We start from the raw sequence: 72,089 nt of genomic DNA on the forward strand, positions 1-72,089 counted from the left end.
CAATATTAGTGATATACACCCATCTATATTCCTCAGTGGATGAGGGTGGATCAAAAAGTTCCACAACTGTGTGTGAACAGTGTGCACGATACATGGAGAGGAAAGAAGCTATAACCTTCGTAAATGAATAGATAAACATCAGTTACACACATTATTGTGATCACTGGTCTGATGGATCTGTGATTTTACCCCACACCTGACACTTGAGCAGAGAACACACATCAAAGTTTGTGACAAATTATTGGGGAACTGCAAGAAGTAGCAAGGAGCCAAATCCAGTAAGAAGGCGTGGAACAGAGCAGCGATTGTGTTGTTGTGGGTGAGAAACTTGTGTGTTTTAAATGCGCTGTGAGCAGGTTTGTCGTTATGTTGGAGAACCAAAGTGTCATCACACCACTGTTCAGGTCGTTAGGACTGAATGTTTTTGCAAATGTCTCAAAACAACTCTCCAGGCTCATGGTTTCATTGCTGTAGACTTTCCGGAGCATTTCAAGTGTCTCTATTGCCAAGTTCCAGAGTTTGACACAAAAGTTGATGTGCGCCCTCTGTTCATGTCCACTGAGATACACCCGGACCACTGCTCACAAAACCATGTGTAACTTAGGTGCTGACTTGATTAAGTAACGAAACTTGTAATGCTTACTAACCAATACTTACTATGGCTTTTGGCAAAATCTTGACCAGCTTAACAAAGTCATCACCGGAATGATATTCAGTTAATAACTGGTGATCCTTGTCAAGAGTAAGCCCTGTTCAAAGAAGCATAGTGAAATTACAGTCCATTTCTTAATAAATGTCAGTTGGCCCATAAAATTTCAAAAAATTTGAAAGGGCAGTCCTAAACAAGCTATGATGAAACTCATGAGAGCTGCCCGAGGAAAGCAGCAAAGGAGGACCGACATGTTCCCTCTGCTGAAGTTCAGGAGAGTTACCAGCTTCAGAAATCCCGGGTTAACAGCAGCTCAGATTAAAGGCCTCATCAATGTTCCCCAAGTAGCAGGAACATTTCAGACACATTAACTGTCGGGAGGAGACTGTGTGAATCAGGCCAACATGATCAAAGTGATGCAAAAACCTGCACTGAGGAGGAAGAAGAGGATGGCTTGGACCAAAAAACAAGGAACGGGCATCAGACCAGACAAAATCTATACTTTAGTGTGATGGGTCCAAATGTGAGATTTTTGGTCCCACCTGCCATGTCTATGTGAGACGCAGAGAAGATGAACAGATGGTATCGGCATGTGTGGCTCCCACCATGGGGCATGAAAGAGGGGTGTGAGGCATGTGTGTGTGTGCATGTGTGTGTGTGGGAGCTGCTGATGACACTGTTGGGGATTTATGAACAATTCAAAGTACATTTAACCCAAGTGTTTACCAAGACATTTTTGTGACATCCGATTTGGTTTTCAATCGGACATTGACCCAAAACTCAGACTGTACAACTCTATAACTGGATACAATCTTAATGACGTCACGCATAGGTTTCCTGAAGAGCGGTTCTGAAGCTCAGTCCTGGCTGACTGTGGAATTCATCATCTTGGCAAGGCCCCCTTACTTCCGGCTAATCCAAAACCAAAAAAGGCAAAGAGGCTGTCCGCAGAAGGAGCTAAGGCCGTTCAAATGAAGCCTGTTTTCTGATAACCTGCAGGCAGCTGGCCAACTGTCACAGCACCCAACTGCAACTGAATGTAGCCTCAACCATGCAAAGTTAAGCATGACACTAAGTCTTAGTGCAATATAAACGTGAGTTAAAAAAAATGTACTCTCCTGAACAACAGTAATTTACAATAAAAAAATTTAAAAAAAGTGCAAAGAGCTGTTGAGCTGTTTATTTCTGCTGTGCACATGGACATTTTTTAACATGTCTGTCAATGGGTATTGACTTGCTTTTGAAACTTTGAGTCAACTTTGCAATGGTTTCATTTTTTAGCCATGGATGTTGCCACTTGCTCAAACCACACTTCCATGTGAAACATTGTTGTGCATCTGGTGCCCTGACCGCCAATCACCTAAACCAAACTGAGAGGGTTTGGGAAGAGTTGGAACAGAGTGAAAGAAAAGCCGCCAATAAGTGCTCAGCATATGACTTAACTCCTTCAAGACTTTGGGTTAAGTTCCAGGTAATGACCTCATGAAGTTGTTCAAGAGTGTGCAAAGCTGTTTTCATTGAATAAGGTAGCATATTTTGCTCTGTTTACACTTTTTTCTTACATGAATCCAAATGAAATGCGTTATTTCATCGTTTTGTTCTACAATGGGATAAAAATAAAGAAAATCCCTTGAATGAGTGGTCATGTGCACATACACAATTTTGACTGGTATCTTAAGAAAATGAGAATATGATGCATACGATGAACGATACATGTAATTGGAAGAAAATACAAGTGAAACTGATACTTAAACTGTCAACAAAGTGCAGCAGCTTATAGTGAAGTAGCTCAACAAATTCAACACCTGGACAGTGTTAGGGTAAAAATGTTTTACACTGTTGGTACAGGATATTTGAATTTCAGTCTAAGTAGCTCATCCAGTGATTTCATCTACCTGATCAGAGCAGAGTGATCAGTCTGTCTCCATATTGGTTTTGTATCAGTGACAATCTCCCGATCATGAGCTCCAAATGACACCCGCAGACGGCAGCTGTGTTGCAGAGCTGTTTAATGTGCTGTTTTTACAACGTGGTCTCCTGTCCTCATCACTACTGTTTTCTGAACAGACTATGATGTTGAACTGTTTCAGTTCAGGCTTCTGTTTTGCTGTTGCTGAAGCTGGTGGCCACAGGCTGTACTGTAAAGACTTTTGAGGTCACAGGCTATTTTAACTCATAACATCATAAAAAGCTGATTTTTGGTTGTTTTTTAACACCAGAACTATTGACACTAATGGGCGTGGGCTTTCTGTGGTTTGCCTTTAAGCCAAGGCTGATTTGCTTCATGGTGAAGGTGTTTAAAATCAACTTTATTTTCACCTCACCACTCTTTGACTCACACAAACTCCTCACTGTGAAAGGGACTCATCATTATTCTGAATTCCTTCTATCGGTTTGGCTGCTTGCAAATTTAATGATGTGGTCCCTATCATATTTTGCAACGCAGTCATGAGTGAAATGTGAATATAGAAAAGTGAACTAAGGACGCACCTCTGGGGTGCACCTGCGTTCATTACCGCTGCAGATGAAATAAAATTATCTATTCTCACTGCTTGTTCTCTCCCAGTAAGAAGGGCAACAAAATGTCTGCATGCTGCGATGGCTGTTTTTATTTATTTATTTATTGCATGTATAGACTGACTGCTAGCAACAGCTAATTAGAAGAATATGTTTTGTTTATGCATGACCTTTCATGTAGTCTCAGATTTAGCAGCATGCTGATGTGTGCATCTGAATGAAGCAAATCAAATACTGAAATGTCTCTCCCTGCATCTCTAGTTCTGTTCATTAAGAGATTGTATTTTTGGCCAATGCACTCCACACTGGAAAACACACATTTCTGACACTTAAACCATTTTTAACAGTTCTTGTCAAAGTGCATTTTTTTAACCCCTTAATAAAATATATTTTCAGTGTAAACAAGCTGCAGAACTATCTGAAAAACTGGATGGAACAATAATTGTATCAGCCTGACAACAAGACAAAGATAAAATTTGTCATCTTACTGATGAAATTATACTTTTACATCATTTCATCACTCTGTACCAGTATATCTGTTTGTAGAGTTCTGCTGCCTTGTCATCCCCTCAGGGGGTCTCAAGATGAATCTGAAAGGTTACACGTATATTATAGGCAGAAGACTGAAGGGACACACTTCCTGCTGCATGACATTACATATGTGCCTATAATTGTTCCCATGAAAGACTGCTGCTCATTTTAGTTTTCCAGTCTAATGCAAAATAAAGATGCTTTATTTTTCACTGAGGAAAGTCCAGCACAGACTGAAATGTTTTGTAAATTTGTTTCTATTATCTGTACAGTCCTGCAAAGAATTGCATATGAATATTTACTGTCAAGTCCTCAACTTGCTGCTTCACCCAAGAAGCCCAGAAATAAAGGGCAGCTTTTGAAGGCGTAGCTCAACTCCTGCATACCAGTTTTCTAGCCCAACAATCAGCATTGCTTCCATTTAACTAAGACCATGCTTTTTTTCCTGGTCTTAACCAATTTGTTATTGTAACCAGGATGACCAAGGTCCTCTATTCTTAATGGAATGATTTTTCACAGACCCTAACCAAATTGTGCTTTGTGACTTCACCTAACCATGGTTTTGGCACATCACAAAAATATCAATATTCATTTTGAACTATTTCAAACACACAGGAAAATTAGGTCATCCTGGTAAAGACAATGTTTGTCATTTAATTTGAAGTACTTTAACCTTGAAAAACTACTCAAATGTTTCACCCTAAGTTCAAGTGGAGGATCAGTCTTGAATGGCTCATAATTCACAGGAACATGCTCTGAGAAGGGGGCCTCATTTAGATACTATACTTTCAGTGTTCACAGGTTGAAAAAAAAAAAAAAAAAAAGGGAGCAGGTATACTCTAAAAGAAATGTTCACACAACCAGTCTGATGGGTTTGGGACTAAAAAGAGCCAGTGTGGAGGCTGCTTCAACAAACCTGCAACCGATTTCACACAGCTTCTGTCACCTCCAACAGTGTCAGGGTCATGATTGCATCATCTCAATGAGGTGCTAATGAACATGTTTTGTCTTCATTTTTATCTTTGCCACTCACTTCACTTTTTTTCTCCCCTGTTCATTTCAAACATAATTTCCACCTGCTCATCCCAACCAGATGTCACACCCTCAGCAAATGTCTGTGCTGCAAATCATCCTCAGTATCATTGAGAGCCAATTTCAGGTGAACAAGGAGATCAAGGCCTGCATGGGATGATACTGTGGAACAGAGCCAAATTTTTATATATTGCCATTTTATTGCCAAAAAGCTCCATATTGCAGCTCAAGCAAATGTTGCTCGTGGCTCAGCATTGGCACATTTCCACATGTAAAATAACAGATTCTCCACTGTGGGAGTACCAGCACCCTGATTTCCAGTACAGCAGTTCACTCCTGTCAAAAACGAAGTAAAAATTTGTTTCACAAAACATTGCGCCATCAACACACCGAGCAACCTACAAGAGGAAGCAACAAGCTATATTGGAGCTGACCAGACTCAACCCATTGACTGACCCAACTTCCTGTGGGCTGCCTATCCCTCACCTCCCACTGCAAATATCCTGAGCCCCTAATTGGGAAGACAGTGGGATCATAGCAAAGAATGAGCCAATTGGGATGTCTGTTTCTCCACAGGAGTGGAACTGCATGCTATCTGTGGAGCTTGTTAAGGCATAGTTACTGGACGGATGCACTGTGGGAGCAGCAGCACACACACACACACACACACACACACACACACACACACACACACACACACACACACACACACACACACACACACACACACACACACACACACACACACACACACACACACACACACACACACACACACACACACACACACAGTTACTCAAATTAACATCTCTATACCATTAAAAAGCACTGAGTGATTTTATGTGGTGCATTTGAGGGAAGTATAACATGAGGGAGACATTCTGTTGTTAGTTGTATTTGACGAAATCAAACCAACATTTTAGGTTGACGGATTTACAAAAGCTTTCAAAGCACAATTAATCCATCAAAACTACAAATGTCAACCCTATGGTAGCAATTATCCATAGTTGTCGACATATTTTAGTCTGGACTAAAGTGGTAGACCAAACGACAAAAAAAGAAGAAAAGCCCTCACTCAAATTCATCCGAAGGACAGACTAAATGAAAACCTCAGATGTGCAGCGTTTTCATGGCCCGTGGCATGAATGAAGCTTTAGTGGCCGGCCTTGAGATAAAGAGTCTGACATGATTGACAGACACTGTGAAAAGATCACAGCTCAGGTCACATGAGACCTCGCTGTCCAAAAGACGGCAGTGATTGAAAAAAAAAAAGTGTCTCTCCTATCAAGTCATCACCTCATCCACCAGGCAAAATAATACAAACTATGGTGGCATTTCCCAGTACCTGAACGTAGAGTCTGTTATGGAAGAAATAACAGGAAGATGGGTGCAATTAAATGCTTCAAAAGATTTATCAACTAATAATAATGCCTGTTGTTAACACAGTTTTCCAACAAAAATGATCCTTTTACATTATAATGAAAGAAACCCTCACAGGTATAAAGTTTGTGAGCAAAGTTTGTTAAAAGTAATTTAGTTCTTTTAATCATGTAATTTACAGTGATTTTCATAATTTCCTAACACTCAGCAGCTGGCACGGGCCTACATGTGGTGTGCTGATTTGACTATTTAGCATAATGCATAACACCCCTGAAAGCAACAGGGAGGCCAGATGTCTCTCGCGATACGAAATAACTACCAAAGACCAGGGGGACACGTTCGGCTCTCCTGCAATTATAATGTGGGAGAACTTTTGGCAAAGCTGCAGTCCGACAGCAAACATGCTTTTAGAAATGGAAATTAAAGTGGTGGGCGAAATATTAGGCTCTACAGCAGCATGTCGCTGCACGGGTGAGAGCTGGTTGGTATATTTGGACGTGGATGTTTAGTTCAGGGAACAAAGTAATCTAAAAGCTCAGAGGTCCTCTTAGCAGTTTTACAGCTTCCAATTGTATCTCAGGGTCTTTTAACATGTCTACAAATTTTGAAAATGCTCTAAACTGCAGTTTCATTGAGATTTCACATCATTTCCAAATCTCTGCCCTCAAAAAGTATGTTAACAGTCGAGGGGAATGTAATAATTTTGCTGCTTTGGGCATTTAAATTTGAGATCTATGTATATATAGATTTTGTAATATGCCCAAAAAATATTTTGTATTCCCCAATACATAGATGGTGAAGTGCCATATGCCAAAAATACCAGGATGTCCTACTGCATCCGGTCACATGCAGGTTAGCATGCTTTTCTGGCTTCACTGACCCACAAGAGAAGGTCAAAGCTCAAGGCTCATTTGTATGATGAAGTAGTATGTCCCAATTGTATGCACACTGCATACAAGAGTACATACTATGTAAGGGTAGCTTCAGTATACATACTGAACATAATAAAAAGTATGTGATTCGGAACATAGCTCATGTTGGTTTTCGATCACTTTTGTAAATGTTGATTTTGGTCTCTGTCCATAAAACATTACTGTACAACGTTTCAGTTCTCTGGTCTTCTTTGGTGAAAGCCTTAATGGATCTAAATACATTTTAAACATCTCAAAAGATAGAAGCTGGAAACCCTCTGACCTTTTCATGTGTGAGCAATCCAAGCAAAAGTTAATTTGCCAGTCATTAACTTACTTTTACATGCCTAATAGTGGGGCTACAGTTGTTTTTGTTCAATTTTTTTGTGCATGCAAATTCTATTAAATGAAAGTGGAAAGTCTCTCCTTTTGTTTTACACATTTAAAAAAAATTAAAAATATTCAAACCCACACACCTTAAGTTTATCGCAAAAACACAGAATTTTCCTTCACTGTTTACACACTTTTAGATGGTAATGTATTTAGGGTTTCTGAATACATTTAGTTTTGATGCAATTCTGAAGTTACATGACTGAGCATTTTGAGCATTTTCTGAGCACTGCATATTTTTACTCCACTATGTTCCAGAGACAAATATTGGACTTGTTACATTTCCAACTCTGATGACCTGAATGCACAATGCAAAAGACAGCGCGGAAGAACAAAAAACAAGTTTTACTTTACTTAAAAAAGCAAAAATCCACAAACCAAAACATGAGAAGGCAAAAAAAAAAAAAAAGAAACCCACAGGAGGAACTGGAGAAAATGAGTAGCCCAAACAGTTGAGTGTACACAGCAGTCTGACAACATGAATTTGAAAACTGGGAACATATATACTGCCAGACTGACTAGTGAATGAAGGCAGCTGGTGCTGATTGGGGGAGTGGCAGCAGATAAGGTGGGTGTGGCCAGCAGGAGACCAGGCATGTAGAGAGACTGAGGACACAGGAAGACCAAGACCATAACAGTACTGCACTCTGACAGGGGTCATTCTGAAACTTCAACGAGTCCTCCAACATGAATGACCATACAGTTATGCAAAAGAAATATGTAAATGTGATGTGTATAAAATGTGATACGCTTTGTCTGCCCATCCATCCACCCCGACCTCCTCTCTATGCAGACTGGGTCACCTCACTTCCTCATTTGCTCCTCTCATAACTACTATGGCTGCTACTGGGCATTGACACAATGAAACATAATTATGGGTTGTAATAAGCTTCTTGCACAAAGTTATTTATGGGAGGACAGTCTCACCAAAATAATAAAACTGAAGGATGGAGAACTGATGTATGACCTGGGGAGCTGCAAAGTCTGGCAATAATTTGTGGCCACATTCATATTGTTTTTGTGTTGTCATTTCATACATTGTTATTATAAAAAAAGTACTTTAGTACTTCACCCCAGCAAATCATCCACATTTGTCAGGCTTATACGATTTTATGCAAGCATACATTTTCATGTATTTTTGTAAAGAATGTAAACAGATTATTTTGAAGACTCTCACTGTATTTGTTGTTGTTAACTTGCATAAAACTGTGGCTTAAAAATGTAAAACACACTGAAAGATTTGGTGTCTGAACAGTAACAGTGTTGATGTTAAGGAGTGAAAATTAAAGTCCCAGTCCTTCTGACCAGCAACAGACTTCACTTCTAAGCTGAGACTTCACTACAAGGACAAAGGTCTTTAGCAAACACAAGTCACAACATTATTGCATCTTAAACCACGAGCATTATTAGCCCACCACAAACCCCGGGGGATTTTCACTGTTTCAGAAGCCAGTCGTCACTTAGTCCTGTATGACAGATGTCTGTGGGGCTACACATTGTATAAACCCACGACAGACTTTATTAAATCTTACATCTCCAACATTCAGCCAATCCCTCTCTACACAGCATCTGAAATGTAGCATGACCTTTCTGGTCCCTTCAGACTGCCAGGCTGTCTGCTTGATGTGTTTGGGTCCAGTATGTGCTGACAGGAATCCGGAGGAGGAGCAGAGTGGAGCCAAATCAGAGACGTGAAGCTACTTATTCAGATCCTGTTTTGACAGTTTCCTCCCTCTTCTATACCCCTCTATTATGGGACTCCAGTTAAAACCCCCTGCTTTAAATTTTATGTGACATTGAATGATCAGTATGCAAAAGATTCAGACCGGTCAGAAGCATAGTGTTGTATGAAGAACTCAAGATGCCTATTCATATGATCTATGAGTTGCCAACAATAATTTTGGAAAAAGCTTCTTTAATTTTATCTCAGAGTAACACAACCACAGCGCTCGTGGGACAGGAAACTTAGATCAGCGGCATTCAGTATGCATACATGTCAAAAAAATACATAATTAGGCCGCTGATTCCTTTTTATGTATGAATGGAACGGATGAGTACACAGACTCTCGTGCATGTTCAACTTATCTAATTTCAGTTTTCAGTAGGCTACTTGAAGCTGAGGGCTCACAGGCTATTTCCAAATGCTGTATACTAGACTAATAATGGATTTTGTAGAAAAAAAATCATGGAAAATACAGGTCTTAAAAAGCATTTGTGCTCCATAATTAGCTGCACAACACACATTTTTCAGCATGTAGTCTGATTTCCTGTGTGATCTAAAACAATTGTGTGTGAAATGATTGCAACCTTGCATTAGATGTAAAGTCGGCCTGCTTGAAGTTTTAATAAACAAAATCCACATCCTTGGATGCAGTTCCAGCTGAATACAAAATGTCTTCTGTTGTTCTGTTGTTTCTGTTTTTAGTCGTGAATGCTTGAAATTTTAATGAATCTAGCCGGCATATTTGCCTTGGGGCTCTTTTTTGATGATAAAGAGTCAAGTATTTTTTGTGTTTATTTTCTATATAAGCTATGTTTTGTTTTTTTAATCATATATTTTCATCAGCCCATATACAATACAACACTATACAAACAAAACACAGCTAGAGTCTACAGTCATTGCACCTGAGGGTGTACTTGGGCAGAGCAGTGCTTTGATCTTCACGTACATCAACATGCTAAATTACTCACAATGTTAAGGCAACGAGTGTTAGGTAAATTAGATGTAATGTTTACCATGTCAATCAGTGTAGCAGGTATACAGGCTAAATAACAACATAACATTTAACACAGCTGCAACAAGGAGTCCTGAGAGGCTACAAGAACAATAGGATTTGTTCTGGGGATTTCCACGTATACAGTATGTTAAATCGATTGGCTGCACACTAACAGCAAGTGACCAGCAGTTAGTGGTTGTACGGCGTAAACAGGCGGCCATTTACGGATAACTTGACAGGACAGTGTCTAGTCAAACAATGTTGTGTTGAGAGGTTTTAAAACTCACAGACGTCCTCCTTCTATGAACTGCTCTGTTCACTGCTGGGCTTCTTCCCCAGTACAGTATTTAACCTGCAACCCTGAGCTCAGTAACTGAGATAAAACCCAAGAGTCTCCACTTTCCTTGTAGTCTCTTTGCTTTTTCAGTTAAACAGGGGCTTCTCTGCCTGCTCCAACCAATAGAGCTACAGCAGGTGTAACAAATTCATCACTGCTTCTCCTAATCTCCCTCATGGACACTGACTAATCTCGCATTTACATTAAAAGCACAACTGGCTCGTGGGGTTCGTTACTGTCTCGTGCTCGATTGAAGTGAGTGAGGATGCAGGTAAAGTCAATATTTTGTTCCTTGATGGACAAGCTTTGACTTGTCCATGAAAAGGTCAATGAGAATATAGAAAGAGGAGTAAAAAAAAAAAAAAAAAAATGCTTAAATGACTTTAGTGTTAAGATTACTATTTAGAACTTTTTTTTATTTAATCTAAAATCTAAAATAGCAAACCATAGAAGAAAACCAAGTTTATTTAGTTTATTTTTCCTACAATTGAATTGATCTGCTCAAAATTTAATTAATTCTTTATTAACTTAATCTAAACTAACCTAACATCGTTAGGGACCAGCAATTGCACTCTAAAGTTCATCTGGTTCTATAAAATGGACTCTCGCTGGATATTTCCTGGTTGCTATGCAATCATGTAGAACAAATACTGCACCTGATGACTGACAACAGATAGAAGCCTAAACCATTGCAGATTGACCAACATGTTTAATAGCGGGATACAGACATTGTAGCTTAAATGAATCCTTCGGCTTTCTTCAAGTTAAAACTCTTCTGTATTAAAAGATGATTCATAAGTTGCCCATCCTGGAGTCCTTTGGCTCCTGCTGCTGCTCCTTAGACTACATTGTGTATCTTTGTGTTAACCTTGAATACAACTGTATCGAACTACTTCTGTTACAGGTCCTGCTTTTGTGATGTTTATTGATGGGTAGTTCTGTTGACATTGAGACGGAAATTATAAACTGAATAAAGTTGGGGGCTAAACTTTAGTTCTTGCTTATGCAGTTTGTCCATTTGAAATAAATTGTCACCATTTTCTAGACTGCTCCCTCTGCAGCGCTCAACAGGTCTCCGTTTTTCCTGGTGGTACATATTGTTGCTCTTTGTAACTCTGTTTACTGCATGTTAATTTTAAAATCATGTTCTCTTGTAATGCCACACGTCTTGCTAATTAGTACTGAAATTAATTTGATTTGTCTGCATAACTTTTTGGTAATTGTGCTCGAGTTCATTTACACTTAAAGTCATTTGTTCAAATGGTATTTGGAGTATTTTGTCTACTTGCTGTAGTTTAGAAAATGGTGGTATTGTGAACCTTGTGTCCATTTTAACTTTGTATGAAGCTTGGTTTAATAATAAAAGTATAACATTATATAGTATTTTCATTACAGACCCATTAAATAGTCAATAAAACTTGTAATACTGAAAGCTGACATTTCTGCAGGAGAGAGTCTATATCCATTAACTTGCTGCATACTGTAGCTGTTATGAAGGTGTTTCACATTTAATGATTGTTTTAATGATCACAGTTTGTTCAAGCGTCTCTGTAAAACTTTTTAAATATGAGTGGCTTGAATTGAACACGTCTCATGAATAAACATGAATATTTAGATGAAAAAAGGTTGCATTTTGTTCACCATGCACATACACCTACACATCTACCTACCTACCTACCTACACTGTTAGTTCCGAGCGCTGCGGAGCAAGAAGTGACTGTATTTGGAGTGGGGGATCTGACTCGAAATGATTGGAAACCTGCCGATACTACATCCCACCGGAAAACTGACTGCATCACAGGCCTGTCAATCAAACAGACATGCCCCCAAAAACACATCTTTTTGAGGCTTACTTTCTCATTAATGACAGGGTTATTTTCAGATGGACCACCAGGAAAATAATAAGAGTCTGACTTTCGCTAACAACACCAAAATAACTTGTGGTAAAAATGTATTGACTTTGTATTTCATTAAATAAGTTGAATGGGAGTCTATGGAGGCTTTTTGGAGCCAAACTTAAGCGGCACTTGGTGCAATCGCAGCTTTTCTATACAGTCTATGGCTCGTCCCCAGCTGATCCAAATATGTTTACTTCTGGCTCCAAAATAGCAAGATGGCGACAGACGAACTCGAGTCTTCAGAACAACAGTTCACTAACTAATGGGTGACATCACTGCTGGTTGCTGCTTGACCGTGTGTCATATTTCAGCCCAGAAGAGTATTCAAATGAGCCACACTGAAATCTCTCTGGTGCCGTTGGGATTTAAGAGTAAAAATCAAGTTATGTTAGCCAAGAACCATGAATACAAAGAAGATATTGCTTTGATTTCATGTACGATGGAGGTATAGGAATATCCACTGTTGGAAATTTTAATATCTAAGACTGGTCATTTTGGTCTAATTTGTCTCATGAAGTACAGTCACAGGCCTTTTATTCCTGTCAAAGGGTGCACTCTGCACTTCAAATATTGAGTCTGTTATTACAGGAATTTCCATTACTTGGCTTTTCATTGAAGTAGCAGGGGAGTGACTCAGAACATGTCCTTACACTATATGGCTTCACACAGTTTTTTTGTTGATTTAAGCAGTTTAATTTTGCATTCCAAAGGCACTTTATTTTTCCTTTCAATATCCACGAGATCTAAAGGCATCTTAAAGGCTAAAAAGGGGGAAGACAGACAATTTATGTTCCTTTTGATGAGATGAAGAGAGCCACAAAGAGTCTAGGTTGTGTAGGATGTACCTTGTTCAGTTGAATATATCATCTTTAATAGAATGATGCAAGGGTAAAAATGTGATTCAGCAACATTTTGATTGAAGCATGACGCAGTGTGTAGTTGTAATATTAATACGGTCCCTTTTTTGAGAAACACCACTAACAACAGACTACAGGAATTGTCTATCTCGTGCTTTCTCTCTATCAAACAGTGAGAGGAGAGAAGAAAAGTTCATATCAGGACTTGAAGTGGCCTTCAGTGACCTCATTCCATCATCATCTCAAAGCTCAACAAATGCGGCTAAAGAGTCGAGGTATGATTAGTTGCAGCAGTGGCAGCTCTGGTGAAATCCTCCATCTTAACCTCTAAATAAATGCTCTTCTTGCAATGCTTGATTTTAAAAATATTATTTGATTAGGTGATTAGGATGATTGCGAAGTATCTTATCCCTAGTTTGTTATTAGACTCGGCTTATATCATTGACTGAATTTACATGTACGAAACATCACTCACATCTATTTTTTGTTGATTTCTATTTCAGTATTCCCATTGGCGTAGATTGACACTTTTGTAACTATACTTATTGAGTTTGTTACCAAGGGAAGATCAATACTACTCTCATATTTGTTTGCTAAATTTGAAGCCATAGCAATCATAAACCTCTATAGGATTTTATTTATTGAATTTGAAGAGAGCCAGGCTAGCAGTTTCTCCATGTTTTTGTGCTTAGCTGGGCAAACATTGTCTTGTAGCTTTGTATTTAGCCTACAGGAGGGTGCTATCAATTCTCTCAAGACAAGAAAGAAAATGAGCATGCTTCCCAAGATGTCGAACTATTCCCTCAAAGGCAATAATGATTTATTATATGTGTGATATTAAGACCAGCTTGAATCTCCACTTGCAATACAGTATGTACTCTTGCCAAAATGATAACTTCTCTCATCTTTAAAAAAAAAAAAAAAAATCTGATAAAAAAAAAAAAAAGACCTGGCGTGCAGACAGAATGATGAGCACCGAGCAGCTGCTGATGGATCTCACCTAAAAAGGAACAAAAACAGTCATAAAACTCTTGCAGCTCTGCTTTCTCCTTATATAAGAAGAGAGAGGCTATGTCGACAGTGTGCTCTGAAGCTGCCTTCATGCCGCTGCTCTGTAGGAGAATTATTTATCTCTTGCTCTATTCCTGGAGGATGCTGTTGACAGTGTCTCATCTCACTATCTGAGAACCAGTGGCTTCCATTAGGACGAGGAATTGCAATGTGATGTCTTTGTTGGAGACTTCACCAGTTGCACTGCATTTAAGAGCTTCGAAAGCAGCAAAGCAATACGGAGGCAAAGAAAGAAAACATTTATTGTTCATGAATGTAGTGTCACACAGGTCCTGTCAGAAAAGAACAGGGAGGTGAAGTCTTGGTTTGAGGTCTCTGAAGTAATCCTGCCTCCCCTCTTCTCTTGCAACAGGCAGCTGGACTTTGGATTTGTTCCCGCCAAGAACAATCAGCACATTCGTGTAAAAGCGATACATTGCAATTGCAAAAAGACAGTCTAACATTCCACATGACAACTAGGTTTTACATTTGTGATGCCCACTGTAGTTTATATTGTTATAAAAATTTACAGAATAACATTTTTGTGTCTCAGTGCAAAAGATATATTTCAAAAGAATTTCAGAAAAGCCGTGCCCTTGATAAATGTCCACCACCCGTGTCTCCTCCCCTTACCTGTGCCCCCTACAGTCAGATAATTGGCCTGTTTACAAGACCACCAATAAATAACCAACAGAAGCAGTTTTACAGTCACCGTCAGATAGCAGCAGTGTTTCAGCTTTGACTTTAAATACATATTCACAAACAACAGTGTGTCACTGTACACCCACAATTCATCAGAATTTTAACTATAGATAATAATAATAATAATTACATTTGTATTGATAGTAATAACCATGACAATAACAACCCAAATAAAGAAATCCAGTGTGTCACAACAGTATTTACATTGCGTTTTCAAGTCTTGTGGCTTAATTTCCCATGTGTGAATTACACAAGTAAAAGAAGGCAATGAAGTGTCTCTAGGTAAAAGGCTGGGAGCAGGGAGTCTATCAGCTGGTACAGATGCTGTTAATGGAGATGATGGCCGGGTCCACCAGGCCCAGCTCCTCGTGCTCGTTCACGCACAGCTGATAGCCGCAGCCTCGCCTGCGCTTCAGCGGGGTCACCTTGGCGTCTGGCTTGGCGCGAGGCGGCAGCAGGAACCCCACGCTCCCTGCGATCAGCATGTGCCAGATGCTGTGGATGTAGAAGTAGTTCTCCTCCGTCTCCACGAAGGCGTAGAGCGCCACGGCAGACGTGGCGATCATGGTGCCCGGGAAGAGGAAGAACACCCAGCGCTTCCAGGTGGGCGGGTAGCAACGCCGCCGGCGAATGGTGCGTACCGTCTGACGGGCCAACAGACACATAAAACAACAGTGTCAAGATCACTATTTAGAACTTTTTTCTTTTTCTTTTCTTTTTTTTAATATAAAATAGCAAATCATAGAAGAAAACCAATTACCGGGAAACACCCGCCTAATGCCAATTACAAGAAATACTGAAATCCATTTTCTGACAAAGGAAAATAATAAATTATATTTAATTCAATTCATTCCCATATTTGTTGAATTGCCTCTAGGCCTAATTTATAACCACAAAGAAACAGAGAACCTTTACTTTTATATTCATGTTTATCTGACCTGTTCACTACTTTGTAAAAGCTGGAATTATCCTTCTCTCGGCTGCTTGTAAATCAACATTTAGACACATTTGCATGTGTGTTTTTTTTTATGCTTGTATGATTATGGGTATATCACGTGTCAGCAGGGTCCCGCTTAGCAAACCACAAAGTAAAGAAACCACAGAATCTTCACTTCCACTCTTTGTGGTAAGCATTTTACAGTTTTTCTTTTTGAATTGATCTCCAAGGTTCTGTGTTTAAGGTTCTTGCTGCTTTAGTTTGATGAACATACAGTATTTTATGTATAAACAGGATATTCAATTGGAAAATGACACAAGAATGAGTCATTCAAAAACAGACCCCCATGGGATTTAAGCGAGGTACCTCATTTTTACTGGAGGAACAGACGATGATGTTCTTCATAATTCTCAACCGTTGTTTTTTTTGTCTGAAATTTGTATTCATGCCTAATGCTGCAGCAAAACGCCATCACTTTGATGGTTTCATGATTGGCCCGTCACTGCGTTATCTATTTGGTTACTTATGTTCTTGTTCCGTTTGTGACTGGATATGATTCCTCTATTTGTTTAATAAAGATGATGTGCTCATTCTGCCTGTAAGTGGTCCAGAATTGCTGCAAGTACGGAAAAAGGAGACTCAAACATTTCATTTCATTCGGTCTCCATTTTCACCGCTTCATAAACACTGATTGCTCACATTTAATTTTTTCTCCAAACGGTACCATCAAGAATTACTACCACCAGGGGAAATGTAAGCTGGTCATGAGTGACAAAAATAATTACATGAACTATATTCAATCAGCAAATGGTTCTGATTAAATTATTAAGGTGTATATATTTTGGATTAAAGATGAAGAATCTATGTGAAGCTCAGTTAAGAAAAAACATGAAATGTGTTTTTGCTGTTCCAGTCCCTTTGGAGCCGTGTATTTTTTCCAGCTCCAAACCAGGATGGTCTTTTCATGCACGAGTTGGGGACCTCATTTAGTTTGGAGAATTAGGGAAATTTGGCATTGACAGATCTGAACTTCTCCTCTTCCTCTCACTGCTAATGACACCCCGACACAGCGGCAGACGCTCTGTGCCCTCTGCTTGACTGATCTAATTCTGTTGTGTTTGGGAACATTCAGCATGCCAGAGCTTTGCAGAAACATGACAAGCCGAAATGAAAGGGCTCCTGTAGAAGTTTACTCTCGTGTGTTGATTTCATTTGCCATGGGAAGATCAGAGATTATGTCTCAGTGTTCGTACTTCTATTCTGTCGATATTGTCGCAGTAAACCAGACCGCGATGTTTGAAACTGTGGCAACATGTGGCAACATACAGACGTTCAACATATGTCAACAACCCATCTATGATTGAGTCACAAATGTGCTAAAGCCACAAGAAAATCAGCCAAATAGTGGCAGGAAATGGCTTTGTGTAAAACTCCTGCAGCTGTGACACGCATGACTTTTAAAGCATTGTTATTAATCTGAGAAGAAAAGGTTTCTGACTATAGTATGATATACTGTTTCCTATGTTTTCTGCTAAAGCTGAAGGTTTAAACGATGGAATTAAATAGTGCCTCATCTTCCCCGGTTTCTGTAGGATTCTGCGGCTCACAGAAAAATAACTCTCAGAGCTACAACTCCCACACTTTATTCAACGCAAAGCTTTCTCCAAGGTAACCACAAACCTTGTTTTAAAACTCGTGTCAGAGGTTTAGTGTTAAGTTTTTTTTTTCTTCCAAGAACCTTGCCTGAAAGACTATTATTTTTTATCTTCTCAGTTCAGGGAGCACATTATGACTCGAAGAAGAGTCAGTGAAAGTACAAGCTGAGTTATAATGGAACTACAACCCATGACTAATACCCGCAGGCTGCAAAACTTTTAAAGCCCCTGCCATGCTAATGTAAAATAGCTTCATTGGTCAGAAAGCCACAGTTTTTAGCCATGCACATGTTCCAGCCCTCTGTTAGCTTAAATGACAGATTAAATCCTTTTACACTTACTGGCATGGGAAACAATAGAGGGACAGTTCAGACACATTTCATCTGCCATGTTTAAACAAGCTTGTCAATGTTAAACACACATTATGTGTTAAAATAATTATGTTTTAACTTGTGTGAAAATATCCCTTGTGGAGCAGTTGTAGAATTTACATACAGTGTGTACATGTAGAAATATTTTTACACTGGAAATATGAATTGTTTTAATTTGACTGTTATTCATATTTGATGGCTTTCTTGATATCCTTTGTGCAAATAAATAAGAATGATGTTGTACGTATATTCTTTATGTCATCCCTCTAATATTCCAAATTTCCTACTTTATCTGTGTTTTATTCCATATTATCTGTCTGTCTCCTCATCTCTAAGCCTATCTCATGCGCTGTCTTCCCCAAGATCAATAAACTTCCATTATTTTTTTTTCAGATGCAGTTAAAAACACAATGAAATAAACCCATTTTTCACTGTAGTATGCTGTTCACTGGGCAGTAAATATATTCCCTTACCCAGGCCACGGCCATGATGCCCAGCGCGAACAGGCTGGGTCCCAGCAGGTTCCACAGACCGTGACGGTCTAGCTGCAAAGCCATGGACAGAGACATCGCCCCCAGCAGATACAACACCTTGACAAAAAACCACATGGATCAATAACTGCCCTCCATAAACACTGTCAACACTGTTACATCCCGAGTAAATAAGAGGATGTTTGTGCGGTCAAGCAGCAGCACATCTCTACTTTTGGAGAGCTGAAGACTGTGTATGTGGGATGTACTTTTTACCCCGTTTCCACCCATGTCCTGTTTTATTTTTTTTTTTTTTGCTGTAAGGGCCCTATTAAGGGCCACTCAATACAAAACTACAATGTCCAGTTTATTTTTTTAAGAAGATTTGCCTTTTGAAATAAAACCATTTTTGATGATGATGATGAAGTAAAAGATCTAAGACTTCTTCTCGAGATACAAAAGATATATTTATCTGACACCTTGCTCACAAATTTGTTAAACTCCATGCCAGTGAGCGCTTCACCTTTGCCAAGATAATCCATCCACCTGACATGTGTGGCACATCAAGCTGATTCAACAGCAGGATTATAGCCCAGATGTTCCTTGGACTTGTCACAATAAAAGACCACTCTAAAATGTTCAGTTTTGTCACACAACAGAATTCCACATAAGTCACAAGCTTTAAGAGAGCATGCAATTGGCATGCTGACTGCAGGAAATGTCCACAAGAGCTGTCGCCCATGAATTGACTGTTAATTTCACTACCATTAGCTGTCATTTCCAAGAATTTGGCAGAACATCCAAGAAGCACCAGCCCAGGACCCCCACATCTGGTGGTGAGTGGGCAAATCTCCCCACATGCCCCCCATCCCCATTTTAGAGTGGCCTTTTAATTTGACCAGTCAGGCACACCTGCGCAATGAATCAGGCACTTGATGTGAATACAATTTAAGAGAAATAAACCTTTTGCGTCCATTAAAGACATCTTAGATATTTTACTACATTTTATGAAGAATGGCAGCAAAAACAAAAGCCTTTTATATTTTTGTTAAGTGCAGTAGTGTTCTATTATTAAAGACTTTCATCTTCTGTAGGAACAAATAGAGTTGGATGTGAAGACCACAGGCAGTTGGACAGTACTGAGAGATGGTGTAACACATTGTAGTTTGGTTTGTTCATGCGATTTCTAAAAAAAGGAGGAAAGTATAAAAGAATGTCAGCCTCCTCCTGAAATGTTATCGTCCACGTATAGAGCTGACATTTGCAAAAAGCATGTAAGTGGGAGCTACAAAAGGTAAAAGCCTCTCATAATGGTAATATGCCATCAGTTAAATGTACCAGTAGGGAAATGGTCAGTACAGAAAATTACTGTCTACTAAGTTCAGAAGTCAAAATGGGTATTTTATCCCATTAAGACCGGACACAATGTTTGTGTATATTCCTTTAAGACATGAATCTTCCTTTCGAAGCAGATGTGACTTGAACACTTTTAGATGTTGTCATTGGACCTTATTGCTGTCTATGGCAGCAGGAAGTGAAACAGGTCTTTGTGCACACTGAGTGCCTTGGAAATGATGTCCGTCAACATCTTCAGTTTCAGTCGGTGATGACATCTTATTAGAGTGGCACTTTGTGTGTTTACACCGCCACAGATGTTTTCACAGCGCCAATTTTTGGGTGGACCGCAACAGCAGGGCCAGATTGATATACTTGACTGTCTGTCACTGACTGAGTGAGTGAGTGAGTGAGTGAGTGAGTGAGTGAGTGAGTGAGTGAGTGAGTGAGTGAGTGAGAGAGAGAGAGAGAGAGAGAGTGAGTGAGTGAGTGAGTGAGTGAGAGAGAGAGCGAGAGAGAGAGAGAGAGAGAGCGAGTGAGTGAGTGAGTGAGTGAGTGAGAGAGAGAGTGAGAGAGTGAGAGAGTGAGAAAGAGAGAGAGTGAGTGAGTGAGTGAGTGAGAGAGTGAGTGAGTGAGTGAGTGAGTGAGTGAGTGAGTGAGTGAGTGAGTGAGCGAGAGAGAGTGAGAGTGAGTGAGTGAGAAAGAGAGAGAGAGTGAGTGAGAGAGTGAGAGAGTGAGTGAGAGTGAGTGAGTGAGAGAGTGAGAAAGAGAGAGAGTGAGTGAGTGAGTGAGTGAGTGAGTGAGTGAGTGAGTGAGTGAGTGAGTGAGTGAGTGAGTGAGTGAGTGAGTGAGTGAGTGAGTGAGTGAGTGAGTGAGAAAGAGTGAGTGAGTGAGTGAGTGAGAGAACACAGTTGATCAGCTGAATACTGCATAACTTATTGATGAAATCATCATTGACGGGCCAAATGCTGTAACTTCCTGTATTCATTTCAAATTAAAATCCCTTGTTTGACATTAAAAGCTGTACACCATTTCATACACCGTCTAGCCATATAAAAGGTTTGGACCTAGTATTGATCTTACAGCGGCAATTTTTGTTGTTGCTGTTGTATATTAAGCAGTTGTTTTTTGTTGTTTTTTGTTTTTTCGTAAATGAACATTAGGGCAAATGGACTAAACTCCAATTAAAGCCTCGAATTGTGGTTCTTTCATATCTCTATCTACTACAGAGGCTGAGAAATAAAAATTTGAGTGAATATTGACAATTTTTTAAGCCTCTTCTACGAGTGTGAGCCACAATATAACAATAAAAACAAAACGCTAACAATAGAGAGCCATGCTATAAATAATACCCGCAATTTTTTGGTTTGTTTTTTTGCCAAGCTCAGAATTTGACATAAAGCCACAGGATATAAAAGAGATGAAGTGAGAATAAAAAAAAAATCAATAAGATGTGCTACAGATGCTTTGGGAGAACTTAAGCTTGTCCAAGATGCCTGGGGTCTGCATTCTTCTGTCTGGGAGGCAATGTGAGGAGAAATTGGGGATTTTTGAGCAGGGAAGGGATGACCTGCATGCGGGGGAACAAGACTAATTGGCACAGACCAAGGAGGAATGGAGCAGCGTGGTGCAGCCCGAGGACTGCAGCAACAGTCATCAGTCATACTGTGCTGCTGGATCATACAGCAGCACCCAAACATGCATGCAATGTATGCAGGCATGAATGCACTGACACTCACAGGCAGGGGTTTTGCTGCAATGAATCATTGTCTGTTATTGTGACACACGAGCTCATAGAAATTCTGGTTGGAAGTCTATTTTTACCAGCTACATATTTTTCTTACCTACGCTTACCAATATACAGTGATACAGACTCATAAAGCATGTACAGGATATTTAAGCATGGACATTTATTGTTGACCTTGCCAAACATTTCTAATGGTCCTTTAATACAGACAACACCATGGAATTTCTAAATAGTTTTTTTTTTTAAATGCTGATACATTAAGTGTTTTAGTATTACCACATGCTTTTACAGATTTATGCTCTGATTTCATATTTGGGTACACTCAGATCTATATTTCTATGATCGGGTGCCATTAAGATTGATACGAACTATAATTGATTGCTCAGTTTCACACAATATGAAAGTGGTTTGCTCAAATTTTCTATCTGAACGGTGGATCTGCTGATTTAGTCTGGTGGCATGCCAAAAGTGTGTCACAATGTTACATTAATAACCCTTTACAGCTACGGCAATGTCTTTCAAAAATCACCAAATGATGTTAAAAAATGGTTATTGATGTGAAAGTAAGTTTTGAAATTTGTAATGTAATGCATCCAAATAATTAAGGTTCTATCTAATGGACTAATAAGAGTAATTCTGTCTTTTTTATTGTAATTAAGGTCTAATCTTAGTGGGTGTGGCCATTATTCCTTAGCCTAAAATCCGCCAGCTTTCGTTTCCAACCTGGACACCCTGTACACATTAACATTCACTCATTCGCTGGATGTTAAATACAATGATGTTGAAGTCAAGTGTTTGTTTTTTTTTCCAAATTTAGTCGTAGCAGTGATAGTGTTACGGCCGATTTCGGCACATACTGATTGGTCGAAGCTGCTCCAATAGCTTCAAAATTAACCCAAGGTCCACGCCTAGTAGGATGCAACGACTGCAAACAATTCCCTAAGGAGCGTACCCAGACCCATATATTCACACACGCTAACACCAGGCTAATCATTCCTATCAGTAATTGTAATATTGTACTTTAAAACATTGAAAAAACAAAGTCCAATGAGCCAAGAAACACAAGCAGTCAGATGATCACACTGGTTTTAAAATCTCCCAGGAGAGCCAAACTTGTGTAACAGACATTTCAGGTGTCTTTAGCTTCTAATAAAGAGGTTAAGATGAACTGGCTTATTCTTTCTGATTGAATGAACATCCATGTTTCCTGTCCTGGTGTACTAAAATCTCACAAAGTACTTTGGTGAAAACAATTTTATTATAACTCTTTCAATAGAATAGGGCCAAAACTACAAAGATGTGATAAAATATAATTATAATTTAATGTGATTTATATGATTCGGATGCAATAACTTTCAGCATGTTAAATTTAATAACTCTCCTGAAGCTCTTTCTTTATGTGACCCTGCAAAAGTGTCCTTGTAAAATATTTTGCTGACATATTTGTGGGGACTTTTAGAGCTTTGAAGGTCCAAAAGTCACACACTACACAGACACTATCAGATGCTCCGGGGTCCTTCACCCTCTACTGATGCTGTGGTCATACACATTAACCAACATCCACACACACAAACAACAAACAAACAAACAAACAAACACATAGACACAGACAGACAGGCAGGCAGGCAGGCACGCACACACACACACACACACACACACACACACACACACACACACACACACACACACACACACACACACACACACACACACACACACACACACACACACACACACACACACACACACACACAATGTCTCTTTCTAGTACACAAACATACACAGTTCCACTTGCCAGTCCTGACATGTGCGATTTGATTAGTAACTGTGTACTGCAGCGCTAAGCAAAAATGAAAACTCTAGAGGACAGCAGATGTTCGTATACTCTCCCTCCCTCCCACTACTCCTCCCCCTCTCTCCACTCCCCCTCCAACCCACTCTCTCTGTCTCATTTATGGACGTGGACACACATCTACACAAACACACACTTTTTCCCTGAGACTGCTCCATCTTGGTGTGCAGCCAGGGAGTGACCCAGGGAGAAGGTGCACCTGTTAGTGTTTACCATTATCCACCGCAATATGTCAACAACCAGAGAACTTAGTGCTGCGCATTGCTGATTCACACACATTGATCTTTTAATTTATAACCAAAAACCAAGGCCTTCCGTATGTGGTACTCATTTATAGCTCTCCTACGTAGCTCGACAGCCCCTCTCTCCTTTAATCTCTCTTTGCTTCAGGGCTTTTCTCAAATTGTCTCCCTGTAACACGTAGCTCTCAGTTTAGGTGCTGCCAGACTGCATGACAGCGGTAATGCATTACGGTCCGAAGATGTCTGGTAGCAGTCGTCTGAGTCACTGCCCACATCTAACATTTTGTCAAGCAAATCAAATAGGTCAAGTTGCCCTTCTGAGTGGCTGCTTCGCTGTTCAGGGACACCACTGAGCCAATCAGAGCATTTTAAGGCAAAGCTAAAGGTGTTGACATCAACTGCGCTCCTGGTGGCCAAGCTAATGTACAGCGTATTACTTAGAAGGAAGGGCATGGCAAAGAAAAAATGGAGAGCAGGCAATTTATGATGGGGCAGGTATGATGTTGAATCACTGTCAGCTAAAAACAGCAGCAGGTACTGAAGATGTTTTGATAAGCTTCTTCACAGCAAGCTTTGTAGAATATATGTTTATTAGTCTATCATTAATGATGCCGGGGTCATGTATATCAATGTCCTAAGAAATGTTAATTATAGCATCCGACTGACATATTCAACTTTGTAAAGTAAAAATTCTTTGCCAGCTCAGGACTCCTACACTTTGTCATGACTTGAGTGCAGAGTATATACTGTACAGTAGCATACTTAACTCACCACATCGAAAATTGGAAACAAAATGGAGATTCATTTGAATATCAAGACAAACGTCTTCATTCACTCCCTTACAGAAAAACTGCATGAATTTCAAGTGTAAAAACTGATGTAAAACATGTATTTTACCCATAGAAAACATATGGTTTTGGAACATTTTCATGGTGTAATGTGTCCCATTTAGATTTTCATATGATTTTTTTTTCCACATATTTTCTCCATTTTATCACAGGTTGCAACATGTGGTAAACATGTGTAATACATGTGATCACATTGTCCGATGTGTAAAACATGGGAAACTCGTGTTTCAAAGGCTGTTCTTTGACAAACTACAGTTCACATGTTTAATTACAGCACAAACATACCTGTTTGATGATGGACTTTAGCCTGGCCATAGCAATGACAGTGACCCACACTGACATGAGCGACCCGAGGAAGTCACAGAACTGCAGGACGTCATACTCCATGATGCAGAAAACGACAATTCCCGGCTGGTCACATGCATGGTAGAACTGTGAGAAGAGAGGAGAGGCAGCAGATATGTCAGAACAATAAATGGCACAGCTGCTATAAAAAACAGACTCGGTAAAATTTGAACTTTTCTTTCATAAAAAAAATATTCTTTTCTAACAGAAGGGTGCATGTTGGGTTTTTCTTACCTCACTAAAAACTACTGCTATTATTACAATTATGCTGTGGTTGTTGACAGAGACTGACTTAGTTCTAACTTCTTCAATACAGGTCATTGCTGGCCACTCACACACAAAGTGTATGTGCTGATAAAAGAAATATTAGCAACTGGCAATGCTTATATATGTCTTTGTCTCTTCTTGCATCAACTATTGTCGCACACTTTTTTCCCTCATTTAGTTTGTCCCAAGACTTCTTACCTAATCAAACAGCCACTCTCACATCCCCCCTTTACTTAAATCTTTACACTAGCTGCCTGTTATAGAACAGGATTCAGTTTCAAATTCTTACTCTCACTTACAAAACATTACACAGTCGGGCTCCTGCGTATGTGGCTGAGCTATTCCAACTTTATTCTTCAGTTCACCCTCTTAGGTCTAATGATCTGAATTTACCATCAGTCCCATGCACTCGAGTGAACACCCATGGTGATCAAGCTTTTGAGGTTGTAGAATCTAAATTATGGAGGACTCTGCCTGTACCCTTATGGTCCAATGACTCTGTTGATACTTCTAAAAGACATTTTTGGGTAACCTGTTTGCATCTGGTCTGCATCCCATGATTTGGGTGTATTTAATTATGTATTGTGTTTTCATATTATATTGTGTTTTTAGTGTCATTTGTGGCTCGGGTGGTCACTTAATATTCCTGACCCTTTTCTGTAAGCTGTTTGCTTTTGTAAAGCCCTTTGTGACTGTAAAAAAGTGCTGTACAAATAATGTTTACTTACTTCTTTTACACACTCATAAGATTCCTCGCAAGGCATTGGACAACCTTTCATCAGGAAAAATAATAATATGTAGCATTCAAAAGCTGTTTCCGCATATGATCTCCAGACTACGTCTAAAGAATCAGAATCAGAGTTTCCCTTTCACACATGTAGCACAGCAAAGGAGAAAAAGAGTCCATGTCAGGCGTAGGCGAGGAGTGATACCTTGGTAGAGTGTGCAGGAGGGATGATAGAAACATGACACCCACTCGCCCACTGTGAATATCCAGACAATGACTGACTCTATACACTTGTGGGTTCAATCTGTTATTGCACAGAGTTTGTAAAAGGTAGGCAGCAGGGTAAAGTCTGTTTAATGTTGAGTCCAACAGATTGGGACAGTTGGGTTCTCACATGCAGCGCTCTCAGACAATGTGTAGATAAGTTCTGGTGTGAAAGCAGCTAAAGTCAGGATTAATAGCAATTCCAAATCCAAATGAATACTGTTTTACATATGAAATTCAAAGACTAGCATAGGTTTATAACTGTGTTTCTTGCAGCTTTCTTTAACACAGAGATGGAAGTTTGAGAATGAATACATTATTGAGCCATATACTTTCCAAGTCTGAAAAAGAAAACTAAAATTAACCTGAAAATTGCACCTTGTATTGATTTAAACAGGTAGGGTACAGATTGGTTAGTTAGCATCTGTATTTGATACAACAGGCGACGGGGGACATTTGTTTTAATAATTTCAACAAGGCGTGGTATAGACACTGGTAAATGTAACCATTTCTGACTGGTATAGATCTGGACGGATTATTCAGAAATAGGAGTATGTCATCTGCACACTATGAAATGTTACCCATTACCTATTTTAGCCATCCATGTCAGAACTTGATTACACTATCAAGTTGTTTTTACAACTTTTTGCACAGTTTAATAAATTGTTACATCTCTAAAATTATTGTTTTTTTTACTTGACAAGAAACCCGTTTAGGATCCTAATTGTGATTTGGCTTGCTGGCAGTCTTCTTCATCTCTGCCTTGATGCATTACTGCAACCAACTGTCGATCGTGGTTTGTACTGTGTCACCCGCGTGCGTCCTTGTTCAATACACAATACAAACAAATGCAGAACCCATTTATGGAAACATTGCTCCATAGTACAACCAGTGGTCAAAGAAACTCCACAGGTAAGTTGATGCAATGACCTGGATCAGCAGATTCATAGAACCTGACTTTGTTCATCTCTCGTCTTATTAGTTGGTATTAGACACTAAAATATTCAAGCAGGTGACTGCTTTGATCATTTGGATGTCACTCACGGTGGAGAAGAACATGGTGAAGATGTAGACGGACGCCTCCAGCAGGTAGTGGCTTCGGATGGCGATGGCCACGGGCGGGACGAACATCAGGTTACTTAGACAGAGCAGCAGGGTGGAGAGGAGCTGGAAACTGTAGGAGTAGGCCTCTGAGTTGTCTGTGCATCCCCAGCCATCCCAGCCTAACACACACACACACACACACACACACACACACACACACACACACACACACACACACACACACACACACACACACACACACACACACACACACACACACACACACACACACACACACACACACACACACACACACACACACACACAAATACCCAGTCAGGACTGAGCTTTGACCTGAAAAAGTACAGATCTAACAGAGCTTGCACAGAGCTTGTGTTGACAGGCTTTATGGATTGGAGGGGAAAAAAAGTGTCTTCCCTAAACTCTAACAGAACTTTTGGAAAATCTTCAATATGTTGGTTGATAGATGAGAAGAAATTCTCCAGCAGATGAAACAGTTCACTTCAAAACCTTATCCTTTGAATTTACTGTATCTTTTAAAATGTTTATCTCTTGACAAGATGTGGGCTTCAGCAGCTCTTTCTCATGAAAATAAATTTCTCTGTACAGATAATCAAAAAACACGTATGTGTGGAGTTGTTTATGCTCCACAATAGAGCCTCCTGGTGCGAACCCCCTTCTATTTTAAAACTGCTTTGCCACGTTGGATCCTTATCAAGTGTTGGATTGGATAAGACGGTGTGAATTAAATATTCGCGAGCGCTGTTGAACAGAGGTTTTGCAGTGTGAGACGGGCCAAGGGCAAGCACTGAATGCAAAGTGCCAGCCAGGAAGCAGTCACACATATGAAGTATGACAATGAATTTAACTGAAGAGAAACCAGCTCTGATAAAAAAGAAGATCAAAGGCAGGATTTTAAAAAAAGCCTCAGAGGACACGCTTTGTTTAGTTTCATAAGCTCATCTTTTATTGAAAAGCTGTTCGTAATTAAGAGTGAGTTTTATTGTCTTATCAAAATGGCTTATATTAGAAGATTAATACTGAGCTGCTGGGTGACTCATTGGATGGCACCACATACTATTTAACTGCAGTATTGTCAGTTCAGTTCTGTGAAATGACCTCTGCCATCCCACCTGGTTTTCTCCCATTTTCTTGTCAGAATTAGAAATTCTTTGCAGCAGTGATGACCCCATTTCTTCACACAAAGTTTCATCTTATCTTGTATGCAAAAAGGCTTTTGACTGCTAAAACTCAGGGCTAATTATTAATTCATGGTCACACTTTCTGCTAATTATTAATTACTAATGACTAATTAAGGGAATTATTGATTAAATACCAAAGTCGTTGTTTTTCCCCTTCGATAAAACAACTTGCTGTGTTTTGTTAAGTCATTGACTGACTTGGACATTAAAAGTAGAACCAAAAGAAGACATTAGTGGACCACCTGATCTGAATTTAGCTCACCGTGAGCACAAATTCAAATAAACAAACAAGGAGGACAAAAACAACAAACAACAACACCGACAAAGCCAGGGGCGGTATGGGATTTTCAAAGTGAATTGCTACCTGCTTTGCATTCACATGCAGCATAAAGGTAGTTGTTGGTGCGCAGCAGCTTGCACTGTCCGTACGTCCCACAGTCATTGATGCATGGAGTCAGGTATGAGCGCATGTACACCTCCGCAGTAACATTGGTGCACTGCTCAAACCTGGAAAAAGACACGGACAGGACAAAAGTTAAGGTGATAAACATGGTAAACATTACACTTGCTAAATATCCGCATGTTGACATTGTCATTGCGAGCACGTTTATCACGCTGACATTCACATTTCACTCAAAGCTCTGCCAAGTTGTGGCCTCGCTGAGCTGCTATGGTGTGTCTGTCGTGTTTCAGTCGTGTTGTTTTGTTCGCTCCAGCAGCGCTGTCGTCACCACAGCACGTCGGGGATCGAGAGGTTGTTTCAGGTCTGTTGCATGCCAAGACAACTTCACTCTGTTAGGCTTTGTGCAATGTCCTGCCTCATGAAGCAATTACAAAAGTAAGTTTCTCCAAATGATGTGTGCTTCATGCAGACCAACAAGGAAACGAGAGTACCACTGTGACAGTTTAACCTGCATTTGGTTATGAAATTGGCAAACCAACCACTACTCCACTGATAATCAGACAGACTTCAGTTTTGACTTCCAAAGAAAGGTGCATTTTGTTTTAGTTCAACCTTCTGCAGGTAACAACAGCCTTCAGAATAACAACTGCACATGGAGCTGTAGACAATTTATTTTTCTCTGACACTAAATGGGCTAAAAGAGAAAAAAACGTGTGCCTGTATTGTAGCTTTTCTAATTGCTAGCTCTGACAATCACTTGCACAGAATGAAACTGCGGGAGGTAACAAATGTGTTTATTTGTCTTTTCCCACAACACATCTTTTAATAGACACAGCTGCTCCCTTCTTTATTTTTTAAGTTGTATCAATCAACTTAATTGTAACTTTGAAAAGTACCTGTCATCCACGCTATCACTCTTCCTCTCCAACTAGACCTGATTGATTTACGCTCACACTTGTGGAAATCTGACACATAGCGATGGGAATGTTTGTCCTAATTTTCATACCTCAGCTAAGCTTTTGTGTGAGGATGAGTCCATGTCCCACACCATCTGTTATTATCTGTTATTCAAATTCAATTGAAACTCCCAAGTGGCTCGGAAAAAAAAAAAAAAAAAAAAAAAAAAAACTGCTTAATTTCATTCTGTTCACATTTTGGTGCCATTAAGGGTTCGGCAAAACAGCTCAATCTGCTGAATAGCTAATACCTGAGAACTCGTGAAAAACATGGCCTTGGACAACTTAATGGTAACGTTTGCCTCAACTTCTCTTTCCGACGTTCCTCACTGTGACTTCAAACAACCCTCAGAGAAAAAGTGTGTACTTACTGGCTTCATCTGTGGAGTAAAAAGTACGTAAAAGTGGAGAGACCGATGGAGATTACAAGATATGTTCTTATCAAAGAAACATAAGAGCTGTGCCCTTTACAAAAAGTCCAACAAGCCTGGTGGCTGCACTGAATTTTGGTCTGCTTGGTAGCGAGAAATAAGTACTGTCTTGAACTCTTTTACGATGAGTAGAGAAAGTTGGCACAATATGACGTTTCGCTATTCACATTTTAGAAAGATTCAAATATTTTTACATCGTTTCCTAATATTAAAATGTTGAAATATGACAAATCTGGTTTTTAAACCTCAAAATCTAACCCTCCTCCATGTCATATGCTAGGTGTGCCACCATAAGCACATTCATGAAGCCCGAGCCAAGTCGATCTGCTGGGTGACAGATGGGAGAGGACGTGGCTGCGTCGTTCAAACAGCGAGCACGGTGTCTTCATTAGGGCGCTGAATTATTAACTCGGGTAAACAAAAACTAGAGATCCTTTTATGAGGATGAGTTGATAAGAAATATTGAATGTCTAGTTTTGCAGTTGTCTTCCTGTAACTGACAGCAAATATTGTCTCACGGAGGTTGCTGAGGGGCACTGGGATCCAACCTAAAAAGTGATTATGAGACTGTCAAAAATTTATGAGCAACAGTCATTCAAGCTGGTTTACACATTTGTTTCTAATTGAATTTCATGTGCATATTTGTTGCCAAGAGCTGGATGAGAAGATGGATACCTCTCTTGAGTTGTGAAGAGGATTCTTACCAGTTTCTGGTCTTTTTGCAAAGCTAAGTTTCCTAACTTCAGGTAGAACATTTATTTTTTATTATACAGCCATGTTAGTGGGATTGATCATCTACATCGAGTCAAGAGAGCAAGTATCCCGAAGTGACAAACTTTTCATTCCTAAACACCTAAAAATTAAAGTTTTGCCAGCAGTTTGATGAATAATTCTGAATATAATTGAGTGAAGCAGTGTTGCCTGTCTCACCCGTGTTCAGTGGTGCAAAGAGAGCGCAGACTGAGGTACCAGGTGCCTGTTTGTGGGTAGGGGATCCTCAGTTTGGTGATATTAGTAGACGTGTTTACAGAGAGGAAAAACCCAGCCACCGATTCTGAAGAAAAACAGAGTGAAACAAAAAGTTTAAAACATAAATAGTTTTACACTTATTTACTTGTAATATTGTGATGTAACAATAAACAATCAATGAATTGCAGCCTAAATTAAACATGTCATACCTGATTCACATTTCAGTGATGAGTTTTCCCGCAAGAAAAGCGGCACCCCGTGGTTCAGGCAGCCGAACACCGTCAGATTGGCTCCTTTCAGCGTCGACTGCAGAAAGGAAACACAAGCAAACGTCAGTCATCTGTCCTGCCATCAACCATCGGCTGCCATCACGCAGGCCAGCTAACACCACTCATGATTACCTCGCGTCTTATTTTTTCTCCCCCTTCGGCCATGAGATAGTTAATTTTAAAACTAACAAATCAAGGGAAAGCGCTCTCCCTCTGTCAGCCCGAGGCTCCTAAATGAAGATGTTGGCAGTTTATCTCCTTAAAGCATCAATTATACATTAACATGCTCGAGTATAAAAAATAGAATGAAAATCCATCAGAATTATTCAAGCGTTGGGAACTGCATATGTTTATAGAAAATGGCTCAATCTCCACAGAGGTGAGCGGAGGCCACTTCAGTCCAATTTGGTGTATCGGTGAAAGAACAACAGGAGCTCAGCAAAAAGAAAGACTGGATTTGTTCGTAAAGTACCTGCGAGCGCTCGAGCACCAAATTTGACACTTTGAAACTTATTCACAGAGTCTCAGTCCTTTGGAACGAAGAGTAGGTGCAGCAGAGCGTTGAAGTGTCTTACAAGTAGTGTGGAAACTGTCTGACTAAATTACCAAAGCAGACAGTGCTCTCACAATCAGCAGAAGTCCTTCTATCTCATACAAAATCTCTCAAATTCAGCACATTACATGTATTTGCTTTGTGTCCAGAGGGAAATACTCTTGGTGGTGGGCATAACTTTAGGCAATTATCCTTGAATAAATAAGATTTCTATTGCCCCCTTGGCACAAAATGAGCATAATGTATATGCAGGGATTTTGGCAAAGTCGTTGATTAATGCAATGACTAACAAACACTTTGCCAGGTGCTGAGATTCCAGGCTTCCTAAACTCACCATCTGGCCCCGTACTCTCTTGGTAGCAAGACTAAATCACGCCCAATGGCATTTCCAGATAGTCCCTCCCACCTTCCTCCTCTTCCTCATTTTTCCCAACTCTCCCCTATACAGTCTGAAGATGAAGGATTGACCAGGAAACAGACATGTGTGGAATACCAAGAGTACCGGTCGAGAGGCCCCCAAGGTCGGTATCCGTTTCCAGTTGGCAGTCAGAAGTAGAGATGTTTTTAGCATTATAATATCGGTGTGTCGGTGGATCGATCACTTTAATCTACGCTGAAATGTCTCAACAGTTATTAAATCAATTGGTAGAGAATTTACGACAAATATTGAAGGAGTATTGTGGGTGAGTTTGTTGGTCCCCTGACTTTTGCTCGAGTGACATCAGCAGTTTGTACAGGCAGTCATGGTTCACACAGACTTACTATATTGTTGTCTTCTTCTTATTCTACTATGACAACAAGTCCCATAAAATTTGCACAAAATATTTAAGGTCCATAGGGGATTTAGGCTAATGACTTTCCATAAAGTTTTCCCGTCTACTGTGATGTATTTAAACCTCTACTGGATGGATTAGCACCAAAATAGACCAATTGTTCCCGGAGGCTGTGTCCTAAGAATTTTGGTAGCTCTCTGACTTTTCCTCTCGCACTTCCATTTTAGTTCTTTATTAACACTTCTAAACAACTAATGGATGACAAATACAAACGACAATTGCTACACATTCACGGTCCCAAGAAGAAGAACTGAAGAATCTCGACATTTCATTCAGCAGCATCATCAGGTCAAATGAGACAGAGGGAAATAAGTTCTCTCAAAGCTGCCGCTCGTCCTGCTGGCCCGGACAAAACTCCACAGACGTCGTATGGCCACTTCAGACCAAAGATTCAAGACGAGATGATTTGAAACTCTGCGACTTTCTGAAACCCTACAGTTTACACCAAAGCAACCAGACAAGACGGTGCAACGTCTCCATAACAGCGACTCTCTGTACTTCTGTTTTAACTGCCAGTTTTCAGACTTTTTTGTAGCTGGATATAATTTGTGGCATCTTGAAGGACAATAGTGATTGTAAGATACTTTTCACACTTGCATTTTGATGAAATGGCAAAAACATAAAGCCCCTCTGTGTGCTTCAACGGAATACCGACAGGGTTTATGCAAATTTATACTGTGAACTTGAGACAGTAGATCTTCCCTGTTTCCTTGTTTAGAGGACTTGGTATCTCCTTCCATACGCAGAAAAAAACTGCCAACTCCAGACAATCAGCTGGTTTGAGTCGAGCCAAGACGATCCAGTTCACACTGCTGTAACTTTTCCCTGCAGCGTTCTAGTGTTTGGTCTGAATGGGTCTTAGCTGGACGTAACTCTAAACTCCTTTTAGGACTTCATAGTGTTTTTTACTCAATGTAATTGGCCCACTCCACACATACCTGAAAACTTAGCATTGCTATTGAAATTCTCATTACATGTTTTTAGGTGATGGCTTTAATCTGTATGAGGCACAAATAAGATCATGAGGTATTTGGACATTTGCTTTCATTTAATACATTTTAAATACTAAAATAAGAATAACCTGATATGTTCAGGGTGTCATTCCTCTCGTAAATTGATTATATATATCTTTGAAACATTTTGATTTCAATCCAGAAATAAAAAAATTGAGAGCATCTCTACTCTGTGCTCAAACAGAAAAAGACACACCACATTAAAATGTTTAGGATCTTGAACCTTTTTTATTACAGTCAAAATATTGATCTCTTCTGAAACATAACTCTGTAATTTGCTCTCAAAATCTACTCTATCTTAACTCACTGTACTTTACTGCTGGTCTGTTTTGTATGCATTCCTGTTACAAAATTAGCTTCTGTTGATGCAGTAATATTGCAATCTTGAATTGGTTTACCCTGACAGAATCGTGAGGCTTTGTGCTGTCAAACAAATAATAGTTTGCCGAGGTTTAAAGAGGGATCAACTGTTTGCTGTGTCTTAGAAAAATAACAAATCCCAACACGGTGTCCTTACTTCAGCCAGCCTATAGTTCCAATGTAGATACACTGAAGCTCACACTGGTCTGCACCTCTCTTCGTTCTCAAAGTGTATTTTTTCAGAGCTGATTTACTGCTTCACTCTTAATAACCCAATAAGGGTTTTCATTTGATGAAGTTAACATGCTGACAAATGCTTCCTTGTCATTATTTTTCTATAAACATCCTGGTTCTCCAGGATGAAATTAAGGAAGCAAGATTATCTCCAGATACAGGTGATTCCTTTGTGATATGGATGATCTCTCTCATATCTATCATCTGACATAATGTGTACGGTAGAAACCAGGAAATTCCCTCATTTCCTTTTGTTTTCACCTCCACTCTGCCCATCTGGGTGTAGCTGAAATTAAGATTTTACTGATAACTTCAGAGACTCAATCTCAGGTCTCATCTCATAATTTCCCCTCAAACTGGATGCTGACAGTTCCTCAGCACGCTGCTTCTTTGCTGTCCACAGTCCAGCATTTTTAAACTGATTTCAATCACTTCATAAAATACCTTCTGTTGTCAGAGCATCATGTTACTGCTGATAGTGAATGTTCAATGTTCTGCTTTGAGCACCATTTTAAAGTCATGTCTGAAATTTTAATGTTCATTTTTTATGGGGTTTTTATTGACTGTTTTTAAGTGTAAAGCACTTTGTAACGTTGTTTTGAGCATTGCCACATTAATCACATTTAATATTGGGATTTATAAGCCTGATCCATTATGCAGCTGTTAGTTAAGATTGGTGGATGTGAGTGGCAGAGGCATAATTCAATTAAAGTACCACAAAGTAATGCTCAAGGTTAAAGACAGAAGAAAACAACAGTAGAACATTTTCTGAGTAAACATCTCCTTAAAAGCATTTCTACAACAGTTCAGATACAGAACGTCAACTCTAAAGACAAAAATGTTAAAAAATAAAAATAAAAAAAAATTAAACTTTTGATGAATGCCAGTTTATCTCTGCAGTGTTCTCATGTGTTTCTGCTTTTCTAAATTTCCCAGGAGTTATGCTGATGATACGTGCCAGGCAGGACACAACTGATGCCAGAACATGGATGAAGCTGGCAGGCCAACTATATTCTGCACAACACTGTGACCAATCTAATTACAATTAACTCCATCATGGGTTTTCATTTTGATCAGTGAAATATTAAACTGATATTGTCTTGTGTTTTGACTCATTTTGAGCACTATGATTTAAGCACAAACGTCACCATCTGAACATATATGGGATTGTTGCTTAGTAACAACAAATATGTTTTGATATGTTCGTGTTTTGGCTTCAATCCAGTGTTTTGATATTACAAATATGTATAAAAACATGAATGGAAAACAAACACATAAATCATATATTTTGTGTATTTTTTTACTTATAAATTCCTTTATACAGTATTTATGGATGAAGAAATGTTGGCAATTTTGGTATATATTTATTCAGATATTTATTTCCAACTCGGTATCACATAAAAGTGTGTGACACACTCATCAGTCAACTCAATAATATAGTGTGAGTGTCATGTTTCATTTCGCCTAGGCGTGAAAAGTAAGGTGTCATAGGTTTAACGCCAAAATGACTTGGTTAGGTTCAGGAAAAAAATCATGGTTCGGGTTAAAATAAGTAATTTCACGCAAGTAACGTTACAAATCTCACCCAAGTTACCTAAGGTATGTGAAATATGTCACATTATGTAAGTAACTTACGATATTACTTAAAAAAAAAAAAAATCCATGTTGACTTTTTTTTTCTTACAAACACATAAGTCCTGTTTGTTTCAACCAATCTTGTCCTCTATACACAGACTTTATCACTCTCTGCACTTCGTCACATGACCTCCTTCTTTGACAATCATACATGTGTACTTTCCCACCAGGAAATGGTTGTTGTGAAACCAGGCAGTTATTTCTACACGTCTTCTATGTGATAATGAGACATTGACTCATTTGGCTCTAACATAAATGTACAAATATTTGGAAATAAATTTACAAATAAATGGAGATATTTAAATAAAAAATAAAATAGATTTGTAAAAATACATGTAAATAGATTCATAAAAAACAAGTATTATTTTTCCTTGCCGATTTGTTTCTTATATAATTATTTATTTTTTTTAAATTCATTTCACAAATAATTACAATAATTATAACAATAATTTCACGCTCCAATACTAAAAGAATAGTGTATTAATGTGGAAAAAAAAGAAACTGCTACCACACACAAAGCTGACAAGGCGCATAGTAATATGGTCTCAAGTACTGACACTCATTACAGTGCGAACAGTTTCTCTTTCAGAATAAACCCTACCTAAAGAAAACTTTGAAAGATGGCTCTAAAGCGATTAAATCGATACACTGCCAGCTGAGATATCAGTGGAAATGAAAGCCATATGCATTCCTTTCACACTCTTGCACAGAGTGATGCAAGACAGACAAGCAGCTCCAACTATTGTCTCCTAAAACCCTGCAAATCTGCCACTGGCAGCAGCTGACTGGATTCTGTGCCGGTGACAAGCAAGTGACAGATCATCGCCGAGGGGGGAGAAATCTGTCCATAGAATAATATAGCATGACAGTCTCTCCGAAGAATACATCTTGTGGCGCATACAACAAACACACCGAGCAGGTTTCATCAAGGCATACCGTCTCTGTGATATTTGCAGAATGCACCGAGTTCAAATCAACCAACTACGCACGTTTATGGTACAGTGTGGAGCGCGGGATGGGTCGGGGTCTGTGCATGGCCTGGCAGGAAATCGGTCAGCTTTTGCTATTACAAAGCTAACTCATGAATAGAAAGAGAGGTTCATCTGATTGGATTGAAGGATGATCACACATATAAACATTAAAACACGAAAGCTCCACAGAGAAAAGACCAGAGCTGCAGTTTCAACCCAGAATCATCTTTCTGGGAGGTGACAGTGGCAACAGGAACCAAACAGTTAGTCAATGAACCATTAAATTAACTACAGTCAATTATTTTAATTTCCTTAAAAATCCACTCTTTGCATTTCCACTGACATTTTGGGAAATAAAGCTGTTTGCTTTCTTACCGGGGGTTAGATGAAAAGATCGATTATCAATTTCATCTCTGTGTGTTCAGGAGAGATGAAGGATGCGTTTAGCATGGCTTATCACAAAGTCTGGAAAGCAGGGAGCAACAGTATGGAGGCTGCATTTCAACAGATTAAAACCTGTTATGTTTACATGTTTTGCTGAGAATAATTCTTAATTTTATTGATGATTAATCTGACATTAAATTTCTGATTAATCAACTGATGATTTTGTTTATTAAATCTTGAGCTGAGACCTTTTTTTTCTTCCCTTTTTGAATCCCGACTGTTTCCTCCTGTTTCTGCCTTTTGTGTTGAACCACCGGCACTGTAGGTGAAAAAAATTTCCTTGACCAATATCTTTTCTGAATGCAGAGAGATAAAACTGATATCAATCTAACTCCCAGGAAGACAGCAAAAAAGGCAATATTTCTCTAAATGTCAGGATATTCCTTTAAACTGAACAATCAAAGATATCTATTCAGGCTTTGTGCTTGATCCTCTAGTTTTTTTTTCCCCCAACACTGGCTGATTTTCTATTACTGGTGAAATGTTTAAAAGTCCATCTGCCAGCTTGCAGCTCTCGGGTTTCTGGCTCCCTGTAGGCCTCCAGAGCCACCGCAGGTGCATTCCTAATGCCGTTACTATCTGAAGGACACATCAACAGAGACATATCAAATCCTGCTTGGCAGATTTTTGCATTTTGTTCCCTCTAAATTACAGACATATGTCACAAGCCCAAACACTGGCGCGGACTTGTTTGTGAACTTTTTCAGTTCCCACAGCAAAGTCAATGACCATACGTGCATCCATATTTAGCGGGCTAGCTCAGCCAGACACTTTGTGGACCCAATTATTCACCCCTGCTAGCTGGGGATTTCCTCTTCACTAACTGTTGCATATTTACTTTCCTGATTACGATCTGATCCTTTGCAGTAGAAAAGCACACAGCATGTGAGGGGTGAGTGTGGCGGCAGAGCTCTGTCCAACATATTGGACCAAATGCCTCTTCTACAAGCTCTCAGGGAGCATAATAGTAATTACATGGATTAGCAATGCCTCAAAACTGTCAAAATATCAAAGAAACAATTGCTCAGTCCCTGAACTTAAGGGTTGGGCAATCTTCTCATCTGTGGGACTCACCATGTTGAGTTTGAGCTCCATGTTGAGGACTCCTCCACTGTCTAAGACAGGCATGAGGTTGATGGCGAACACGGCGGCCCTGTCCGGAGGAATCGATATATTTGGACCAAAGAAGACGTAGAAGTGCACGGAGAAGGTGTCCAGCTCGTTGCGCAGGGTCGGGCGGATGGGCCAGCACTTGTTGGTGTCTGCAGTGGGGGCCAGGTAGATGATGCTGTCCTCTGAGGTGTGCAGGTGACTGGCGTTCTGGGACAGGCTGGGCAGGGCTGCCATCAGCAGCGAGTCAGACAGGGAGAAACCCATCGCCGTCCCAAAGGACTGAGGCATGTTCATGGAGGAGCTGGGCTGCGCCTGGTCCTTGGACAAACTGGGCTTGGAGCAATCTGTTCAAAAGAGGACCGTTTGATTTGTTACAGGTTTAAAAATACACCAGTCAGCTTTATCGCCTTACACTGCTTTTTAATGAGACAACGAATCACTGTAATTACAAAAGGGTGTGATTTCAGTCAACACCAAGCAACTCGCTGCAAATTGGTCATTGATGGCAACTGGCAAAGTAGCATCAAATAGAGCCAATCCCCAAAAGGGAAAGGATTTCAAAGGCTTTTGCAGCTCAGCCTCGTTTGCATAGCGTTGTCTCTGAACGGGTTTGAAGTATCCTGATGTGCGTTCAGACAGCTGAAGCACTCCTAAAAATACTGAAATACCGCAAGCTTGAGACAAAACTTTGGTAAGTGAAATCCATGTGAAATCAGTAAAGACCTAAATATAGTGCATGTATATGAAAGCATATCAGTGGGTGTCTTGGGGGGGAAGGGCTTTGTAAACACACTGTTATGAAACAGACATTCATAATCCAAAGTATTGGCTTCTTTTTGCTCTCATATACAGCATAACACATGAAGTCCCGTCAGCGTCCAATCATCTATTGAAGACAAGACACCTGCTATATAAACAATAATAATAAATAATAAAGTGCAACCTAGTTTTACTACACTAGTCTCGCCGTCATATCTGCGAATAGGACTGAATTCAAATAAAACCAGATATTTCTGAGAACGCTCATATCTACACTAACTAACAACAGCATGAAAGCGCGAGAAGGTGAGGACTCCAGAAAGCCCTTTACTTGAACATGAGGTGTTCTTCAATTTAAATCCACAAAAGGTCAAGTAAGATGTGCCTGGCAGGCAGGAGGGGAGAGACAGAGTGTGAATAATTAGTGTCTGTGTTGCCATGGTGACAAAGTGCACGGTACAGTGTGGAACGGAGGGAGGGCATCGCTACATGGGAGTGGACTTCCCACAGATTTGTGAACCGTCCCTGCGGAGTGAGCATAAAGAATATCTGGGCTCTCCACAGCCCGAAAACAGCATGTAGCACTTAAGCACGGTATCACTGGCCTCTTAGCGATCCCGTATGAATCACCTCCGTTTGGGCTCCAGTCTTCTCCTGAACAAGCCGCTTAATGGTCCGACTGTGTCTGGCCTCCCTTTCTCCACCAAAACACACGTCCGCAAAGCCAGCTACGTCTTTTCGAAGCATCTCAACACTTTAAAAGACATTTGGAGATTTGTGCTTTGATATGAGGTTAACACCTAAAAAATTTTTTTTTTTTCATGAGCCACAATCCTTTACACTTTGGATACAGGATATGACACGTTGCAGAGATCTACTTTGAGCTTATGTCCGGTCAAATTTATGAGTTCTAAGATTTATAGAAACGATTCCAGCATCCTCTTAAATTACACATCCAAAGCAACAGCAAGAAACACAATGAAGAACGCTGGAAGCGAACAACTCACAGTGTGGCGATTAACACGTATCACTTACTTATTTGAAAATCCAATACATCACCTCTAATAAATCATTCAATCATGTGGTTTAATACTCTCAAAACAGTGTGTAAATAAGCTATGCTAATAAAACATTATCAGTTATTTTCACCAGTCTGGCAAAATGATGAAAACATAAATGTACAACCTGTGATTCTTCATTGTAGACGTCAGTTGTAAATTGAAGTAATGAACAGAGTAACAACTTTGATGTGACGTGCATATAAATGTGTTACTGTTATTCCTATTTTTCAAAGACTTTCAGGGACAAAGTAAACAGATGAGGAGGCCTATTTGTTTGTCAGTTCTTAGTTCCGTATTACACAATAAATGACATGTTGCAGCGATTGCAGCTCTCCTCCACTTAAGTACAATAGATTGGTGATGAAATACTGATATACCAATTAAAGTAAGATTTTATGGTGAAATACTGTCCTTTCATGATATAAATGACAGTTAAAGCCAGATATTGCAACTGTTAAGAAGAAGGTAAAACACATTCATTGTGGTAAAAATAAAAACATCATGTCGTTGGAAATATAGCACACCCTTTCTTAATGTGACTCACTCACTGGTTTCGCTTTAGACTTCCTTGGTCTGGGGTGACCAGTAGGAAGCAGTAGATAGTGTTAGCTCATGTTAAAGTAATCTCAGTTAAGCAAAGGTCTGGTAAGTCGCTATCTATTCCTGAATGAAGTAAAACAATTGTGTTTGAGCCACTGGCTCAGTGATGAAAGCTGCTGCAATTGCAGTCTGATGGACTGAATGAGCTGAGTGTCTGGAGATATTCCAGAGAAAAATCAAAAGCAACGCAGTTAGGGAGGCATTTTCCATCATTCAGAAAGGATGTTCTATATGAGAAGGAAGGCAGCACTAATGCAACAATCTTGCTCTTCAACTCACTCATCAAATGCAAACACACTGACGTCACACAGGTGACACTGTTTGGTTCTGTGGGAAGTGAAGCTCAAAAACACAGCTGCTGTCAAATAGAACGAAACTGACATGTTCAAGATTATAAAAATATAGAACCGAGTCACTTTCCTGACGTCTCTTTACCTGTGCTACTGTTACATTTGATGTCCTCTGCCACCCTGGGAATACCATTAATTGCAAATCATGTGTTTGTTGAATGTGTTTTTAAATTGTAATACCGATAGAAACAAAGAATGTAACAATTGTTGCTTTATTATTAAAATTGACTTGGTATAAACTTAGTCTTGAGACCCATCTCTGAAACAACTGAAATTCACAACAAGCCAGGAATAAAATTCATAAGAATTAAAAAAAAAAAAAAAAAAAAAAAAAAAACCTGAAGGCTCATCAATCCTATTTTGCCCGTGAAACACACTCACCTGTGACCTGCACACCGATGCGGAAGTACACGTCGGAGTTACTTAGATATCTCTCCACCAGGATGTAGTGCCACTGCTCCCATGCAGGTACGAGGGTGACTAATTCACAAGGGTTCCACTCCCTGCAGTCGAGGGCACTTGAGTTATGCACCGGCGGCGCCCGCGCTCTTATCTTCAGCACCACAGGACAACTGTCGCTGCTCTTGTTCCTGGTGCTGCAGTTTACCAGCTGAACCCTCACCTTTGATATATAATTGGGGATGAACACTCTGCGCAGGCACACACAGACAAATCTTTTAGGCACGATACCATACAGCAAAGTGTAGAACACGGTTATGATAACACACATTTATGTTTATCAAGGTTTATTAGACTAAAAAAGAGGGGGGGGGGGGAAATAAAACAATTATTCCTAGAAGAGAACATCAGGCTTTATACATTACTTTTATGGTAATGTGTTCCCGTCTCTAAGCAGGTAGACTCGGGCCTTTGCAGTAACTTTATAACAAATGTAATGTCACTTTTATTTTGATTAATGGTCTTTTGGACATTTGGCCTGTCCTGTAATAACAGTACCGGCTATATATTTTCATATAAACACACAACAAAGACTATAAACACAAATGCAACAACTTTAAATGTATATATAATAGATTTTACATCTAAATAATTAACACTTTCACATCATTTTTTTGTATACAGTGTAATACTGGCTCTCCTTCCTTTAGGAAACCAGAGAAGATGAGGATAAAATGAACATAAACCTTGAAAAAAATGATATTGTTCCACTCATAAGACTCAAACCAGGGGAAGGGGAAGTTGATAAAGGTGTGCAAACCATAAGCACCCACCGAAATTGCATCCTTTTAAAATTAAAATGCAAGATAAGCCTCGAGAAAAGACTCCAGGAAAATCATAATTTAAGAGGCAGATGAGGACTTAGACTGGGGAGGCAGACTGAAAAATGAAGGTCTTTTTTTTTTCAATTGTTGTGTAATTCCCAAATCTATCCATCCTGATTTTTTTTTTTGCTTTTATGGAGCTCAGATAGAAGACTTACTTATAAAGTGCAGATCTGTTATGGATTGGGATCATCTGGTCGATGAAGTAACCAGGGTAAAGCACTGAAATCCCAATCAGCCTCTGGACGATGAGCTGAGGCTGGAACAGATACTGGCATTCCTCAGACAGACCCTACAATAAAAACACAGCAGGAGTTTGCATGGAAGTTTGCTCTGTAACTCACAGATATTTCTTAAAAGCTGGTAAGGAGGAGATTAGATATCATTGAGACTGGATGAAAATTCCTAATGGACTGTGTGCATTAAGCCTGTCAGCCTCCTGGATTAATATCACTCTGTCCTCCTCCTCCCTGCCACACAGCGTAACATGCACCCACTATTTCACTCGTGTTATTCTGGACCACTAGTGCTTGATGTGCATTACTCTGTGAGATGAGCCATACAGACAGAATGACTTCGAGCCAGGCGAGCGTGCGTTTGTTTCTCCACATGACCTGCTGTAAGAAAAAAAAAAAAAAAAAAATAGTAAAAGAAGCAGAAGCCCTTTGTGCACCTGATTCAAACGGACAGGTGTGAATGCCAAATTAGGTCCTCCATTCCTGTCAACTGATCACCAACCCCTCCTGCTCCGGCCACAATTACTGTGGCATGTCATTAGTCTGGGAGCTGCCGGGGTGACCCTTTGATTTATTACAGCCTGTCAGTTGGACCTGCACATGCGTCTTGTAGAGCAAGTCGTGTTTTAATTAAGACCACCAGTATGGGTTTTTGAAGGCCAGTGCTTTTACACCGTAACAGCTTTTGATGGTGTTCAATAGCTTTAAATTTGACCATCTTGTACTAAAAAGGATGTATCACTTATTTTCTCCAGAGTTTACGTCTTGGCAAGATGTTACAGCCTCTCAAACTCCATTAAAGCCATAAAGAACTGAAACTCCCCGATGATACTCTGACTAATTGCATTATTTTAGCTCCTTCAATCAGACTTGCCCGCTGAGACGATGCAATTTTAGGGTCAACTCCAGGATATAGAGGACGTTTCGGCTTATTAGGTGTACCTGAACAATGCAATGCAATCCATCGCAACAATGCTGAAATAAATGCAACCTTTGGGAGCTTCAGATTTACTGAGCTCCATCATTATTGTTGAGTCTTACTTATGTTGTATTGTTGTGGTGTTAACTTCAGACGCAACAATGGATTCATGATTTTTAGTCTCTACGTAAAACAAACAAACATATATTCTATGGAATATAAATAAACTATATTCAATCACATCTTTTTCAGATTGTTTTTACATGATATATTTGCAGTGTAAAACAATCAGTGAACAGGAGTGACTGGCCCATAGCCAACATTTAACAAAGCTAAAATGTATATTGACAAAACAGTTTGTCAAACCCGGACTTTAATCACAATCATAAAACAGAAATATGTTTTTTAAATAATGGATAAGTGAGGGAAAAGTGACTGAAAGTAGGACCATATTTTCCGAGTTGTAGTTAACGCTCAAGGCTTTTTCACTTAAACAACCATCGCTTTTATTACCGAGTTACTTCACCTTCTAACTAACTAGCATCCATGTTACAGAGATACACACTAGATAAACTAGTTGCCCCACACTTGTGGCCAAAACTTTCTGCACTATAATATATTTAATATATCTATTTAATATCGTTTATCAATTTCCGGTTAATTTCCTCATTTGTATTGGGCTCAGTGCGATGAGTAATGATGTCATATGAGGATATGATGCACCTGATCTTAGTATGCAACAGATGGAAGAAGCATCTGCAATGTTCAAAAAAGGAGTTAATACTGAAAAAATAAATAAATAAATTTAACAATTAGTTATTAGAAGCTATCCAAGTCAAATAGTTCCCAGAGGATTTCACCTGAAGGACATGCTCACAGACAGAGTGTCATGAATCCCCATAACATTACACAGCATATCCTGATTGCAAAACGGGACATTTCAGCAAATCAAGAAAACACAAAATCTTTGTTTTTGGTTGCTGTCTTTACGTTCTGCGTGCAAAGTTCAGTATTTAACAGGGACTGTCATGAATGCAGTGTGCATCCCCCTGTTCTGCCTCCATTCATGTTTCTTTTCTGAACTCAAAGCACTTTAGTTGCTCAAAAATTGCTTCAGAAAGCATCTTTTTGAAAAGGTATGTTATTTCCATCTATACAGTGTGTCATTGGGAGCTGGTCACGTTTTATCCACGGTGGCTTCTATTCCCACTGCCCCCCAAAGCAAACCAATTCTTTTGTACATTTGATGTCGATGGCAACTTTTGATGATATTTTTGATTGTTGTGTACTCCAGGTGCACTTTTGCCAGCCAGTGGAAACCACAAAAGGAGGCACAACTGAACACCATGCCAGTGACAAACAAATTGCCTGAAATGGAAATCAGCAGGTGTTTATGCAGCCAAATAGGAGAACATGATGAGATGAAGGAAAACTCTGTGACACTGTTCTGCCTCTTTAGGCTCTGCAGCACGAGCTGGAATACTAATCCCAATCACTGGTTTTTTATTAGATTTTTCTCGATCATGACGGGGAGCTGAAAGGAATAATTTGGATGTAGATCTCATTAAAGTTATGTTACACGACACGTTCCTATAAATAAGCTTCAATTTTACCTGTCAGGTGAGTGATGTATAACACAACAGCAGCTGAAGCTTTTCATTGGCAGCACTAACGGCACAACTGTAAAGAAGGTGTGGTGGTCCAATAATAAGTCTGATGTATTTTCACTATTTGTTTGTAGAGTTCGAGGAATTCTGTTGTTTATTTGAGATAAATGTTCAGGCTGACCTTGACTGATATCTTCCCTTCATCCTTGGGTAAATGTGCGGCGAGGAACCAGTCTCCAGGGAGCGGGCTGGTGACGTTGAACGCTCCTGTGGTACGGTTTGGAAGAGTCCAGGTCAGAGTCACAGCAAAGGACCCGGGGACGACTGTGTCCCGAGGGAAGCGAGTGTACAGGGGGTTGATAACAGGAGGAGCCCCGGACCTGAAGTACCTATTAATCACAAAGCCACAATTCCATCCCCGTCAGGCCCAATATTTTTCCAAAACAACACGGACATCTGCCAACTATAAAATTCAACCATATAGGAACAGCTGACAGCGTGAGCACAGATGGCATCTCCTATCTAGAAAATGAATAATTCAAATTCAGAAAATTAATAATCAGCTCTACATATTTGAGTGCAACAAGCACGTCCATCATGTGAATCACAGGGACACAGAGGAGACATCTGAGATATATGGCAAACACTGCTCACCAATCTGATAAAAATAGACTTGTGATATTAAACACTAAATGCAGCTAATGCTTTAATAGCAGTTCCTCCATGCGTCGAGGCTTCTTGTAGTAGTTGGCCCTGCTCAGGTTTAACAGGCTGGTATTTTCACACATGTAAAGTATATAAAAGGCTTATTATTATTTATTCATCCTACAGATGGAGGAGACTTCCGCACAAGACCAACAAAATAAAGGCTTTTAGCAACATAAGAGGCAGAGAGGACTGTTATGACAAACTCACACAGTCACGTTGCGGTTGGGGCAGCTGTCTCCAAACGTGCCCCCTTGCTCCTTGAAGGTGATGAGGTTCCATACGGCCATCATGGTGTCGTCAGGCACATTGAAGTGGAACAGTTCCACACTGGCGAAGGAGTTGAAAGCATTCAGCTTACGAGGCGTGCGGGTGAAGTATTCAGTCACAAAAAGGCAATCTGTAGGGAACAGAAGCAGAAGAGCGTCCCTGAAAATGTCTGAGCGTGAATATGCACAAAATGTCCTCATTTAGAGAATACAAGTCTTTCTCACAAGAACAATATATCAAAAGGACAGTTGTATTGGCTGTCATATCATACATCAATATCATAGATACATCAATATCCACATAATATGTTGGTCTGACAACTTTTTTTTTTTAAATAACATAATGCAAAAAAGATGCTTAGGATTAATCAAAGTTGTTTTGTGTTTTTTATTGTTATTTATGAAGATGAGTATTATTAAATTCCTGGTGAAATTTACAGTTTCAGTGGACTGACAGTAAACTGGAAAGTTAATGCCTCCATTACATATCTTTGTCAGAACACAACTGTATATATACTTATACATACATACATACATACATACATATATATATATATATATATATATATATATATATACATTTAAACATATACTCATTAATCAAGATCACTCAAATATAATCATCAAACACTTGTGACAACACTTGTTACATATCTTACTTGTGTAAAAATGTAAGAATATCAGCCGATATATTGATACGTGAAGTTTTTTTCCTCCCTAATGTCGGTATCGACATCAGAGCCAGAAATCCAGTAATGGTCGGCTGTTTCCTGCATTTGATCAACAAAGTGAAGAAGTGCTGAAATTTGGCAGCACTGCTTTGAGCTGAATGCTACCTTCAACAAGCTGACATGGTCTGACATGGACGATGATAAAATGTTTACCATGTTTACATTATTCCTTGCATGCTAAACATGTTTTCAGTGGCAATGCGAACACGCAGCTGCAATATTTACCATTTAGTTTAGCATGTTGTGCTCAAATGAAGAAATGCGGTTCAGTGAGCAGGATTTAACTACAGAAATGGAATTTAAAAGTCATAATTATGTTTTCATGAGTGTATAACCACCTGAAACTTAGAATCTTGTTTTTGTTATTTTAGGATGAGCCTACCTCTACCTGTTGAATGTACCGACATTTTTCCCAGAACCCAGAAGGGACAAATCAAACACTTACTCTAGAGAGGGTATTTTTGCATTTCTTTCTTTCTTTCGTGTTTTGTGGCCACTGTAGATCCTCTTACACACTCTGAAGAGGAAAGGTGAAGTGAGGAGAATTGAGCTTGTTGTAATCTACAATAATCACTAGAGACCAGTAAATGCTCCACACCGCTCCTTTAACTCTGTGGTGAAAACCTTTACATGTATGTCTGTCCTTTACATTCTGACAAAAGAAATCACAGAACATCGATGAAACCCTTCTTATTTTTCACAGTTTAAAAGGTTTTAAATCTGGTGTCTGGTGAGATATTCCCGCGCTGTCCACGTGAATGCACGTGGCGCGTGGTCTAAATTCCGGGAACATTTTCCGATTGGTCAGCGACCTGCCATCACTCTTGTAAACAGAACAGAAGCATGAGGTGTCTCTCTGTCTTAAGACCATAATAACGAGCTCCTCCTTGAACCCAGCAAACTGCTTGTAGAGAGCCAGATCATCTAAATATGTGATCACAGACTTTAACTCCTTTTAAAGCAGCTGAGGGAGATGTATGTATGCAGGCTCACACGCGTCCTGCATAATGTCAAATCCTTGGATTACATCCACCAAAGCCTTTGCATATAAAAGCAGCAGAAAAAGTGGAAGGTGTAATCTGCCACATTACCTACCGAGCTGGGCTGGCATCTCGCACGCCCAGCGGGTGGGCAACGTCTGGGGGAAATTGTGTGAGTCACTTAATTGCTATAGTAGGACATGAAGCATCTCTTGGAGAAGTGTTATCATAAACATAAAGTAGATAAGAAACAGGGCAGCACCTTGATGTTTCACTGGAGGAGAATGCTTTCCATTTGTAGCGCGTTTCCTTTCTGTTTGTGCGTGCCAACCCATCTCTACTTGTGATCCCTGAATACCTGTAGCTGCATCTTTCACAGTGTCTGCTTATTATGGGGTAATTTATCTCACCTGCAATTTTGTAGAAAAATATCACAATTACACAGCACTACTTTGAGGATACGACGAAAAACAGCAGATTTAATTTAAGAATTGTATAAAGTCGGTAAACCAGCCCACTGAACTCACGCTGCCCTTTGCAGCTGCAGTTTCTGCTTTTTGCCTTCACGACGACACACAGCAAAGAAGACAGAGTGACCCTCCACACTGACACGGCGTGAAGTAGAAGGTGTTTTCTGATGTTTGTGTCGAAAGAGAAAAATGCCTCTTCTCTGCTTCCCCCCCCCACCCCCCCACCCCGCACTATTACCAGTCCTCAGAGCTCAGGCTGCCTCTCACCTATGGAGGCAACCTTGAATACTAAAGACACAGAATAAGGAAGCAGAGACTGAGAAGAATGAAGCAATCTAACTGTCAAGAGCTCAAGCCTAAATCCCATACAAAAGCTCACAGCCTTTATATTACTCTGCCATTTTTCCTCTGGACTGCCGTCTGCGTTATACATGAGCCCCTTTTAAGTAAAGGTTCTTCAGTGCCATTCCATTGTCATGGATAAGGACACAGACCTAAAGTGCTACGACTCACAGGGGTGGGGTGGGGTGGGGTGGGGTGGGGAGATGGTGGTGGTGGTGGTGGGGGGTTGGCACAGACACCGCAGGAGTCTGCAATTAGCCGACTGTACAACGTTCTGCTTGTCTGATTAGAAAACAAACATGGGATTTCTTTTCAGATAACAGCTAACACCACTAAAAGTTCACAACACACCGAGGCTGGTTGATTATTCGGCGGTTAGAAGGATGTTTGAAATGACAACATCTGGAAGGAGAAGTCTGGGATGGTGCCAAAAGAAATCTTTAAATTGAGAAATGTGTTTTGACACATTTTTCAGGCACCTTCAGTCACAATTTATAATAACAATAAGCCTCCACTCACTCCCTAAATCCTTGAATCACTAGTCTGGGGGGGGGGGGGGGGGGCAGGAATCCCAAAGAGTGTCATGAGAAAATCTGGTGACACAAAATTCAGTTTATTTTTCAGATTTTCCTCCTATTTTTATTGTTTTGTCGTTGCCACTCTTCAAAATATTTGAGGGAAACTCGCATCTGATCTGAGCTGCTCAAACTTAACATAAAACTGTTGGTAGTCTAGAATGAATAAACATGACTATTTAACAGCTATTTAATCCGTACAGTACATTACAGGACATAATCTTATTTCTAGTTACCATTTACTCGTTGATTATGTCATTGGATTGTAAATACTTTCAAATAAAGTAGACTTTATAGGCAACTATCACAACCTTGTGTTTGCCAAATTTCATGTCACAAGTATGGCTCTTCATATTTTGTAATGTACAATACAGGTGGCTATTCTCACCTGACAACAAAGTCCATATCAACATCTGAGGTTGAGACAAATTGAACACACGGTAGAAGAAAATTTGAATAATATTGTGTTTTATCTATTTTTAGCCTCCCTGCAAAGGAAATGTATCCAAAGCACAACTCTCAGTGACAATCCAGCAGCTGCACACAGACCACACTTAATATGAAGGTGTAAACATGCCAACACATCTAAATATGCTTGTTTGTTTGGCAGCTAAATAAAGACCTTTGGTTGGAGGATAAAGGCAGCAGAGTGCTTACAGGCTTTTTTACAGCGCGCTTCTGAATTCAGTAATCTCTTCAATGAGCACCTCCCTACCACTGTTTTACTCTGTTAGAGGCTTAATATAGACATAATCCTGCTTTTTGTCATCTCGACACGAGATTTATCCTTGAATACTCGGCTGGGTCGTCTTTAAACTATATTTTTGGGGGGGAACGGCGGAGGTAAAAGCAGCTTGTAGGATTTTCTAATTGCCTTGTAGATTTTAAAATCTTAAAGAGAAAAAACAGCTGCAAAAGAGTCTTGAACAACAACTATTAAAAAAAGACAGAATCCACCACTGACAGGCTGTAAATATGTTATCTTCTGCTTCATCCTCCTCACATGCAGGAACAAACAGCTCAAAGGTAACACAAAGAGAAGTGGATCCTCCACCTTGAAGCACATCATCACCACAACTGTCACACGTGAAACATTCACAAATCATACAAATCTGAACATTAACTATCCATGTGTCCATCAAGTGGATAATCTACATAAAAATCTATTATTTCATGTGGTCAGCATTCAATTCTATATTTTCTTCTAAATAAGACACAATACTGAGATACATTGTCAAGTAAATTCCCAAAAAACACTTGGGGAAAGGGGTAAAGTGGTCAATTGAGCTTTCTGTCTTTAGCCAAGTCAAAAGATTTACCAAAACTGATGGAGCAAAACAGCAACAAGTCTGCAACATCCTCAGGGAGACCTTTAAGGTCCTCACAGCCAGTACAGTATGTGCTGCAGGTATGGATTCATTGTTGTCCCACAACTGAGCTCTGAGCTTTTTGTTTCACGGCTCTGTCTAGAAGCAGCAAAGACATCTGGGCGGATGCACATCCAAAACACAAGGAAAACACTCTGCCTGCAGAAGATTTATGTAGAGAGAAAGAATAATCGACTGTTGTACTTTTCGTTCACATTTTCGTAAGAAGGATTTCGAAAGGTTTAACTTCAAAATAGACACATTTTCCAATTCAATTTCTTCATTTTCAATTCAATATTCAATTAGGCTGAATTAAAATGAGGAAATTACAAGGTTTAACTTAAACATTGTCCTATTATCACATTTGTACTACGCCAGCTCGTCTCAACTTGTCTATGCCAGCTTCAACCAAGCAAAACACCAATAAAGAAATCTAATTTTTTTTTTTTTTTTTATAAAAACCAAAGGCAGGAAGCGTCCAGCCTGGTGTGTTTTTGTGGCCACATTCCGCCCTCAGTATCGCAGCTTACAACCTACAGAAGCATCTGTAAGTGTGTTACGTGCCATTATTAGCAGCAACCTTTCCCATGCGTCACGTAACTGAAGCAAGTCCATGTTCATGAAAAGCGTTTTGTTAGTGGCCGAGACTAAAAGCAGCAGCTGTGGATGTTCAGGAGACTGAATTCAAGAGCAGAGACGGGATGCGATGCTGCCGCCGCCGCCGCCGCTGCTGCTGCTGCTGCTGCTGGGAGGATTTCAGCACCCCCAACAAAAGGAACAGCTCCCCGTGAATCAAAGCAGCAGCCGCTGAACGGAAAGCACTCACCTCCAAGAGCGCAGAGAGAGGTGTAAACAAGCAAGAGGAGCCGCGGAGGGCTACATCCTGAGCCCAGACGCTGCAGCTGCCACATCGTTAAAAGCCAAATATTGAGTGGTGGGGCTACAGCCCGGGTGCAGTTCTCAGTCGCTGTGCTGGTCTACATTTTTCTTTTTTTCTTCTTTTTTTTTGATATTTGCCAACGACCAGCTGTTTGTGCATGACGTCATTCAGACGACGACGGGACAGCGCCTCCTCTTTGGCTTTGATTTGACAACCTCAATATGTCGAGTTATTTCATTGGACCGCCGGCCCTGCCAGTCCGGCGGACGGTGCACACGTAGACTGCACCACACGGCTCGTCACTTCGGCGTCCGGGCCACCGCACACAGGGACGAGTGAGGAGCAGCGAGGCTGCAGCTGCCGCCGGGGGCTGCAGCCTCTTCTCCGGGGACCGGGGCCGCGAGCTGGGGGGAGATGGAGGATATGACCTGATCTGGTCCCGTACAGCCTGTAAACTCATACACTAAGATTTCTATCTGCTAATGAATTGGAATCAATGTAGCAGCTTAAATATTGTTATGACACCTTGATACTTACCTTTTGACAGGTTTTTGAGAACTGCTTAAGACATTATTTTTTCAACAGAAGTCTGGTACAGATGATGATCTGAGACCTTAGCTTGAACTAGCATGGTGAATTACAAGGGATATTTATATGCTCTACATCTGATGACAACACCACTGCTGTTAAATCACAAAAAGGTGTATTTGGATATTAACTTTTACCAAGAAAGTCACTGTGCGGGTGCAACACAGCCAATCTTGATATTTTGGAAAAGCAAGATGAAAAATATTTGATCCTGAATAGCACTCTGAAATAGAAAGCATCCCTGTCCCTGTCAAAGGGATGTGAGTTTCAGTAAGGTCAGATACAACAACAAAAAAGTTTTTTAAAAGACGCAGTTATTATTCATTAGGATTGCTACACAATGCTGTACATGTTCAGCAGTGTTGTCAGAGGGTCCCTGAACAAAGAGGAAGTGAAGCCAATGCCAATAAAACACAACAGTTAACTGATCCATGAGCATATTTGAACTGAAATTAAGAAGGTGTCCAAAGTAATCCATTGTTGTTATTAAATTATAGTTAAACAGAAAATCAAAGTCATTTGAATACATATATTTATCTCCAGAACTTAAAAATACTCATTTTAAGCATCTCTCCAGGTGATGGCAGATGAATTGAATAAACAAACAAAAAAAGAATTCACCAGTGTCTGCATCAGACAATAATTAAATTCTCTCCATGAACTGAACTGAATCTTTTTTTTTCTCGGCTGTGGGGTGACTTCAGCATGAGTCTCAACCCTGCTCAGATCTGTCGGTGAGACAATGAGCTCCTGAGTCAGGTTTGGTATTATTTTATAATAAATCATTAAACCGAATTGTTAAAACCGAACAAAGAGAACATGTCTTGGAGGCTGAGAGTGAAAGCTGCAGAGAGGCTGAATTCCCCTTTGTGACAAACTGTGACTGACCTGCCTTTCAAAAGTCAACTGTATCCTCCACTGACTCACAAAGACTTCAGCGAACCCAACACACAAGGTAACATACTTTTGTTTATGCTATATTAATTCCCAGTTCACCCACCAAGTCTGCTTAAGGTTTCATTTGTGCTGCAACTAACAGGATAGTTTGTTATGAAAGTACACAGCCTCACAAAGGTTTATATGTTTCATAAGCAACCAGGACAATTTGATATTTTATTGATTGAAAGGCAGAGAAGTTTACTTTCCACTTCCCCTCCTCCACAACAGGGTCAGAGGTCAGAGTCAGCAGGCGAGCATCAACTGAAAAAAATACAATTCAAGAGAATTTTTTTTTTTTTTTTTTTTTTTTTACTGGAGGAGAGCTGACACCATTTCAGCCAGTTATTCAATACCACCACACAAGTGGAGGCCAAACAAAATATAACAAAAACACTAGGTAAGTATACAGTGGAGTGGTGGAGGTTGACTTGAATTACAAATATCACGACAAAACGTCAAATAAAAATGTGAACTAAGTGTAAAATGTGTTGTGTTGTCATTACTGGAACAAAGCAGTAAACAGAGAAAATAATGGGGTTTTTTGTCCGTGTGATTGGTGGAGATAGTTACAGTCAAAGTTTATTATCAAGTTTTCTTCATAGATGTAAAGATTACCAGATTCCATGGATACCACGACCCACGCATAGCAACCTATTGTGTACAGCTGGCCTCATTTTTAAGTACCGCAATAAACAGCTCAACGAGTGTGCAGCTTCACTGTCTGGAGCTGCCTGTAGCGTCTTTCTCCAGCTGCAGACAAAAAAAGATCTTTAAGCGAACGCTTGTTTAAAAAAAAAAAAAAAAATGTGCTCCATAAATAAACTGACTTTTATTCCTATTGAGCAGACACATAGACGAGTTACAAAGCACTCAAGAGTCTTTTGGTCATCTAAAGATCAGCTCTTCCACTGCCGCTCCCAGATTCACCCCTTTTGGGTGTTTTGTGAATCTCTTTCAGTGGTTTCCTTCCTCCAATAGCCCAAAGACATTCAATTCGGTTTGGCTCCGCTGTCTGCACATAGCTGTTAATGAGTACCTGTCTGTGTGTCTGGCAATTTGTCCCAAAATCCAGTGCATGCTAGGAAAAGCTGTGATCCTCAAAGGCAGAGATGGAGAGCTTGCCAGAAATTATGGCCAGACAAACGGATAAACTCACCCTTCTGTAAGAGGAGATCTGGAAGACATCCAGTGAGTGATTATTGCTGCAATTAAAAGCAGTCAAAGTCAGCGAGAAAGGTCAAATAACTTTTGACAGCAGAGACAGAGTAAAGTCTGATGAACACATTTCATTTCCCTGGTCTGTTTCTTGATCAAATATGTTGAAAACTTGCACGAGACAAGACTTTTTCTGAATCATTAGAATCAATATCTCTGGCAAGTTTTGTTTACTTCCATAAAATGTTAACTTTCAAAATGACTTCATGCTGTTTGGTAATTCCTCCCACAGTGACATTTGGTGGAGAAAGATGAAGGCAGAAACCGGCAAACCATTTTTAAAAATCGGTAGTAGGAGGTGGTGGGTCCTCAACCACCTCCTACTACCGATTTGCACATCATGGCCAGTTATTTCTGCTCTCCCTAAGGTGAGGCTCTCCACTGCCTCGGTGCAGCAGCCACGGAGTCATACATGGAGGGCTTCCAGTTAAGCACTTTAACCAGCTGGCTCCATGCAAACATTCAAATCCACCGCTGCACCAAATCCCCAGTCTCAGTGAAGTTCTACGGAGTAAAAGCCATAGCTTGTTGCCAGAGTGAATTCAGATGGTCTATACCAATATATGAGCATCCCGACTGTGTGCAGCATGTTCTGCTAAGGAGATAAATTGACTAAATGGGAAAGAGAGGGCAGCCAGCCGGTAAAGTTAAGAACTCAGCTTCAGCACACTCTGCCTGCAGCATGCGATGTAAGACCCCATCCTATTTGTGGCTGCTACAACACAATATTTTCACAATTGGAAATGTGCAAACAGAAGGTTGGCTCAGAAAGCCAGACAATAATAACCTCAAGAGTGTGTCTGAACAAGAGATGAATGTGAACACACAGATGAGCTTTGAGATCTTAAAAAAAAAAAAAGAATAATTCGTTTTGTTGTCCTCCAAACAGCTCGTCTGCTATCACCAGAACACCAATATCTGTTATCTGAAAGGCATTTGGCTTGAAAAATGTAGAGTGAGCTTCTATCATCCCTCTAAACTGAACTAAGTCTCATATTTATGGCTAAACAGTGCCCCCTTATGAATAAATGCTTTCAGATACAGAAATTTGAGGGGTTAGGTGTGTTTTTGTTTTAATTTGAAATGTACAGTATTTGGTAAAAACCCAATCCACAAAAGGAAACGGTTACATACGGTTACATACGTACATTTACACAGGAATAGTGAGAGTTAAGGCACAACTGAACAGCAGAAAAGACCCACAACGAGAGTTCATCGTCCGATCACATCCCAGCATCCAAGGTTGTGTGATTCCTCCCCTGTGATTTCTCGTTTTTTGTCTTTGTGAGTTTTTCTTATTCTGGTGACCCATCACACATAAAACTACAAAGACTAGTATGAATACAGTTCAACTCTGGGGAGTCTGAGGTCTATACCTGTACATTCTAAACAAGCGTTACATCCTGAACACTCCGAAGCGCGTCTTCTTTGTTGGTGCATTGAGTGCCGCACTGAGGCTCAGTCCCAAAATCAGGCGTGTGTCGGCAGGATCAATAATGCCGTCATCCCACATTCTGCGGAAATAATAAAGTGCTTGGCATTATTAGATGGCACATTACACCTCACACATCTGATGCTTCTCGTAGCGCGTGTGCAAGTTTATAATCAATTACTTTAATAGAGTGTCGAGATTTCGTGTTGCTCTCTCTGGACAACACCCTCACCCTTCTTCCAGTTATCATACACTTGTAGAGATTTATCTCTCGGGGGACGGCTGCTGTTTTCATCTTACTCCTGCCTCAGATCCAGTGGTGGAACAAGTATTCACATCCTTTACTTGAGTGAAAGTACTAATACCACACTGTGAAAATACTTCAACTATTCAAGGAAATACTGCTGCAAGTTAAAGACCCGATTTCAAAACCTCACTTAATTAAAAGTATGTGAGTAGTATCTGTAAAATGTTCTTAAAGTATCAGAAGTAAAAGTACACACTATGCAGTAAATACTTCCTGTCAGTGTTTTACTTGCTGTAGTTATTTAAGGGGGTGCTTATTATAAATACTTTACTGTGCTGTTGGTTAGTTCAATCTACATCAGTGCACCATATTCCAGAAGATGATCATGTTTGTATTGTTTTTGTTCTGTAACAGCCACGTATTCTAAAAAGTGAACAAGCTGAGGAAAAACAACCGTTTTCTAGTGAATCCAGGTGAGTTTTAAAGTAGTTTATTTAACCTAAAAAGTTGAGTTTCCTCAACCTATAAAGTAACATCTGATCCTTCTGTTTGTCAGAAAAATTATAATTTAAAATGAGCTAATTCTGGAGATACGTTGTTGTCAGTGACAGAAAGGGTATATAAAACTGTAATCATAACTGTTGTTGAGCCTTCCTGAGGTGTCGTGGGCCAAACACACTGGTGGAGGGAGGTGCCTACGTGATAACGCCAGTGAGATACTGCACACCATCACCTTGTTTCTAAGGCTTTATACTCAGCCGTGTCTTACTTTGGGGTAGTTAGTGAGGTGTTTGGTGGGTGAAGACAGGTAGTAGTTTAAGAAACGTTTAATATTTATCTCTGAGATTTAGTGGAGTAGAAGTTCAAAGTTGCATGAAATAGAAATACTCAAGTAAAGTACAAAAACCTCACATTTGAACTGAAGTACAGTACTGGAATACCTGTACTTTGCTGCATCCCACCCGTGCTCAGATCTTTTATTGTATAAAAACAATAGCGGTAATGGAATAAACTATCCTCACATGCCCACCAGAAGCCTAATATTCTCTTAATGCCAATAGAAGCCCGGTCCCTAAGCCACTATACATCACGAACTGATAGCCCATCTGGGATCACATCACTAAATTGATGACTCGTGTATAAAGTAGGGTATTATCACTAGCTTGTACAGTTCTTCATTTGCAAACTCTGTGCAGTGCACATATAAAATGTTGCAATGGCTTATGGGATCGCTTGATTTTATGGTCCAAGTCTGTCAGACTTAAACCTGCCAAGAACCGCAGCATTACACTCAGCACAATGTGGCCTGAATACAAGTGTACAGTCAGAAGTGCATGAATGTTCCAACTGTGTATGAAACGGTACTTTTTCATCATTTATTGATACATATTTTCATTAGCAGCCATGGTGGAAGAAGGATTCAGATCCTTTACTTATATAAAAGTACCAATAAAGAAATGTAAAAATACTCGTATCACAAGTCAAAGTCCTGCAAGAAAAATCCTACTCTTGCAGAAGTACAGAAGTAACAGCAGCAAAATGTAGTTTAAGTAAAAGTCCCGGTTTGGGCCCTCTGACTGATATAGTAATATACTGTATATGATATCATCAGATTATTATTGGTGAATCATCAATGTGTCAGCAGCGTGTTAGTGTTGTAGCTGCAGGTGGAGCTAGTTTGAGCTACTTTATATTCAGTTTTATATCCAGGGACAACAGATATATGAGAAAGAAGAAAAAACTAAAATTCGGATGCACAAATTGGTTTTCAAGTTTTTGACTTTTTCCTCTAATATTTGATTGTTGGTGACATATTGAATCATTTGAACATTTACTGAAATGAAACCTTAGAGAATAGACACGTGAAATGTGACCTGGCTACACACTGCTTTTTGTAAGACATCAGAATACAAACAGGTTGGAAATCACTGGTTTAATCTTACAGTATAGTTTAAAACTTGTTACATTATCCATTGTATCAAATCTGCATCTGAAAAGTAACTAAAGCTGTCAAATAAACATAGAACAGATGGTCCTCCGTCAAAGACTTTAGTTGCTTTGGTTATAGCTTAGCTTATGTATTTGTGCCGCACTGAGATAGACCAAAGAAAAACAATATGAACATGAAAAAGACTCATTTGCTGTTTCCACCTGATTCAAATGGCTCAGTGACATAAACCGATTCAATGAATTGGGGTTTCAGTCTATCCATCAACAGTAATTCAGAGCAGTTAGAATAGCTTCAAGTGACTGGTGTCATTAACACATCATCAAGCTATCTGCCAAACTGAGGTGATTTTATGTAGCAAAGAAACCAGGTGTACTGACTCTGGCAAGATGATTCAAAACAGATCTTTAGTGCATCGAATGACAGCACACACCGAACCTAAAAATATTCCAAATGGTCCCAATATATGTTTTTTTTCCCTGTGGCTGTTTTCTTGCTAAAAACGGAGCTAAGAAAGCTACAACATAAACTACAGACTGACACCACACATGAGGATTAGAAGCTAGTAATGTTATCTGAATCATAATTGATTATTATTAATTCAGAGTTTATGGAACCAGAGTTGGACTGATTATAACACGGCAATTGGTTGACCGTATTTCGCTCACGTGGCATCCCCGTTGTGAGAAGAGGTGAGACTGGAAGGTTGGAGAGCTCGCTATAATATCATCGCTGTAATTACACGTGCAATTAGTAAATCATGCAAATTAGTTTTCGGTCACATGCAGCCGCCTGTTTGTTTAGAGTGAGGAGGATGAATTCAACAGTGCTTGACTAATGCTTACAACATTAGCCTCTTTAATGGGGCCTCGATTACCGGTTGATAAAGTCAACCGTTATTTGGTTCTTTGCTTTATCATGATTATTCTCTTCAGATTTGATCAGTTTCACTATAAAAACCTGTGATTTGTTTTGAAATGTCTGTCGTTAAAGCTCCATGTCGGCCAGGACACTCCCGTGAAAGAGGTTTTCAATCTCAATGAGGCCATTTCTCTGTTAAATAAATATATATGAAATCTTGCTGATGTTATCATTTAAACTGTCTCACAGAAAAACAATTTTCTACCATATGATTAAGTTATTTGTGCTCTGCTCATATACACCATGAAAATAGCCCACAGGACTAAATGAACAGCAAAGATGGCTCATATTAGCCAAACAACAGGACATCAAACGGAGAAAAAAAATATACTTGAAACGCATCCCAGAATCCCTCGTTATGAATGAAGCCTCTCTTTCTCAGTTCTCGGATGAGCAGCATCCTTCATTGAGAGGATTTAAATCTAAATTAGAAACGCATGCTGGTGGCCTGATGGTGATAATTATATATCGTCATTCCATAGAGCACATTTCCTGTCTGCAATAGTGTTAAATAGAGTCAATGCTGTTCCAGCCCTTCATTTTACTACACACCTGCCTGACAGGTGTGATGTGTCATATCTCACCTGGAACTAGAATAGTATGGGCTGCCCTCCTCCTCAAACCGCTGCACGATTGGTTCCTTCATGGCAGCCTCTTGCTCTGCTGTGAACTGTGAATAAATTGTAAAAACAGGATTAGGCAATAAGGACGTGAGCCAAAGGCATTTTAAAGATTGTCTGAATTATTGAAGGTGTTGTGAAATGCAAAGCTGAGTGTACGCAGCCATTTCATTTGCCGTGAAGGCCAGTTTCCTCTGCTTGAAGCCAATCCTTTCGAAAATGATAAACAATAATGAAAACGCTGAGTAGACGCTGTGAAGCTTGTCAGTGCTTTTACAGTTTATATTCATTGATATAAATGGGGTGAACTACTGTAAATATCAGAGACACAGAGACACTTCTCGATGTAAAACATTACATATCAAACAGCTACACAAACTATACACGAGGTGAATTTGTCCCTCGGGGTGAGACGGTCACCACTGAGTCCTACTGTGACGTTCTGAGGGAAAACCCTTGGTGCAAACCGCCTGAACTGTGCTGCCATGACACTTTGGTTCTCTGACCCAACGCGCCAGCTCGCAGTGTGTTGAAAATGCGTGGTTTCCTTGCTCACAACAACACAATTGTTGCTCTTTACCACCTCGACTCACTAGAGAGGGGAAATGATTTTTGAATATTGGAATAGTCATTAAAACATAAAAAAACCCGATTAGTACGACCTTCCCTGGTAAAACTGTGTGTGTCGCTAAGTGTTTAGATGCCACTACTTAAACAGATTCAAGAAAAACTAAACAGTATAAACTTCATAAACTTTGGATTCATTGCAGCGCTGTTGTATCAGACTGCATCAGGAGCAAATAATGTACTGTTGGTTGAAAACACACCGAAAAGAAAAACATTTTCAAGTTCAAATCATGTGTCATCGTGTCAGTTGCTCGGTTTTCAGAAATATGTCATAAAAATATGTCATAAAAAAATCTTTCACCCTGCCTTTTTAGTGTGACTTTGACTCGAGATGATGCACTGGTAGAAGCAATGATTGATGGGATTTGTTTACGACATGAACTTTGTTCGGCATCGTACTGACTACATATGCAATGACTTCAATTGTTCATCAGAGTTCAACTGTAAAGACAAAATTAATAAAGATAGTAAAACAAGAACATTTGAAATGCATTCAAAAACAATGACTCAATTAGCTTCTGCTGCCTTTTTATGTTGAACCATCTTAAACATCAGTGCGATAGCCGTCAGCAGGTCATTCTGATGCTATTAATGCACTGTTAAAATACCCATAACAGCACACCTGACAGTTTAATGACAGCCATTTTGATGGCTGCACTATTCAGGAGAGGTCATTACAGTAGCACTAATATCATTTCATCCTGCTGTGTCAAACCATTACTGAGAGAAAAGTGTCTTTTATAATGTTTATGCTTTTGGCAGCAAAACCACCACAGCTAATTTGAGCCTTTGCAGTGAAGCGCAGATGGGATGATTAATGTGAATCGTTACCTCCTTTCCCTCGCGTGCCCTCTGATCTTTAGTGATGGTGGCCAGGACAGTGGCTGCCTGCTCGCCGCCCATCACAGAGATTCGGGAATTTGGCCACATGTAGAGGAACCGGGGGCTGAGAGATGAGAGAGACCGTGTTAATTTGCTTGTGTTTGCTGGGCCAGGATAGTCACCAAGGAGCATGTTCACATCAGGCATTAAAATGCATCTTAGTTGATCCAATCACAAGTGGACAGCTCAAAATACTGAGCATTGATATCCGATCAGCATTGATATCCGATCAGCTCAGACCACATTCGGAGGTGATCTGGAACACAATATGGCCTCTTTCTTTTAGAAGCTGGACCCCATTGAAGGACCACCTAGTTATATCCAGAAATAATAACCTGTTTAGAAAACATCCAGTGTGATTGTGCAGCTGAACTACACAGCATGCAGGAGAGATTTACTTGTAAACTGAACTGGTGGCTATAAAGCAGATATTTACCGAATAAAAACACACACTATCAACCTGACGCTTGTTACACGAAAACAAGCCTCCTCTGTGTTTCGTTTGTTTTTTCTTTTAGTATTTCATCTGTAAGCCTGACGGGGTTCTTGGAAGAGAATTACAAACTCCAGCAATCAGACACTTTCCCACTTATCGAGCTGCTCTGTATGTGGAGCCTAAAATGAAAGAAGGTAAACAATTGGATCCTGGCACTCCTGACTTATTCATCATCAGATTATTTGGCTCTATCTGAAACAAAATGAATTGGCTGCCTCCAGGTCAAACTCTTTACCCACAAGAGGCACTATTTGATCTGAGAGTGCCTCATTTCTTAAATGCAATACATCAGGTCAGAGGTCTGAAGGCTTTACAACAGATTTAGGTCATCATCATAACGTTTATTTATGAGATGGAGCTGCATGTCTCGGCCCTGCGGTTGTCATCTCCACCAACAGTTCTTCTCTTCTATCTCTATGCTGTCCTTTTCTCTCCCTGCTCTCCTCTCACCCCAACCGGTGGAGGCAGATGGCCGCCCACCTCTGAGTCTGGTTCTGTCGGAGGTTTCTTCCTGTTAAGAGGGAGTTTTTTCTTCCCTCTGTTGGAGGTTTTTCTCCCTTAAAGAGGAGTTTTTCCCTCCTAGCTTATGTGGGAATTGTTGAATTGTTGGGTTTCTCTGTATAATATTGTAACGTCTTGCTGTAAGGACTTTAATGTGTTAAGTGCCATGAAATAACCTGTGTTGTGATTTGGCGCTATATAAATAAAATTGAATTGAATTGAATTGAATTGAATTGAATTGAATTGAATTGAATTGAATTGAATTGAATTGAATTGAATTGAATTGAATTTACACAACACGTCTTAAAATCCTGTTGGACTTCACAACAAAGTGGAATAGAAATAAAAGACTTGTTACATTTTATTAGGAGCACTTCAAGTAATTTGCATATAGAGGGGGGAAGTAAGATGCCATCACAAGGGGTCATTTGAGAGACTTGGAGACGTATGTTGACGCCCGGTGTGAACAGGGTCTAAATCACAAACAACTAATGAAACAATGTAAGAAATCTAAAAATGGAAAACATCCTTCATGGGGCCTGAACCTGTGAAAAGTACTACTTAGATGCATAATTCAAAAAGTCTGATCAAAGGTGAATATTTTTCCACAGTGCTTCATCATCTGTGCTTATTTAGATTTAACAAGAGAAAGCTTGGCTCTGGTTCTGCTAACATCAGAGCAGGGAAAGATAAGAGCGCACACAACACTGATGAAAATATTAAAGGAAACTCCTCTGATTTTAAACATCAAAGTCTGTTTACAGGTCATGAGGAGCACTACTGTGATAAAAAAATAAAATAAAAAAAAAAAAAGTGGTATAGAGCTTTCAGTGGGTCCTGAGCGAGCTGCGTGAAACCTGATAAACTGCCTCCAGTGTTCATTTTGAGCCGTTTTGTAAACTGTCCATCGCGAGTCTGACAATGTTACAGGACTGCAGTGCTCCAGTACATGGAGGGCTCTTGAGTGAGGAGCCCATGGCCATGTCACGATCAAAAATCCTCAGTGTCTTAAAGTAAGGAATAATGAGGTATCTTGGAGTGGAAGTGAATGTCAGGAAATTCGGATTAAAATGTTTTTTTATAAATTGTGTTTTCAACCGTTTCTTTTACCGTAGTTATTAAAGGTCACCTCCACCTGCAGGCATATTAATTCAGAAACGGAACAGCACACAGTACATGTGCACTTTAATTATGTCCGGGCACAGCTACCCATCTTCATATTTGTCTACTAGTTCACGGCCAGTTCATTCACTTGTGCCGTCACTGCCGCTGTCCTTCCATCCCATCAAACCACTCATCCATACAGTGAAGAAGTTCATACACACCTGTAGGCTCTGCCGCACATGCCGTAGTTTCCTGCACCGTAGGAGCCGCCGATGATAACGGTAATCTTGGGTACATTGGCACAGGCAACTGCAGTCACCATCTTGGCTCCGTCCTTGGCGATTCCTCCGGCTTCATACTCTCTGCCCACCATGAAGCCTGAGACGAAGATGGAGATGAAACAAAGCAAATAAAAACTGGTCTGCCTTTGCGAGGCTGTGTTGTTATCTCAGGGGATAAAGTTAGCGTGTGTTAAAGAATAAAAAAAGAAGTTAAACGGGTACGGATTTGTACATCATTTCATATGATCCGATTATGATTTGAATTCTGATATTATCACTTTTCCAATTATAACATATCACCTTGCAATAAGCAATTAAACCAGTTAATACTAATTCTTGTTTTTCACGCAACAGAAAAACAACAAACAGAAGAAAATCTCAGATGTAAATAATCCACAAGTGTCAAAGGAATTCCCACCAACCTGTTATGTTTTGGAGAAAAATAAGTGGAATGTTTCGTTGGCAGCATAATTCGATGAAATGCGTCCCCTGATGAGAAAATCAGTTATTCAGTGAGTGTAATATATTCGTCAAACACTACAAAAGCAACTGCCCAGAGGTAAAAACACAGACATGTACTACCACCACCTCACAATAAAATGATAGGGCGGTAATGACTTCTTTTTCTGAGCATCTTGAGAAATAAACAAGAGTATAAACTTTAAATGAACTGCCAAAAGAAACAACAAAGAATATGTTTAAAGTGTCTGTCTGGGCTGTAGCCCACTGAAGCTGCTCTGTCTGGATCAGATCTGGAGATTTTGGAGTAAACATTGCCTGAAGTGATGCTTTTGATTTTCCCTAGTGATCAGTTTGCTTGATAGCTGGCGATAGAAAAAGAAAACTCGATCAAAACTGCCTGACAACCGCGCTGGCGCCTCAACCGTCATGTCCATCTGAGGCAACACCAGTCAGGACAGAGACCCGTCAACTTGGGGGGGGAGGTCATCTGCCTTCACGCCGGCTTTGTGTATGTTAGATTTTAGTTTGAATATGAAGGAGATGACTGGCCTTCAGTGGCACCAGGGAAAAAAACAAATCCCTGCACAACACAGAGCTGCCAGAGGCTATTGAACAGGAAAATAAGAACAAAAGACTGTGGGATGAGTGGAGACAACTAATTTCCATAAACATTGTATGGTTGAATTACTCAGGTGTTTTATCTTTCTTTTTGGCAGTTACCTCTGCTGGCTGTCTTTAAGTAAAGCAGCTTGCCTTGCATTGCAAAGTGTAAACAGAAGTTGGAGACAATGTGAAAGACGGTCGCTTCTTAGAAACTGTCACTTGCTGAATAATGATCCTTCAATTTGCTCCTGAATGCGCGCATAGCAACAGAAATCAAATATTTTCTCTGCTACCTCAGCCTTTCACCAACACAAACACCTGGGGAGAAGATTTTAACAGTTTAACAGTCAACATAATAGAAGCCTGGGCTTTTCTTAAGTGATGGCAGCGTGTCTCAGAGACGCAGCTCGAAACACTGCTGCTGTATTGATTTTTCCTCGAGTACGCTCCCTGAGCACGTCTGTGTCTGTCTGAAGCACTGTGTCAGTCCCTTCTGTCAGTAATTACACTGATGAGACAGCCATGTTAAGACCTTACAGGGAAAAAAAAAACTGAATCTTTTATTCAGGTCAAGCTTATAATCTAATTCCAAACGTGTTTGAAAAAACGTATTAGTCTATGATCACAAATTCAGCTCCTCATCTCGCCTTAGCTTGTGTAAAGTTCATCTCTGGTCACAGCAAATTAAGTGAATCATATTAAATTAAAATCATCTTTGTCCCTTGTCCATGGTTTCTACATGCAATGTTAATACAATTCCATTCATCAGAGTGTTCGGGAGATGACGCAGACAAGTGCAATTGGAGGGCGTATTGTTTGAAAAAGACTCTCCACCTTGACTGTGAAGGGTCAGTACAAACCATCTACAAAGACTGAAGCTCCTTCAAGGGAGGAATATTGGTATTCAGTGTTGTGAGAAGCAATTCTCTGAGGAGAATACTATCCGAGCTGCTTCGGTATTGTGTTTAAAGTCCTTGACATTTTGAGAAGCCCAATGTTAACTCCCCTGAAACTTCAGCATGATCGTGGGGCTAAGCTCATCACACTAAACAGATGTAGCCTGTGTAACGTGTTTATTCTTTAGAGAACACTCACTTCTACCACTTTATTTGTCTTATTTGTACAAAGGATATTTACCTTTTTGGCGGACTCTGAAAACAAGACTCCGTTGTTGCCGATGAGTCCAACAGGGTAGCCAAATATTCTTGAAAATCCTGAACACATAGAAGTTGGACATCAGATGGAGAGGTTGGTAGAATCGAGAGAAGAAAAGTCTCTCGAGGAACAACTCTCTAAGAATGTTGTTTGACTTACCTGTGACGAGCGTGTCTCCATAGAACGACTTGAATTCATCAAACTTACTGCCATCTACAATTCTGGCGATGACCTGCAATCCAATGAACACGTGAACGTTATACACACCTGAGATGTCAAACAACGGGGCTCCAGACAGGAAACAGAGGAAACTTGTGTGGAAACTTTACAACAAGTGTTACTGAAGTGATTTTATTTAAGTGATTTAAAGGCACCCTTGGTTGAAAGTCTATTATAGTTTAAGTACTCCTGTAAACGGGGTTCAGTCTGTTGATCTTTGAGACCTAAATGGACTGCCGATACTGTTCTACACAACAAACACTTCATCTGGCATCTCTTGAGTTAGCAGTAATTCTAGCTCCTGGGTCGGCATCAAGAATCAAAGAGCCAGGCTTTAGACCAATAGAGAACATCTGGCAAGTCCTGCTAGACAGAAAAAACAGGGTGATTGATGCCAGCCACCCATTATCGACTCAGCTCCTGATAGAAGGACCTGACAGCTCAACACTGTTTAAAGTGCAGTGTGAACCTGTACGAGCCACGTTTTTTTCTGTTTCTTCATAAATCTTCACTGTAAAACAACGAGTTTATATTCTATAAATCATTCTTTCTGGTTGTAATGCGAAAACAAATCTAGTTAATCAAAGGTGTTGTTCTGCTAATTAAACGAAGCTTATTAACAAGGCGAAGGAATATCTAATTAGTATTCTGAATGGAGCTAAGGAATTATAAAACTAACCACTATGTAGTCAAATATGTTCAAATACCTTGTATACATATTACTTAACCCTCTGAACACCAAACTGTTTCTGGGCGTTGTTTTTGTTGTTGTTACTGTTTTGCTCATTGTGAGCTCATTTGTCAACTGCTCCTCTAGAAACAGCACAATTGTGGCTAAAAGTAAGGAGAACTCAGAAATGTCTTGTGTGCAGTATAATGCTATTATATTATACTACATCATAAAAGAAGGACAAATTGAAGTTACATTTCTTTGATATTTTACAAAAATTTAAAAAAAAAGATCAAATCTATACACGGAACAATTAAAAAAAAAATTTTTTAAAAAGGAGGTTCTCCACAAGCTATACATATTGAACTATTTACATGTTTACCGCCTTTACAAACAGTCTGTGCTCTCTGTCTTCTCTTCTGAGCTCCAGCCTGCAGTTCAGTTGAAAAGTTGCTGGATTTTTTGTTTGGATCATACTAACAGTTAATTTTTGAAAATGTAGAAAAGTAAAGGGATTTTTGATTAAATATCACTATTTTAAGCTTGGATTTGGTTATTTTTTCGAATGGAAGCGTTCAGTGCACATGATTTGTTTATGTACAGCTGGAAATCCAAAACCCAACAATTATTTTTACAGTTTCTGTGATAAATGGTGTCAATTTGAAGATTTTTTTTTTTTTTTTTTTTTTTTAAGTAAACATACTTTTAAAAACCCGCCAGTGGGTTGTGGGGTTCAGAGGGTTAATATGACGACGTGTTTTTTTAAGCACAGCCTCAAACCCTTCATCTCTGTCCCTGAACACTGTGTGCAGGAAACTAGAGAAGTACCTCTCTGACATCAAAGTTGCGTTTCAAGTTGTCTCCCACGATGCCGTACAGTTCATCTGCAGGGTAGAGAGGGGCTTCTGTGGGCTCTGTTGTGACCTGAAAAACACAACACGGGCTCAGTGTTAGCAGAAAGTACAGACACAATCACTTGATTGCAACATTTAATGATTCCAATCACTGGACTGACCTCAATATTTTTCCTGTAGTTGAGGCTTCGCACCGTCTTTCTTGCTAAATGGAGCGCGTGGTTATCATTCAAAGCGTAGTGATCCGTCACGCCAGATTTTCTGTAAAAATAAGCATCAAATGAGTCGCTGTGAAGATATTACAACACATAAATCATTACTTAGCAAATTATCATGGACATAAGTGCATGTGTTATATGAATGTAAAATAAATGCATAGCTCCAGAAAGAATGGTTTGCTCATTTTGCTGAAAGTTGTGAAAATAATGAAATGCTAGCTTGTGTGCCTGACATCACACACACAAGAGAACAACCTACTCTTTGCATTAAACCAGCTTACAAACGCCACCACAGTTCAGAAGACATTAATCCCTCGTGTAGTCAGCTCTGAACAATATTGAGGAGCTTCTAATTCATATATTTCGCAGAGCATATTGATCTACCTCTGCGGGATTTCAGTGTTAAGAACCTCAATAATAGTAAATGTCCTGAAAAGCGCTGTGTTCATACTTGCAGTGTAGATCGGCACCACCGAGGTCCTCTGCTGAAACTTCTTCCCCAGTTGCAGCTTTGACCTACGAAGACCGACGCAGAGATTCTCAACCACGAGGAGTTACATGAACAGAAACCTCATCCCTGAAATTAATGCATTTACTTGTGTCCAGCAGAGATATCACTCACTTCTTAAGTTCAAAGATATAACCAGGTACACTAACCACCGATTAAACCGGCCTGACTCTACTAAATTATACAGTATTCATATTCATCCGACCGCCATGTAGTTTAACATCATGAAAAATGATCAAACCAGTGGAGGTCCTCCAAGAAATATGGTCCCCTGCTTCCGAACGATGATGCTCTCATCTGCCATGGCTGGTACATACGCTCCTCCAGCGGTGCACGAGCCCATCACAACAGCAATCTTAAAAAGGGAAGAAGAAGAGGACGGTCCAGTCACAGACATAAACAATATCAAAGATGCCCTTCAGGCATATTAAAATATATATATAAAATACTCTGCTTTGAATAAGAATTTGTGTCTGGTGGGGTTTGTCCCTGTTGAAGGTCAATTACCAGCTTAGAAATTGAAATGTAATGTATGACTCCATCACTGGATCTATTTTTCATTTTAGAACTTTTAAGTATTGGACACAAGAAGTCTCCTACATCACTGGAAGAGGATTTTTGAGAGAATGTAAACACACCGCAGGCTTCAAGCTGTCTTTTGAACCAGGAATGGCTTCCAAACTAGTTGATTTACAATTTCAGGTGAGCTTTGAGAAACTTTCCACTTTCAGCAGAACATTTACAAAACATTCTTCCATTGCCAAACTAAAGTCACGTCATTCTGCTCAGTGAAGGTCAAAAGTACAAGAAAGATTCCAGTGACCAACACACAACGCAGCCTCCGACACAACTTTCCTCTTGTGACAAAGGAACTCAAAAGCAGCATTCTACTGTCAATCTCAGACGACCTTCAACACAGCGAAGGTCAAACATGAAAGAGACTGAGCAAGGACCAAAACACAGCTGTGACTGGAGGGCGACGTCAAACACTAGCAACACAATCATTTTGTTTCAGCTGACAGTTCAGTGCCAGCACAAAAAAATTATGAAACCCACTCACTTTAAAAGAGAGAACACAATGCAGCATCACAGACTGAACCAGTGGGAACTTTGATTTGTATTCACTTCTGTTTAATGAAGATTTAAATTGTCAGTGCAATTAATGACAATGTTACGAGTACTGACAGCTTGAAATGTATAATTGAATGCAGCAATCTAGTGGTTACTAGTGGTAAATATGACGGGGAGAACAAAAGAATTTAAAATTAAGAATAAAATTACCACAAAATAAAAAGTCTGATTTATTATACAATTTTAATTACCCGGGAAGACAAAGTTAGTGAGAATGAATGGACATTCAGTTTGGAGAAGAATATATTCGGCTGTTTATCATCAATCTACAAAAAGATGGATTTGTGCAGAACCTGCAGTGCACTGATGGCATTCATCAGCTTTCCCATACACAGCCATGTTTTTGTTTTGTTTTTAAATAAAAATTCTACTCTCCATCAGCAAGATGGATTTTAGTTGCCTACCTACATTGAAAAGATGAATGATGCCTACAACAGTGCAGTTATTGACATCATTTTTCAGACGATGCATTTGGCTTTAAAGAACTGGTCCATGAATCAAGGTGAAACATTTAAAATGAGCACAAATGCACCCTCCCAGATAACAACGAGCGGCTGTGGTAAAAACCAACATGTTAGGGTCACTTCAGGCTGCTGCTGCTGTGCGTCGAATGATCAGCATGTGAAATGAAATGTTATATACCAAACACAGGCCTCACCTGTGCAATTCCCTCTGAGGACAGCCGGGCCTGGTTAAAGAAAATGCGTCCAAAGTGATCTCTGTCTGGAAAGACGTCGGCCTGTCTGGGTAGATTGGCTCCTCCAGAATCAACTGCAGATCACAACATCGGCATATTTAAAGAACTCACTAATTATTATGAAATAGGCCATATTACAGACTCAGACTCTCCCCTTATATAAGCTGCAGCCTGCAACCAGGGCCTCCTGGGATCTCCCAAATCTACATACGGACAAAAAAAGAATCTAGCAGGATTCTTCCCGATGGGCTCTTGGAGAGGAGTCTTGGCTGACAAAGTTACTAGAATTAATAAATGAGTACAACTTTATGTGCAGTATGCTCATTTTATAAAAGTACTGAGATGCAACATTTCCCTTTAACCAACAGTAGATTCATATTTATAAGTTAAATTCTGGCGCTGACAGTGAAAATTAGTTTTATTTTCTGAAGCCTTTTGTAGGTAAATGTGTCCTGTTGTACCAAACAGACATACTCACCCAAGTAGATGCACGGCAAGTGGTTCTGCTGGGCTATTTCTTGTGCACGGAGGTGCTTCTTCACTGTAATTGGGTAGTATGTCCCTCCTTTGACAGTAGCATCATTTGCAACAATAACACATTCCACCCTATAAAAAAAATTATGATTATAAAAAAAAATATATATAAATATTAAACTGGAGTAAGTGAAATTCCAATGGAAGTCATACGATGTAATTATCCTGGATTTTGGATGTGAACCTGTGGTTATAAATACAGATTTGTACTCTGGGAAAGATTTTGGTCAAATTTAACCAACTGTTATTCATTTTAAATTTCTAATTAAACAACTTTCACTATTTTTAAAGACATCTAATAAGATCAACAACCTGGTAAATGTCAGAAATGTTCATAGGACTTACCCCGAAACGCGTCCAATCCCTGTAATTATACCGCCTGCTGGGACCTCCTCTTTTCCATACAACTCATACGCTGCAAATTGGGAAAATTCCAAAAAAGGAGTCCTGCAAGAAAATCAAACGAAAAACAATGTAATAAGAGTTCATTTCAAAGTGTAGAGCGGGGAAAGTACGGGGATCTTTTTAGATGACTATCTCTTATCCCTGTTCTCAGTGTAGAGGGAAGTGTGTGCTGCATCACACATTAGAGCTACCTGTGCCCTGGTTTGTGTAAGGATGCCAAACAATAGCGCTACAGCTTTTAAGCAACAAGTAGCTACAAGTGGATTTTGAATCTGTGAGAATCAAAGACGGGAGTAGGTGATAATACCCGGGATCCAGCAGCCTGTCTATACGCTCTCGAGGCAAGAGTTTCCCACGAGAAGTATGAAGTCTTCTTGCTTTTTCTCCCCCACCTGGATGAATACAAATAATTAAAATGTTACCAATCACTTCAGCAACAATTTAAATAGTTTAGTATTTTCAACTTTTTAACATGTGACCAAGAATAGATACATACTCAAAACTCATACATTTTATATGGACACACACTCCTCAGTCAAGAAAATATATTGAGAAGAGTTTGTGCATTCGCATTTGAAAGCAGATCCTTAAAACTTGAACCATCTACAAGTGGATCATGAGTAAGTTTTAATAGAACAGATCTACATATGTAGGTGAAGGTGTTTTGTCAACAATGCCATCACCCAGACTGCTTGAAGTCTGACACTAATTTACACTTGAAGAAACTGCTCCAATTAAAACACAAGGACATGGATGTATCTTCAGTGTAGAGCGGGATCTGTCACCTACCCAACTTAATCTTCTCCGTCCGGCTTTTCAGCTCATCAACCAGAACTCTCATACGGTCATAATTCTCCTGTAAAACCACAGATGTGCATTTCCATTGATTTGTTTGTCGTGTTGTACGTTTTCTACTGATCACAGTTTGTGACACGTTGAGGAACTCACAGTAGTAACTTCACACAAACGAGTCGGTTATAGGCTTTGGTTGACGAAACAGTGAACCGGTCATTGTGCATTGCAGACTGGAGAGTTCCCATAACACTTAACATATTTTCAAATTAGTTTGCAAACTGATCGTGAACACATAATTAATTAACAATTTAATCAAAACATCACTGAAGTCTAACAGTAACCTGCTGCAAAAAAAAAAACAACCTGAATGATACAAAATAGGACAAGTCACATTGTGGAGCTGATTAAACTGATATGGTGG

At 39.8% G+C, this 72,089-nt stretch overlaps 2 protein-coding genes across 3 annotated transcripts in view; both read right to left on the reverse strand.

The window, feature by feature from the left end:
• Nucleotides 1–14,506: 14,506 nt before the first annotated feature.
• Nucleotides 14,507–51,824, reverse strand: tmem8b (transmembrane protein 8B). The gene is made up of 13 exons (XM_069706564.1): nucleotides 51,563–51,824; nucleotides 46,213–46,402; nucleotides 45,479–45,686; nucleotides 42,694–42,827; nucleotides 41,634–41,902; nucleotides 38,444–38,826; nucleotides 31,267–31,363; nucleotides 31,019–31,142; nucleotides 28,663–28,805; nucleotides 27,076–27,254; nucleotides 24,714–24,860; nucleotides 18,408–18,524; nucleotides 14,507–15,615 (listed from the first exon to the last, which is right to left on the reverse strand). The coding sequence occupies exons 1-13, from the start codon at nucleotides 51,645–51,647 to the stop codon at nucleotides 15,280–15,282; spliced, it is 2,412 nt and encodes an 803-aa protein (XP_069562665.1). The 5' UTR covers nucleotides 51,648–51,824; the 3' UTR covers nucleotides 14,507–15,279.
• Nucleotides 51,825–53,279: 1,455 nt separating this feature from the next.
• Nucleotides 53,280–72,089, reverse strand: part of mccc2 (methylcrotonyl-CoA carboxylase subunit 2) — a 19,389-nt gene continuing 579 nt past the window's right edge. Inside the window, exons 2-18 of one of the 2 annotated variants that reach the window (XR_011311241.1) lie at nucleotides 71,663–71,729; nucleotides 71,181–71,265; nucleotides 70,814–70,915; nucleotides 70,413–70,540; nucleotides 69,896–70,008; nucleotides 68,348–68,461; nucleotides 68,050–68,114; nucleotides 67,542–67,641; nucleotides 67,355–67,450; nucleotides 65,797–65,869; nucleotides 65,620–65,696; nucleotides 63,840–63,906; nucleotides 63,358–63,514; nucleotides 60,985–61,099; nucleotides 59,491–59,576; nucleotides 54,300–55,872; nucleotides 53,280–53,893 (exon numbers count right to left, since the gene is read on the reverse strand). Coding sequence is in view for 1 of the 2 variants with exons in the window: in XM_069706573.1 (XP_069562674.1) it covers nucleotides 55,755–55,872; nucleotides 59,491–59,576; nucleotides 60,985–61,099; nucleotides 63,358–63,514; nucleotides 63,840–63,906; nucleotides 65,620–65,696; nucleotides 65,797–65,869; nucleotides 67,355–67,450; nucleotides 67,542–67,641; nucleotides 68,050–68,114; nucleotides 68,348–68,461; nucleotides 69,896–70,008; nucleotides 70,413–70,540; nucleotides 70,814–70,915; nucleotides 71,181–71,265; nucleotides 71,663–71,729 (1,563 nt within the window). In the remaining variant the exon portion in view is untranslated. Of the gene's footprint in view, nucleotides 55,873–59,490; nucleotides 59,577–60,984; nucleotides 61,100–63,357; nucleotides 63,515–63,839; nucleotides 63,907–65,619; nucleotides 65,697–65,796; nucleotides 65,870–67,354; nucleotides 67,451–67,541; nucleotides 67,642–68,049; nucleotides 68,115–68,347; nucleotides 68,462–69,895; nucleotides 70,009–70,412; nucleotides 70,541–70,813; nucleotides 70,916–71,180; nucleotides 71,266–71,662; nucleotides 71,730–72,089 lie in introns of both variants that reach the window. The other variant, XM_069706573.1, reaches the window with a different exon arrangement.

Source organism: Brachyistius frenatus, unplaced genomic scaffold (assembly GCF_029030835.1).
Source record: "Brachyistius frenatus isolate BFR_SWC_R1_liver_20210118 unplaced genomic scaffold, ASM2903083v1 Contig_63, whole genome shotgun sequence".
Classification (NCBI taxonomy): domain Eukaryota; kingdom Metazoa; phylum Chordata; class Actinopteri; family Embiotocidae; genus Brachyistius; species Brachyistius frenatus.

Coding starts and splice junctions, on each gene's coding strand:
- tmem8b (XM_069706564.1), bottom strand. CDS start 51,647: ATGTGGCAGCTGCAGCGTCTGGGCTCAGGATGTAGCCCTCCGCGGCTC. Junction 42,828..45,478: donor AAGGGAAGATATCAGTCAAG/GTCAGCCTGAAC, acceptor TTTTTATTGTAG/GGTCTGTCTGAGGAATGCCA. Junction 27,255..28,662: donor TGCATGTGAATGCAAAGCAG/GTAGCAATTCAC, acceptor TGTGTGTGTTAG/GCTGGGATGGCTGGGGATGC.